Raw genomic sequence first — 70,691 nt, 5'->3', positions numbered from 1 at the left:
AGTGAAAAATTTGGCAGTGGGAGGAATTTGCATTAGAATGACAGCTGGATTAGGCACTACGGGGAACTGACTCTCGACTATTTTGTTAATCCCCCTTAGATCCTGCACTAGCCTGTAACCCCTCCCCCCACTCTTTTTAACAGGGAAGATGGGACTATTTGCTGTGCTGGACGTTCTTACTAGAATGCCCTGTTGTAGCAAGCGCTCTATTACGGGAAAAACTCCTAACTCCACCTCTGGCTTCAGAGGATACTGTGGGATTTTTGGAGCTATCCTACCATCTTTTACTTGTACTACTACTGGAGCTACATTTGCCATTAATCCAGTGTCCTGTCCATCTTTTGTCCAAAGCGACTCTGGTATCTGAGATGTCATCTCTTCTACCTGGGATGGGTTCCTATTTGTTATAACGGTGTGTGACATTAATTTTGATGGGGAGTCTAACATGTCTCGTACTTCTTGAGCGTGATTCTCAGGTATGTCCAAGAATACACCTTCAGGAGTACAATAAATGACGCAACCCATTTTACATAGTAAGTCTCTACCCAGGAGATTGGTCGGTGCCGATGCAGCCAGCAAAAAGGAATGCTTGGTGTGCAAAGGCCCTATTGTAATCTCGGCTGGCTTGCTAACAGGGTAGTGCTGGACTACTCCTGTTACTCCTATGGCTGGAACTGTCCTACCAGTGGTTCTCATGCCCACTGTCGAATTGATCACTGACTTGGCCGCCCCTGTGTCTACAAGAAAGTTTAAAGTTTTACCGGCTACATTGATTGCAATCTCTGGTTCGCTTCCAAGACTGGCAATCAATTTAACTGGTTGCAGATTACAGGTATGGCCACACCCCTATTGGGTATGCTGACCGCCCTGAATCCCATTGGCAGCAACTACTTGTGCGGGGGTTAGCTGGGAACTACCAGAGGCATGCCAATCTCTGTTTGGGGGATATCTTTTTGTTTCCCCTGTATGTGGCTCAAAGCTCCGCCTCTGTGGACCCTGCTCCCAATGTCGTGTGTGGTGTTGTTGTCTAGGGGGTTGAAAAGATCTTTGTACATTTCTTACTCTACAGTCTCGTGCAAAATGTCCTGGTTTGTTACAAGAAAAACATGTTATTCCACTTGCCTTACCCACAGGATTCGGTGGTACATACGCAGGCTGCCTTGTGGTCAGCGCCTGTATACTTACGGACATCAACTTATCACTTTGCGACTCCCTGTGTCTAGTGATGTTTTTGTCGTGATCAACAGCAGCCTCTCTCAAAGTGGACACTGACAGACCTCGCCAGCATGGCTGCGTGGTCTGTACCCTAGCCTTTAATGTTTCTTTCAAACCATCCATCAGTACAGATACTGCTACTTCTCGATGGTTTGGGTTGGTCTTTATGTCTTCTATACCAGTGTATTTTGCCATTTCTGATAATGCCCGGTGGAAATATTCTGCTGCCGTTTCAGACTCCTTTTGTTTAATGGAGAATAGTTTATTCCATTTAGCAACGGCTGGGAAATATTCTTTTAGCTGCAAATTTATCCTTTTTACATTATCCTGATCGTACACATCTGTAAGTGGTACATCTTTATCTAATAGACAATCAGCTAAGAATTTAACTGAGTCGACACTGGGAGGTAAGCAAGCTCTTAACACTATCTGCCAATCCTTATTATTGGGCTCTAAAGTGTTTCCTAAATCCCTGATGTATTTTTGGCTTGCCACTAAATCCTTTCTGGGGTCTGGGAATTCAGACACTATGGTCCTTAATTCCATTCTAGTTAACGGGCAATACATGGCAATGTTCCTGACGGGTGTGACTCCTGATGCATCTGTTTTCCCATTGGGAACTACTATCACCTTTACAGGAGCAATTCTAACAACTTCATTCTGTGTAGATTCTACAACTTGTGGTACAATTGTTTCAGTGTAATGCATGGTGCCGTACTTACCCGCTGACACGACCTCACCTATCCCTCCGCTAGGGGCCTTCACTAATCTCGTGGGTGGTGCTGTGCCTACTGTGGTCTCTGCTATGGTGGCCGCTAGAGAGAGTGCTGAAATCGTTGCCGAATCGTCTTCTTGTTCACACTCCTGAGGAAGGTTCAAAACAGGGTACAACTTGCACGGGTTAATACTTGCATGAGTTATTTGGTTAACATCATTAACATTTACATTGTTACTAAGAGTTTGTGTTTTACAACCCAGTGCGTTTCTCTCCGCAATCAACTTCTCTCCTGCAATATATGGTGGGGGAGGAGCTGTGGCAATCAACTTCCTGACTGCCCCAGATCCTGCCGCCAGAGCCAAACCTCTCTGTATCTCACCTTCCTGGTGCCATAACTGTAAGTAATCATGATGCTGAATTCGTCTCTTTGATGATTTTACGAGACATATCCTCCTCCTTACATTTTGTAACACTTCCGGACTGAAGCTACCTATTCTTGGGAACTTGTCCCTGTCTCGAACAGTCATTCTCTCCCATTCATCACATAAAACCTCTGTGTGACTACCGTATTTTTCACACATGATATATCTTGCCGACCCGACTGGTCGGTTCTCCGAATCAACCTGAACCTGGGTTGATCGCCCCCTACCTGAGCAACTGGCCCCCATCGTCTGTAGGTGTTGCTTAGTCCTCCTTGGATTTTCTGTATCAAGGTTTTCAGCAAGCCTTTACAGACAACCAAATTACTCCGCAGTAGGCCGGCGGTGGCGGTTTACCGAGTACCCCACTCACTCGCCCACCTCGACCAATACGACCTGATCACACCGATATGGTGCTGGCGTACTCGATACAGGGCCCCTATGGAACCTTCAGTTTACTGGAACATATGAGGGATACCCGCAGGACACTTACTCTTTCCAGTAAACGTTGGGGTTGTTAGATAGTTCCTGAGTGACCAGCGAACTTCCCTTCCAAAAATAAAAAATTACACAAATCACGTCAGAATGTACAAATAGCGTTTGTGACCACTTTACTCTAATGGTATTTAGGTCAGATTACTAACTACTGCACACAATTACGTGCGGTCCAATTGTTCAGTATACGAGCACTACTTGTCATGTACTGAAAGATCAATGGAATCGATGTTTCCGGCTGCGATTCCTTCAACCAGAGCTTGTATGGCCTATATGGGTTCTGCACCAACACCCCAGGCGTTGTGCCACTGGACTTTTATAGCGGACCTTTTTACCTTATGACCTCCTGGTCTTGTTACCTTATGACCTCCTGGTCTTGTTACCTTATGGTCCGCTATACTCTAATGCTCAAATTATTATTTTTAACCAGGGATGCCTCCCTAGCCACCGTATATGTCACTTACACGTATGTTCCTTAACGAGTACCCGACTTTCCTTTTGGTTCCACCTTAAAGTTATATAAACTTTTGTATACAAAACACACTCACTCAACACATGTACACTTTGTTTCTATATCTATTTCTGCGCAGAAATTGTCTTCAGGCCAAGAGTGTTACCAATTAGGAGCAGGATCTGTTAAACTAAATTTCAGATTTTCCAAAAAATAGATTTGCGTTATTTACCGCGTCGCGTTATCTACCGCTGTGCGTTACTTATCGCCTTTGCGCTACTTATCGCTTTTGCGCTACTTATCGCTTTTGCGCTAATTCAACTTTATCACAACTTGAGCTACGTGGGCGTAACCAGACGCTACGTTGCGTAATGTACGCTGCGTGCGTCCTGCCTTTCGGATTGCGTACGCTAGTCTTTGTTAGCGACACGTGTACGCAATGCAAAGGATCCACCGTAACACAATATATATTTTATCAATGTAGATGATCCCTGATCATCTACCGCAATCCACACTGCACACTGGCTGCCTCGTCTCTCGGACAAGCCGTGTGTTGTTCTATACTTTAACTATTACCTCTACTTATTAAATAACAGCAAATCTCCTTTTTAGCACTTTCTATCAACTATAAAATTTGGCAAACAGGAATAGTGATATACGAAAAATGAAATAGAAATGCAGATATATGCGTGCGTACGCAAGACAAAAGAAAAATAAACAGTTTTAAAAGACACAAGCGTTTTGTTCTTACTTCCGGTTACCGGATTCCTTCAGCACTCTTTACCTAAGCGAAGCAGACGCTTATCCCGTCAGCAACTGCGAGACAACCTCCCACCCTTTTGCTGGGGGATAATGTCTGCTGATCTACCTAGTGCAGATGTGAAAAGGATCGGACGAGTCCCCAATTGACAATGCTGAATTCCTATGTCGTATAAACAACCCTTATGAAGCTAAGAACACTGTACGCTGTTTACTTAAGAAATACCGTAATGGTACGCTATCTGCGTAGCGATCGCTCAGCCGTAGGCGAGACGCTCAAGCGTCACGTTCGCTCACGGCCCAGCGATCACAGGACACGTTATTGGTTATGTCTAGGGGAAAGATTCGCTATGGCGTAGCATACGCTCGAGACCACGAGGAGGTCACCAGCGATGCAGACGCTCACAACACTATACCTTGATATTAAAACCTTATACCAATGAAATACACTGAATACCTTAATGTGAGTACAGGGTGTAAATGCAACCTTGTGTAACCTGACTACCTACAAAGCTGTTTGAGCGTCACCGACGCTCAAATGAACACTTAACACTATAGTAAATACACAGATACTGGTTTAGGGTTCCAAAGCCTATTATCTGTATTATATCTAGTATACTTGTAAAAGAGTAACACAGTACAAATGATACACTACAATATAACAAAGACTTCCTAACCAAACACCTAACTAAGGGATAAACTACAATGCTATCCTGGTCTAACACAATACAATACAATACTATAATACTACGAAGTATTTAAGAGAAAAAGAGGAGAGAGAGAGATAGAGAGAGAAAGAGAAAGAGAGATATTGGCTCGCAGAAAGACAATGATTATGGAGAGAACTTACGCACAAAGGGTATGATCGCCTGCGCCTCGATATCCAGCTCCCGATTATCAGCAGATAACCGTTGATGAGAGAGTGAGAGCTGGATGTGGTCGGCCTGCCTATTTATGCCCCACACACAATGCAATCTCCTAGTCCCTACAATCCTTCAGTTTATTGGACACAGGAATTCGGCCCTGTACTGTAACCAAAGGTCATAGGGTGATTCATACAGGTGGGCTGTGACGATTTCCAACAGCTCAGGTGGGTGGGGAACTGGGTTTCCCGCCGCATACCTGAGTATGGGTAAATAATAGAAATGGACATAAACTTCTTATGTCCATAACTATTCGCACGAGCGATTAATACGCTCCAAACCAACACCGGAATATTGCTAATTAAATACTCTTCCGATGGGTACCAAACACTGCTGTATGACTCCTGTTAGACCCTTCGTGCAATACAAAGAGGGATTCCTCCGCTCAGGGACATTCTATCTAAACCAAACTTACAGAAACTATTGAGGGGAACATGATCTATAAACGACATTAATTGTGAACTTTTGTAACGAATGAGTCGCACGCTACGATCACATAAACTCTACCGTAAATGCGCATACTGCGCGTGCGAGTGCACGCTATTGCGGGTATGCGCTTCCACGGGAGAGCGTACGCATGCGCAGCACGGACCAGTGTGCGGTGCAAATATGGCAGTGTGCATTGAGACATTTTTCTGACTTCGACAAGGCCATTCAGTTTGGCAGGTTCCATGCCAGAGTGTTCCAGTGGGACCTGTTGGACAAGTGGTCCGGATCCCACTTACACATGCACCGGAGGATAATCCTGTCTTCCAAGACCAGAATCTCACTCCATTGGTGGCTGCACAGTTCTCACCTCCTAGAGGGGCGATGGTTCGGGATCCAGGACTGGATCCTAGGGACCACGGATGCAACCCTTTCGAGGTGGGGAGCAGTCACACAGGGGGAAAACGTCCAAGGAAGATGGTCAAGTCAGGAAAGTTGTCTCCACATAAATGTTCTGGAGTTAAGGGCCATTTAATAACAGCAGACACAGTACACACTGGGACGGGTGCCCAGCATCCTCTACGGACTAAGAGAAAAGGATTTACCGGTAGGTATTAAAATTCTAGTTTCTCTAATGTCCTAGAGTATGCTGGGGACTCCGTAAGGACTATGGGGATAGACGGGCTCCGCAGGAGACATGGGCACTTTAAGAAAGACTTTAGTTCTGGGTGTGCACTGGCTCCTCCCTCTATGCCCCTCCTCCATACCTCAGTTTGATACTGTGCCCAGTTGAGACTGGGTGCTTTTCAGGAGCTCTCCTGAGCTTTCTGACAGAAAGTATTTTGTTAGGTTTTTAATTTTCAGGGAGCACTGCTGGCAACAGACTCCCTGCATCGAGGGACTGAGGGGAGAGAAGCAGCCCTACTCTCTGAGTTGCAAGGTCCTGCTTCTTAGGCTACTGGACACCATTAGCTCCAGAGGGATTGGTACGCAGGATCTCACCCTCGCCGTCCGTCCCAGAGCCGCGCCGCCGTCCCCCTTGCAGATTCAGAAGATAGAAGCAGGGTGAGTATGAGAAGAAAAGAAGACTTCAGAGGCGGCAGAAGAGTTCATAATCTTCACTGAGGTAACGCACAGCACTGCAGCTGTGCACCATTGCTCCCATACACCTCACATACTCCGGTCACTGTAAGGGTGCAGGGCGCAGGGGGGGCGCCCTGGGCAGCAATATAAACCTCTTTTTGGCAAAAATATAACATATATACAGCTGGGCACTGTATATGTATGAGCCCCTGCCAATTTTACAGTTTAAGCGGGACAGAAGCCCGCCGCCGAGGGGGCGGGGCTTCTCCCTCAGCACTCACCAGCGCCATTTTTTCTCCACAGCACCGCTGAGAGGAAGCTGCCCGGACTCTCCCCTGCTTATACCATGGTAGACAAGAGGGTTGAAAAGAGAGGGGGGGCACATAATTCGGCGCAAATGACATACAGCAGCGCTACTGGACAAACATTAAGTTACTGTGTTATTCCTGGGTTATATAGCGCTGGGGTGTGTGCTGGCATACTCTCTCTCTCTGTCTCTCCAATGGGCCTTGTGGGGAAACTGTCTTCAGAAAAAGCATTCCCTGTGTGTGTGTGGTGTGTCGGTACACGTGTGTCGACATGTCTGAGGAAGAAGGCTATATTAGAGAGGAGCGGGAGCAAATGAATGTGGTGTCTCCGCCGACACCTGATTGGATGGATATGTGGAATGTTTTAAATGCTAGTGTAAACTCATTGCACAAAAGATTAGACAAGGCTGAAGCTTTGGGACAGTCAGGGTCTCAACTCATCCCTGATCCTATGTCGCAGGGACTGTCAGGGTCTCATAAGTGCCCACTATCCCAGATTGTTGACACAGATACCGACATGGATTCTGACTCCAGTGTCGATTACGTTGATGCAAAGTTACAGCCAAAATTGGCAAAATCCATTCGATATAGGATTATGGCAATAAAAGATGTTTTGCACATCACAGAGGAACCTCCTGTCCCTGACAAGAGGGTACATATGTACAAGGGAAAGAAGCCTGAGGTAACCTTTCCCCCCTCACACGAGCTGAACGAGTTATGTGAAAAAGCTTGGGAATCTCCAGATAAAAGACTGCAGATTTCCAAAAGGATTCTTATGGCGTATCCTTTCCCATCAACGGATAGGTTACGATGGGAATCCTCCCCTAGGATGGACAAAGCATTAACACGCACAGCTACAGCTGGAAAATCAAATTTTTTACCTTATGTTCCCTCACAGCATAAGAAAGCTCTGCATTATCAAATGCAGTCCTTTCGGTCACAAAGAAACAAGAAAGTGCGAGGTGCGTCCTTTCTTGCCAGAGGTAGGGGCAGAGGAAAAAAGATGCACAACACAGCTAGCTCCCAGGAACAGAAGTCCTCCCCGGCCTCTACAAAATCTACTGCATGACGCTGGGGCTCCACTGGCGGAGTCCGGCCCATGTGATGTCATGCAGCCGCTCTGACCACGCCTCCTGTTTCTCCGTTGCCGACCCAATATTGAAAACCCTGCCCCCGCACCGCTCCATCTCCGACTTGGAAATGGAGTGTTGTTGACCCCCCTCCCCCCCCCCCTGCACCGATTGACAGGCAGAGGCGATCGCATTATCTGCAGGCGGATGCGTATGCTCTTAGCAATTTTTGCAGTTGGATTGCTTATTGCGATTGCAATCCAACCTGAATCAGGCCCTATTACCTATCACAATGCACTGCGGGTAGTACAAAATGGGGTTAATATAGGAGAAAAACCCCCAGAGCTGTGCTCCTTAACTGTCCCTGGTGGCTAGTGGAGCAGCTGCCCAGTAATCAGTGTCCACGCCAGTGCGCACACGGCCCGCCCCCTACAGCCACGCTGGATCACGGTATAAAGTGGGCACAGAAGCCCCTTACCACCCTTTCATCAGCGGCCTCGTGATCCCGGAGGGCGGTGTGTGTGTGACTGACCTTAGGAAGAAACCGGAGCCTCCGCTGCAGTGACCCAGCAACCGGGGCACTGGAGTATACTGTGCCGCTGGGAGTGATGGAGCTGCAGTAAATATGTCTATTAGACCTAGCCTGCTGCAGCCCTTGTAGATTCTTATTAAAAAAGTTCTTCTTTTCTTGTCAAAATTAATAGCTAAGAATAGGCTGCCTGAGGCAGCCCCCTGTTAAGTGGCCTGCTACTGAAGGCACCAACTACAAACTGAGCTCCCTGTTCATGGAAGCGAGGTTATAGAGGAGGGGGCGCTGAGTATCTTGTGAACAGTCAAAAGCTTTGAGCTTGTTGGTGCCTCAGATCAAGATCCTACTCTACACCCCAATATGAATCCTTGTGGAGTCCAGTGTACCCCACAGAAGAAAAAAATGTGTCACAACCATTGGCAGCAACATAAGAATAGCTGCTGATGGGCACAATTGAGAAAGGAAGGGGGGAAAACATTTGAATCCAGCACATATATGTAATTCGAATATGTAATTTGTACCTTCCTACTTTAAAATGTAATGGATGAACCTCACCCTGTGAGAACTATCTTCATGATCAAGAGATCTCATATGCAAGATAAGTATGTGTTGGGATAGGGCTGTGGAGGGCGGCTGCTCGGGCACACCCCCGTCAAGTTAAGGAGATTCAACTGAGGAAGCACAAGGGAACTCTCATCTGGGGACAACAACTGCAGGGAGAACACATTTTCAGATGAATGTGGGAGGGCAGAAGGCTGCCTAATACTGAAGCACCCCCAAACAACAAACCAAATGCAACAACTAGTGCAAGCATTCCTGGGGGAAGGCCTGCAGCAGATGGATCCAATAACAGCTCCAGAGTTGCTCTACAAGACAAGTAAAAGGGTGTGAGCCCTGCAGCACCACCTGTACTTTGCATACACACATATAGGACAGCATCTCTTATATGCCCCAGGGTCAATAAAATAGTATCCTTATCTAGGGTATCCATCCCCTCAGATAAGGTATCCGTCCATGCTGCTACAGCACTACACACCCAGGCCGACGCAATTGCCGGTCTGAGTAAGGTACCCGAATGTGTATAAATGGACTTCAGGGTTATCTCCTGTTTGCGGTCAGCAGACTCTTTGAGGGTAGCCGTATCCTGGGACGGGAGGGCTACCTTCTTGGATAAGCGTGTTAATGCTTTGTCCACCCTAGGGGAGGATTCCCATCTTAACCTATCCATTGATGGGAAAGGATACGCCATAAGAATCCTTTTGGAAATCTGCAGTCTTTTATCTTGAGATTCCCAGGCTTTTTCACATAACTCGTTCAGCTCGTGTGAGGGGGGAAAGGTTACCTCAGGCTTCTTTCCCTTGTACTTATGTACCCTCTTGTCAGGGACAGGGGGTTCCTCTGTGATGTGCAAAACATCTTTTATTGCCATAATCCTATATCGAATGGATTTTGCCAATTTTGGCTGTAACTTTGCATCATCGTAATCGACACTGGAGTCAGAATCCGTGTCAGTATCTGTGTCAACAATCTGGGATAGTGGGCGCTTATGAGACCCTGACAGTCCCTGCGACATAGGATCAGGCATGGGTTGAGACCCTGACTGTCCCAAAGCTTCAGCCTTGTCTAATCTTTTGTGCACTGAGTTTACACTAGCATTTAAAACATTCCACATATCCATCCAATCAGCTGTCGCAGAGACACCACATTAATTTGCTCCCGCTCCTCTCTAAGATAGCCTTCTTCCTCAGACATGTCGACACACGTGTACCGACACACCACACACACAGGGAATGCTTTTTCTGAAAACAGTTTCCCCACAAGGCCCTTTGGAGAGACAGAGAGAGAGAGTATGCCAGCACACACCCCAGCGCTATATAACCCAGGAATAACACAGTAACTTAATGTTTGCCCAGTAGTGCTGCTGTATGTAATTTGCGCCGAATTATGTGCCCCCCCCCCTCTTTTCAACCCTCTTGTCTACCGTGGTTTCAGCAGGCGAGAGTCTGGGGAGCTGCCTCAGCGGTGCTGTGGAGAAAAAATGGCGCTGGTGAGTGCTGAGGGAGAAGCCCCGCCCCCTCGGCGGCGGGCTTCTGTCCCGCTTAAACTGTAAAATTGGCGGGGGCTCATACATATATACAGTGCTCAGCTGTATATATGTTATATTTTTGGCAAAAAGAGGTTTATATTGCTGCCCAGGGCGCCCTGCACCCTTACAGTGACCAGAGTATGTGAGGTGTATGGGAGCAATGGCGCACAGCTGCAGTGCTGTGCGTTACTTCAGTGAAGATCATGAAGTCTTCTGCCACCGCTGAAGTCTCTTTTCTTCTCATACTCACCCGGCTTCTATCTTCCGGCTCTGCGAGGGGGACGGCGGCGCGGCTCTGGGACGGACGGCGAGGGTGAGATCCTGCGTACCAATCCCGCTGGAGCTAATGGTGTCCAGTAGCCTAAGAAGCAGGACCTTGCAACTCAGAGAGTAGGGCTGCTTCTCTCCCCTCAGTCCCTCGATGCAGGGAGTCTGTTGCCAGCAGTGCTCCCTGAAAATTAAAAACCTAACAAAATACTTTCTGTCAGAAAGCTCAGGAGAGCTCCTGAAAAGCACACAGTTTCCACTGGGCACAGTATCAAACTGAGGTATGGAGGAGGGGCATAGAGGGAGGAGCCACTGCACACCCAGAACTAAAGTCTTTCTTAAAGTGCCCATGTCTCCTGCGGAGCCCGTCTATCCCCATGGTCCTTACAGAGTCCCCAGCATCCTCTAGGACGTTAGAGAAAATAGGATTTTAATACCTACCGGTAAATCCTTTTCTCTTAGTCCGTAGAGAATGCAGGGCACCCGTCCCAGTGCGTACTGTGTCTGCAGTTATTAAATGGCCCTTAACTCCAGAACATTTATGTGGAGACAACTTTCCCGACTTGACCATCTTCCTTGGATGTTTTCCCCCTGTGTGACTGCTCCCCAGCCTCGGAGGGTTGCATCCGTGGTCCCTAGGATCCAGTCCTGGATCCCGAACCATCGCCCCTCTAGGAGGTGAGAACTGTGCAGCCGCCAATGGAGTGATATTCTGGTCTTGGAAGATAGGATTATCCTCCGGTGCATGTGTAGGTGGGATCCGGACCACTTGTCCAACAGGTCCCACTGGAACACTCTAGCATGGAACCTGCCAAACTGAATGGCCTCGTAGACCGCAACCATCTTCCCCAGCAACCGAATGCATTGATGGATTAACACTCTTGCTGGTTTCAGAATTTGTTTGACCAGACTCTGGATCTCCATAGCCTTTCCACTGGAAGAAAACCTCTTCTGTGTCCAGTATCACTCCCAAAAACAACAACCGCGTCATTGGGACCAACTGCAATTTTGGCAAGTTTAGGAGCCAACCATGTTGTTGAAGAACTGTCAGGGAGAGTGCAATGTTTTGCAACAACTGGTCCCTGGATCTCGCCTTTATCAAGAGATCATCAAAGTACGGGATAATTGTGACTCCTTGCTTGCGAAGGAGAACCATCATTTCCGCCATCACCCTGGTGAAAATCCTCGGAGCCGTGGACAGACCAAACGGCAACGTCTGAAATTGGTAATGACAATACTGAATTGCAAACCTCAGGTAGCTTGATGCAGTGGCTAAACGGAACATGTAAGTAGGCATCCTTATGTCTACCAAAACCATGAAATCTCCTTCCTCCGGACTGGAGATCCCTACCCTGAGAGATTCCATCTTGAAATTGAATTTCTTTAGGTAGAAATTGAGGGATTTCAGATTTCAGATTGGTCTGACTGAGCCTTCCGGCTTCGGGACCACGAAGAGGCTTGAATAAAAGCCTTCTCCCTGCTGACTAAGGCCGATTTGAACAATCGGTGAGGGGGAACGTCTTGAAACCCCAGTTTGTACCCTTGGGACACTATTTGTAAAACCCACGAGTCCAGGTCCAAATTAATCCAGAACTGACTGAAGTGTTTTAGACGTGCCCCCACTGGTGTGGGCTCCTGCAAGAGAGCCCCAGCGTCATGCAGTGGATTTGGCAGAAGCAGAGGACGATCTCTGCTCCTGCGATCTTGAAGAGGCTACAGACCTCTTCCCTCTTCTCCTTCCTCTACCTGCAAAGAAAGGGGAATCTTAACTTCTTGCATATCTATTGGGCCAAAATGACTGCGTTAGATAATGATGCGTCTTCATCCGTTGAGAGGGAACATAGGGCAAGAAGGTTGACTTACCTGCGGGAGCTGCCGAGATCAAATTAACTAGGCCGTCGCCAAACAAGGCTTCACCTTCATAGGGAAGAGACTCCCTTTCTTCTTGGAGTCAGCATCAGCATTCCCTTGGTGAATCCACAATGCCCTCCTATCCGAGACTGCCATGAAATTGGCCCGTGAACTCAAGAGTCCTATATCCCTTGCAGTCGTAAGTATGCTGCAGTGTCCTTGATATGATCCAACGTAAGGAGCATCCCATGTCTCCAGGATATCTATATCGGATGACAAGGTATTCGACCAATTCTTGAATACTACTACTCACCCATGCGCATGTAATGGCAGGTCTAAGTAATGTACCCGTGGTTACATAACTAGAAATAATGTAGCTTCCTGCATACGATCCGCTGGATTTGTGACAGGGCCCCATGCAGAACAGGGGGTGATTCCCACTTTATTCTGTCCGCGGCAGGAAATGAATAAACAACCGGAAACCTTTTGGGGATTTGAAACCATCTTGTCGAACTGGCCCAGACTTTCTCAAACAGAGATGGAGGAACGTTACATCAGCTTTCATTATATATCTATATATACATACATATAGACCCCTTTGTCAGGAACAGCAGGGTCCTCAGTGATGTTAATATGTCCTTAATATCCACAATCATGTACTGAATGCTCCTTGCCAATATTGGATCTAATCAGGAAATATTATGGTCGACATAGGAATCAGTATCCGAGTCAGTATCAGTGTGTAGTAACTGGGCAAAATAAAATTTTTGCGGGGCCTGAGGGAAAAGAAGCATAGCCATGAACATCACATCTTTTCTCTACGTCTGTGTCTGGGACACAGATTTATCCAACCTCACTCTGATATTACTGAAACTTTCACCCAGTCAGTTATTGGTGGTGCCAACAGGGCCACCATCATATGTCTGCATTCCTAATATAGTTTCCTCTTGGGAAAAACATTCAGCCACCGACATGTTGACACACATGTACCAAGTACCCACAGACACATCGGCTTATGGGGGATAGACCTACAGTAAATCTGTCAGAGGGACAGATGGGATTTTTCAGCTCACAACCCAGCGTCAAAAGTACACAGTCTGGGAAATAATAAACTCTATAGTGATAGACTTGTAACGCTCTATAGATGTGCTGGTGAGGTGAGGAAGAAGCCCCGCCGCTGTAATGGCACGCTTCTGTCCCGCTCAGAAACAAATAATTAATTACGCTGGTGGGGTAAGGACAGTGCCCAGGCACTAATGTCCACTTTTGCCAGCCTTTTGTGAGGAATTTATGCTGCCCAGGGTGCCCCCCCCCCCCCCAACGCCCTGCACCCTGCAGTGCCTGTGTTTGTGTGGGAGCATGGCGCACAGCATTCCGCTCGCTGCGTGGTACCTCAGAATGCCATCTGTTCTTCTGCTACTCGCCTGTCTTCTGACTTCTGGCTCTGTAAGGGGGTGATGGCAGGCTACGGGAGTGGGCATCTAGGCGTACCCAGCGATCAGCACCCTCAGGAGCTAATGGTGTCCTGTCAGCCAGAAGTAGAGCCATTGAACTCACTAGAAGTTGGTCATACTTCTCTACCCTAAGTCCCACGAAGCAGGGAGACTGTTGCCAGCAGCCTCCCTGAAAATAAGAAAAACTAACATAAGTCTTTTCAGAGAAACTCAGTAGAGCTCCCCTGTAGTGCATCCAGTCTCACTGGGCACAATTCTAAAACTGGAGTCTGGAGGAGGGGCATAGAGGGAGGAGACAGTTCACACCCTTTGAAAGTCTTAAAGTGCCCATGTCTCCTGCGGATCCCGTCTATACCCCATGGTTCTTAATGTGATCCCAGCATCCTCTAGGACGTATGAGAAAACAAATAACGCACACACGAGGAGAGAACAAAGGAAGCTATAAGGAGGGGAGGGGAGGGGGGGGGTAAGGTAAGGTAGTAAAGGCATATTGGATAAACTTCAACCTTATACATATTCATTAATGTACCAGTAGTTAGAAGTAGAAGAGCTCTAACAGAAACCACAAAGCTTATCTAAAGCCACACCACACTGGATATGCCCAATCTCATTTGATCTTTGAAGCAAAGCAGTATTGGACTTTGTTACTACCAAGCAGTCTCCCATCCATGTATTATCAGATTCTTTAGGTGTTTTTAAACTACCAACACCCTTTTCTTGGTACATTTAATTTTTACATGTATTCTTTTATGTACCAGAAGTTAGAAGTAGAAAAGCTCTAACAGAAACCACCAGCTCATCTACAGCCACAGCACACTGGATTTGCCCAATCTCTCCTGATCATGGAAGCTGAGCAGTGTTGGTCCTGGTTTTAGTACTTGGATGGGAGACCACCAGGAAATACCAGGAGCTGTGTGTATTTTTACAATACCAACACCGTTCTCTTGATGCATTCCATTTTGAAACATTGGGGCAGATCTATTAAGCCTGGTGAACTGATAAAGTGCAAGGTGATAAAGTACCAGCCAGTCAGCTCCTAACTGTCATTTTTCAAACCCAGCCTGTGACATGGCAATTAGGAGCTGATTGGCTGGTACTTTATCACCATGCAAATTATCATTCCACCAGGTTTAATAAATCGGCCGCTTATTCATTTATGTACTAGTAGTTAGAAGTAGAAGAACTCTAACAGAAACCACTAAGCTCATCTACAGCCACACCACACTGTATATGCCCAATATCACCTGATCTTAGGCCTGGTTTGTTCTTGGATGTGAGACCACCTGGGAATACCAGGTGCTGTAGGTAGTTTTATACTACCAACACCGTTCTCTTGATGCATTCTATTTTGAAACTTATTCATTGATGTAGAAGTTAGAAACAGCAAAAATCATCTACAGCCGCATCGCACTGGATATGTCCAATCTCATCTGATGTTGGAAGCTAAGCAGTGTTGTGCCTGGTTAGTTTTTGGATTTCAGGTCCTGCCTTCTGGTTTGGCCACGGCACCTCGGAAATTCACCAAGGTCATGGCCGTGATGACGACCCTTCACCATCGGTGGACCAGGGAGGAATCTCTCCTCCCGATAAACATTCTGGAATTGCGGGCAGTGTTCAATTCATTGATACTGGCCCTGCCTCTAGTACAGAACAGGCCTGTTCAAGTACAATCGGACAACGCCACCACGGTAGTGTACACAAATCATCAAGTCGGCACTCGAAACTGCATGGCAAAGCTGGAAGTATAAAAAAATCCTCAGTTGGGTAGAACGTCATCTGCCAGCAATATCGGCAGTGTTCATTCCCGGAGTCCTCAACTGGGAAGCGGATTTCCTCAGTCGTCAGGACGTTCACGCTGGAGAGTGGAGAGGCTGCAGCAGAAATATCTGCACTGGTGTCAGTAGGTGACTGAGGCAGGGATGACTGGGAGATAGTGGGTGACTGAAGCATGTATGAGTGGGATATAGTGGGTGACTGAAGCCGGGGTGACTGGGAGATAGTGGGTGACTGATGCAGGGGTGACAGTGATAGTGGGTGACTTAGGCAGGGGTGACAGGGAGATAGTGGGTTACTGAGGGAGGGGTGATAGGAAGGGGTTGGGTAAGTATGGGAAGAAAGTGGGTGACAGGGATAATAAATGAATAAGGCAGGGATGATAGGGAGATAGTGGATGACTGTGGCAGGGGTGACAGGGACAGTAAGAGACTGAGGCAGGGGTCGCAGGTATAGTGGTTGACTGAGGCAGCGGTGACTGGGAGATAGTGGGTAACTGAGGCAGGGGTGACAGGGAAAGTGTGCGACTCAGGCAGGGGTGATAGGGAGATAGTGGGCAGCATATCTCTGCCTCACTGCAGCAGCACATTCCTGCTTCACTGACAGCAGCACATCCCTGCAACGTTGACCTAGATGGCATTTGGTACCGGGGACACAGTACCTCAATCAAGTCTCTAGTTGCCTCTGAATTAACGATGGATACCGGAACCACGTTTCTCACCACCCAGGCTGACAAGACCTGAGTTATCCGCTTTGCAGCAGGATGACTGCTGTGATATTTCATCTTCCTCGCAAAGGACTGTTGGACAGTCAATTGCCTACTGGAAGTAGTACACCTTTAAGAATGGGTTAGATAAATTCCTATTGGATAAGGATATCCAGGGGTATGGTGCATAGTCATGCATTATAATTACTATAAATAGGGATAAAATGCAATGGCTGACAGCAGCATCAGTCAGACATTTTAGTAAAATCATCATGCATAGGACACCACAAATAGGTTGAACTCGATGGACAATTGTCTTTTTTCAACCTCAGATACTATGTTACTATGTTACTATGTAATATTTGAAGAAACAAAATAAAATAAAGCTATGTATTGGGTTTCACTAACAAGCACATTGGAAGACTTGACTACTGTTAAAAGACATGCATTACATGGTATAGAGCCACAAACCACAATGTAGTAAAATAAAAACAAACTTACATGTGTATCAAACCTATGTGAGGCTTACATTGATAGTGCAAGATCAACACTCTATCAACTGTGCAAACTAGACTGCACATAAATGCCATAAAATTTATCTGAGATTTTAGTAAATAAGGCCTGTTGCTGTCCGGGTCACACAGCCGTCACGGCCCCGCCCCCATACGGTCCGGTCATGTCTGCGTTGTCCTGACTGTGCCCCCAAAATGGCGGCACAACGCCGCTGGCCCGACTCCTCCTGCCCAGTGACCGCCTCTACCTGTCAATCAGGCAGAGGCGCTCACTGGGCAGAGATGCTGATCGCATCTCTGGCATGTGCCGGTGCACTGTGGCACCAGCACACACGCACTTCAGACCTGATCTCCTGTTGTGTGAATATGCACAGCAGGGATCAGGTCTTAATTAGGCCCTATATACAGCTGTCAGTAAAGCAGGGATGTGCTGCTGCCAGTGAGGCAGGGATGTTCTGCTGTCAGTGAAGCAGTGATGTGCTGCTGTCAGTGAAGCAGTGATGCGCTGCTGTCAGCGAGGCAGTGATGTGCTGCTGTCAGCGAGGCAGGGATGTGCTGCTATAAGTGAGGCAGGGATGTGCTGCCGTCAATGAGGCAGGGATGTGCTGCCGTCAATGTTGCAGGGATGTGTTGCTGTCAACGTTGCAGGGATGTGCTGCTGTCAGTGAAGCAGGAATGTGCTGCTGCAGTGAGGCAGAGATATGCTGCCCACTATCTCCCTATCACCCCTGCCTGAGTCGCACACTTTCCCTGTCACCCCTGCCTCAGTTACCCACTATCTCCCAGTCACCGCTGCCTCAGTCAACCACTATACCTGCGACCCCTGCCTCAGTCTCTTACTGTCCCTGTCACCCCTGCCACAGTCATCCACTATCTCCCTATCATCCCTGCCTTATTCATTTATTATCCCTGTCACCCACTTTCTTCCCATACTTACCCAACCCCTTCCTATCACCCCTCCCTCAGTAACCAACTATCTCCCTGTCACCCCTGCCTAAGTCACCCACTATCACTGTCACCCCTGCATCAGTCACCCACTATCTCCCAGTCACCGCTGCCTCAGTCACCCACTATCCCTGTCAACCCTGCCTCAGTCTCTTACTGTCCCTGTCACCCCTGCCACAGTCATCCACTATCTCCCTATCATCCCTGCCTTATTCATTTATTATCCCTGTCACCCACTTTCTTCCCATACTTACCCAACCCCTTCCTATCACCCCTCCCTCAGTAACCCACTATCTCCCTGTCACCCCTGCCTAAGTCACCCACTATCACTGTCACCCCTGCATCAGTCACCCACTATCTCCCAGTCACCCCGGCTTCAGTCACCCACTATATCCCACTCATACATGCTTCAGTCACCCACTATCTCCCAGTCATCCCTGCCTCAGTCACCTACTGACACCAGTGCAGATATTTCTGCTGCAGCCTCTCCACTCTCCAGCGTGAACGTCCTGACGACTGAGGAAATCCGCTTCCCAGTTGAGGACTCCGGGAATGAACACTGCCGATATTGCTGGCAGATGACGTTCTACCCAACTGAGGATTTTTTTATACTTCCAGCTTTGCCATGCAGTTTCGAGTGCCGACTTGATGATTTGTGTACACTACCGTGGTGGCGTTGTCCGATTGTACTTGAACAGGCCTGTTCTGTACTAGAGGCAGGGCCAGTATCAATGAATTGAACACTGCCCGCAATTCCAGAATGTTTATCGGGAGGAGAGATTCCTCCCTGGTCCACGGATGGTGAAGGGTCGTCATCACGGCCATGACCTTGGTGAATTTCCGAGGTGCCGTGGCCAAACCAGAAGGCAGGACCTGAAATCCAAAAACTAACCAGGCACAACACTGCTTAGCTTCCAACATCAGATGAGATTGGACATATCCAGTGTGATGCGGCTGTAGATGATTTTTGCTGTTTCTAACTTCTACATCAATGAATAAGTTTCAAAATAGAATGCATCAAGAGAACGGTGTTGGTAGTATAAAACTACCTACAGCACCTGGTATTCCCAGGTGGTCTCACATCCAAGAACAAACCAGGCCTAAGATCAGGTGATATTGGGCATATACAGTGTGGTGTGGCTGTAGATGAGCTTAGTGGTTTCTGTTAGAGTTCTTCTACTTCTAACTACTAGTACATAAATGAATAAGCGGCCGATTTATTAAACCTGGTGGAATGATAATTTGCATGGTGATAAAGTACCAGCCAATCAGCTCCTAATTGCCATGTCACAGGCTGGGTTTGAAAAATGACAGTTAGGAGCTGACTGGCTGGTACTTTATCACCTTGCACTTTATCAGTTCACCAGGCTTAATAGATCTGCCCCAATGTTTCAAAATGGAATGCATCAAGAGAACGGTGTTGGTATTGTAAAAATACACACAGCTCCTGGTATTTCCTGGTGGTCTCCCATCCAAGTACTAAAACCAGGACCAACACTGCTCAGCTTCCATGATCAGGAGAGATTGGGCAAATCCAGTGTGCTGTGGCTGTAGATGAGCTGGTGGTTTCTGTTAGAGCTTTTCTACTTCTAACTTCTGGTACATAAAAGAATACATGTAAAAATTAAATGTACCAAGAAAAGGGTGTTGGTAGTTTAAAAACACCTAAAGAATCTGATAATACATGGATGGGAGACTGCTTGGTAGTAACAAAGTCCAATACTGCTTTGCTTCAAAGATCAAATGAGATTGGGCATATCCAGTGTGGTGTGGCTTTAGATAAGCTTTGTGGTTTCTGTTAGAGCTCTTCTACTTCTAACTACTGGTACATTAATGAATATGTATAAGGTTGTAGTTTATCCAATATGCCTTTACTACCTTACCTTACCCCCCCCTCCCCTCCCCTCCTTATAGCTTCCTTTGTTCTCTCCTCGTGTGTGCGTTATTTGTTTTCTCATACGTCCTAGAGGATGCTGGGATCACATTAAGAACCATGGGGTATAGACGGGATCCGCAGGAGACATGGGCACTTTAAGACTTTCAAAGGGTGTGAACTGTCTCCTCCCTCTATGCCCCTCCTCCAGACTCCAGTTTTAGAATTGTGCCCAGTGAGACTGGATGCACTACAGGGGAGCTCTACTGAGTTTCTCTGAAAAGACTTATGTTAGTTTTTCTTATTTTCAGGGAGGCTGCTGGCAACAGTCTCCCTGCTTCGTGGGACTTAGGGTAGAGAAGTATGACCAACTTCTAGTGAGTTCAATGGCTCTACTTCTGGCTGACAGGACACCATTAGCTCCTGAGGGTGCTGATCGCTGGGTACGCCTAGATGCCCACTCCTGTAGCCTGCCATCACCCCCTTACAGAGCCAGAAGTCAGAAGACAGGCGAGTAGCAGAAGAACAGATGGCATTCTGAGGTACCACGCAGCGAGCGGAATGCTGTGCGCCATGCTCCCACACAAACACAGGCACTGCAGGGTGCAGGGCGTTGGGTGGGGAGGGTGGCACCCCGGGCAGCATAAATTCCTCACAAAAGGCTGGCAAAAGTGGACATTAGTGCCTGGGCACTGTCCTTACCCCACCAGCGTAATTAATTATTTTTATTATTTCATGATAATGAAGGTGCTTCTCCCAGGGCAAGGCTCATCCATTGCACTCTGGGTGTGCTGCTCCTGCGATTTCCCCAAATGTGGGAAAGTTGACTGCATAATTTGTGTTTCCCCTGGTCGGCTCTCGTATAATTCAGATCTCTTTGTCTCAGGTCTCTCTCCAGCCTAGTTTGCTGTCTGTTTCCACTTCTCTTTTCTTGAGCCGCTCCCTTCTATGCCCTTGCGCACTATCTTGACTTCTCCCGTCTGCTTACTTTGTGCCTTCCAACGCACAATGCGAACTACAGGCAGTGCTGCAGGGCCCACACCCTTTTACTTGCCTTACAGAGCAGCTCTGGAGCTATTACAGTGCCCAGCTGCTGCAAGTAATCAGCTTGAATGCTTCAGGGGCTGGGGCATAGCCAACATGAGCCCCACACCGAAGTAGGGTGGAGGTGTTTAATGCGAACTAGGGGTCATCCAAGCGCCGCAAAAGGCCGCCATGCCCTGCACGCCCCTTTTCTCTTTTCATATGCAGACGAGGGTTGAAGCCAACTTTGACCCACTGCTTGGATGACATCACCATATGCAAATCCATCTGCTGCAGGCCTTCCCCCAGGAATGCTTGTACTAGTTGTTGCATTTGTTTTGTTGTTTGGGGGTGCTTCAGTATTAGGCAGCCTTCTGCCCTCCCATGTTCATCTGAAAATATGTGTTCTCCCTGCAGTTGTTGTCCCCAGATGAGAGTTCCCTTGTGCTGCCTCAGTTGAATCTCCTTTACTTGACAGAGATGTGCCTGAGCAGCGGCCCTTCCCAGCCCTATCCCAAATCATACTTATTTTGCATAGGAGATACCATGGTCATGAAGATTGTTCTCCCAGGGTGAGGTTCATACATTGCATTCTGGGTATGCTGACCCCTGTGATTTCCCCAAATGTGGGAAACTCGACTGCATTATTTGTGGTAGTGGGGGACTGTGTTTGTGCTTTCCTCTGGTCATCTCTGGTAAAAGCCAGATTTCTTTGTCTCAGATCTTCCTCTAGCCTTGTTCTTCTTTCGAGAGTTCTCTTGTGCTGCCTCAGTTGGATCTCCTTCACTTGACAGGGGGGTGCCCGAGCAGCGACCCTCCCCAGCTCTAGCCCAACTCCTACTTACCTGCCAGGTGAGATACTATGATCATGAAGGTGCTTCTCCCAGGGCAAGGCTCACCCATTGCACTCTGGGTGTGCTGCTCCTGTGATTTCCCCAAATGTGGGAAACTTGACTGCATAATTTGTGTTTCCCCTGGTCGGCTCTCGTATAATTCAGATCTCTTTGTCTCAGGTCTCTCTCCAGCCTAGTTTGCTGTCTGTTTCCACTTCTCTTTTCTTGAGCCGCTCCCTTCTATGCCCTTGCGCACTATCCTGACTTCTCCCGTCTGCTTACTTTGTGCCTTCCAATGCACAATGCAAACTACAGGTAGTGCTGCAGGGCCCACGCCCTTTTACTTGCCTTACAGAGTAGCTCTGGAGCTGTTACAGTGCCCAGCTGCTGCAAGAAATCAGCTTGAATGCTTCAGTGGCTGGGGCATAGCCAACATGAGCCCCACACACCGAAGGAGGGTGGAGGTGTTTAGTGCGAACTAGGGGTCATCCAAGTGCCGCAAAAGGCTGCCATGCCCTGCACGCCCCTTTTCTCTTTTCATATGCAGACGAGGGTTGAGGCCAACTTTGACCCACTGCTTGGATGACATCACCATATGCAAATCCATCTGCTGCAGGCCTTTCCCCAGGAATGCTTGCACAAGTTGTTGCATTTGGTTTGTTGTTTGGGGGTGCTTCAGTATTAGGCAGCCTTCTGCCCTCCCATGTTCATCTGAAAATATGTGTTCTCCCTGCAGTTGTTGTCCCCAGATGAGAGTTCCCTTGTGCTTCCTCAGTTGAATCTCCTTTACTTGACAGAGATGTGCCTGAGCAGCGGCCCTCCCCAGCCCTATCCCAAATCATACTTATTTTGCATAGGAGATACCATGGTCATGAAGATTGTTCTCCCAGGGTGAGGTTCATTCATTGCATTCTGGGTATGCTGACCCCTGTGATTTCCCCAAATGTGGGAAACTCGACTGCATTATTTGTGGTAGTGGGGGACTGTGTTTGTTCTTTCCTCTGGTCAGCTCTGGTAAAAGTCAGATTTATTTGTCTCAGATCTTCTAGCCTTGTTCTTCTTTCGAGAGTTTCCTTGTGCTGCCTCGGTTGGATCTCCTTCATTTGACAGGGGGGTGCCCGAGCAGCGACCCTCCCCAGCTCTAGCCCAACTCCTACTTACCTGCCAGGTGAGATACTATGATCATGAAGGTGCTTCTCCCAGGGCAAGGCTCACCCATTGCACTCTGGGTGTGCTGCTCCTGTGATTTCCCCAAATGTGGGAAACTTGACTGCATAATTTGTGTTTCCCCTGGTCGGCTCTCGTATAATTCAGATCTCTTTGTCTCAGGTCTCTCTCCAGCCTAGTTTGCTGTCTGTTTCCACTTCTCTTTTCTTGAGCCGTTCCCTTCTATGCCCTTGCGCATTATCCTGACTTCTCCCGTCTGCTTACTTTGTGCCTTCCAACGCACAATGCGAACTACAGGTAGTGCTGCAGGTCCCACAACCTTTTATTTACCTTACAGAGCAGCTCTGGAGCTGTTACAGTGCCCAGCTGCTGCAAGAAATCAGCTTGTATGCTTCAGGGGCTGGGGCATGGCCAACATGAGCCCTACACCGAAGGAGGGTGGGGGTGTTTAATGCGAACTAGGGGTCATCCAAGCTCCGCAAAAGGCCGCCATGCCCTGCATACCCCTTTTCTCTTTTCATATGCAGATGAGGGTTCCAGCCAACTTTGGCCCACTGCTTGGATGACATCACTGTATGCAAATCCGTCTTCTGCAGACCTTCCCCCAGGAATGCTTGTACTAGTTGTTGCATTTGGTTTGTTGTTTGGGGGTGCTTCAGTATTAGGCAGCCTTCTGCCCTCCCATGTTCATCTGAAAATATGTGTTCTCCCTGCAGTTGTTGTCCCCAGATGAGAGTTCCCTTGTGCTGCCTCAGTTGAATCTCCTTTACTTGACAGAGATGTGCCTGAGCAGCGGCCCTCCCCAGCCCTATCCCAAATCATACTTATTTTTCATAGGAGATACCATGGTCATGAAGATTGATCTCCCAGGGTGAGGATCATTCATTGCATTCTGGGTATGCTGACCCCTATGATTTCCCCAAATGTGGGAAACTCGACTGCATTATTGACCATGGTATCTCCTATGCAAAATAAGTATGATTTGGGATAGGGCTGGGGAGGGCCGCTGCTCAGGCATATCTCTGTCAAGTAAAGGAGATTCAACTGAGGCAGCACAAGGGAACTCTCATCTGGGGACAACAACTGCAGGGAGAACACATATTTTCAGATGAACATGGGAGGGCAGAAGGCTGCCTAATACTGAAGCACCTTCAAACAACAAACCAAATGCAACAACTAGTGCAAGCATTCCTGGGGGAAGGCCTGCAGCAGATGGATTTGCATATGGTGATGTCATTCAAGCAGTGGGTCAAAGTTGGCTTCAACCCTCGTCTGCATATGAAAAGAGAAAAGGGGTGTGCAGGGCATGGCGGCCTTTTGCGGTGCTTGGATGACCCCTAGTTCGCATTAAACACCTCCACCCTCCTTCGGTGTGGGGCTCATGTTGGCTATGCCCCAGCCCCTGAAGCATTCAAGCTGATTTCTTGCAGCAACTGGAAACTGTAACAGCTCCAGAGCTGCTCTGTAAGGCAAGTAAAAGGGTGTGGGCCCTGCAGCACTACCTGTAGTTCGCATTGTGTGTTGGAAGGCACAAAGTAAGCAGACGGGAGAAGTCAGGATAGTGCGCAAGGGCATAGAAGGGAGCGGCTCAAGAAAAGAGAAGTGGAAACAGACAGCAAACTAGGCTGGAGAGAGACCAGAGACAAAGAGATCTGAATTATACGAGAGCCGAATAGGGGAAACGCAAAATATGCAGTCAAGTGTCCCACATTTGGGGAAATCGCAGGAGCAGCACACCCAGAGTGCAATGGGTGAGCCTTGCCCTGGGAGAAGCACCTTCATGATCATAGTATCTCACCTGGCAGGTAAGTAGGAGTTGGGCTAGAGCTGGGGAGGGTCGCTGCTCGGGCACCCCCCTGTCAAGTGAAGGAGATCCAACTGAGGCAGCACAAGGAAACTCTCGAAAGAGGAACAAGGCTAGAGGAAGATCTGAGACAAAGAAATTTGACTTTTACCAGAGCTGACCAGAGGAAAGCACAAACACAGTCCCCCACTACCACAAATAATACAGTCAAGTTTCCCACATTTGGGGAAATCACAGGGGTCAGCATACCCAGAATGCAATGAATGAACCTCACCCTGGGAGAACAATCTTCATGACCATGGTATCTCCTATGCAAAATAAGTATGATTGGGATAGGGCTGGGGAGGGCCGCTGCTCAGGCACATCTCTGTCAAGTAAAGGAGATTCAACTGAGGCAGCACAAGGGAACTCTCATCTGGGGACAACAACTGCAGGGAGAACACATATTTTCAAATGAACATGGGAGGGCAGAAGGCTGCCTAATACTGAAGCACCCCCAAACAACAAACCAAATGCAACAACTAGTACAAGCTTTCCTGGGGGAAGGTCTGCAGAAGACGGATTTGCATACAGTGATGTCATCCAAGCAGTGGGCCAAAGTTGGCTGGAACCCTCATCTGCATATGAAAAGAGAAAAGGGGTATGCAGGGCATGGCGGCCTTTTGCGGCGCTTGGATGACCCTTAGTTCGCATTAAACACCCCCACCCTCCTTCGGTGTGGGCTCATGTTGGCAATGCCCCAGCCCCTGAAGCATTCAAGCTGATTTCTTGCAGCAGATTGGCACTGTAAAAGCTCCAGAGCTGCTCTGTAAGGCAAGTAAAAGGGTGTGGGCCCTGCAGCACTACCTGTAGTTCGCATTGTGCGTTGGAAGGCACAAAGTAAGCAGACAGGAGGAGAAGTCAGGATAGTGCACAAGGGTATAGAAGGGAGGGGCTCAAAAAAAAAGAAGTGGAAACAGACAGCAAACTAGGCTGGAGAGAGACCTGAGACAAAGAGATCTGAATTATATGAAAGCCGACCAGTGGAAACACAAATTATGCAGTTAAGTGTCCCACATTAGGGGAAATCGCAGGAGCAGCACACCCAGAGTGCAATGGGTGAGCCTTGCCCTGGGAGAAGTACCTTCCTGATCATAGTATCTCACCTGGCAGGTAAGTAGGAGTTGGGCTAGAGCTGGGGAGGGTCACTGCTCGGGCACCCCCCTGTCAAGTGAAGGAGATCCAACTGAGGCAGCACAAGGGAACTCTCGAAAGAAGAACAAGGCTAGAGGAAGATCTGAGACAAAGAAATCTGACTTTTACCAGAGCTGACCAGAGGAAAGCACAAACACAGTCCCCCACTACCACAAATAATGCAGTCAAGTTTCCCACATTTGGGGAAATCACAGGGGTCAGCATACCCAGAATGCAATGAATGAACCTCACCCTGGGAGAACAATCTTCATGACCATGGTATATCCTATGCAAAATAAGTATGATTTGGGATAGGGCTGGGGAGGGCCGCTGCTCAGGCATATCTCTGTCAAGTAAAGGAGATTCAACTGAGGCAGCACAAGGGAACTCTCATCTGGGGACAACAACTGCAGGGAGAACACTTATTTTCAAATGAACATGGGAGGGCAGAAGGCTGCCTAATACTGAAGCACCCCCAAACAACAAACCAAATGCAACAACTAGTACAAGCATTCCTGGGGGAAGGTCTGCAGAAGATGGATTTGCATACAGTGATGTCATCCAAGCAGTGGGCCAAAGTTGGCTGGAACCCTCATCTGCATATGAAAAGAGAATAGGGGTATGCAGGGCATGGCGGCCTTTTGCGGCGCTTGGATGACCCTTAGTTCGCATTAAACACCCCCACCCTCCTTCGGTGTGGGGCTCATGTTGGCAATGCCCCAGCCCCTGAAGCATTCAAGCTGATTTCTTGCAGCAGCTTGGCACTGTAACAGCTCCAGAGCTGCTCTGTAAGGCAAGTAAAAGGGTGTGGGCCCTGCAGCACTGCCTGTAATTTGCATTGTGCATTGGAAGGCCCAAAGTAAGCAGACAGGAGGAGAAGTCAGGATAGTGCACAAGGGTATAGAAGGGAGGGGCTCAAAAAAAAAAGAAGTGGAAACAGACAGCAAACTAGGCTGGAGAGAGACCTGAGACAAAGAGATCTGAATTATATGAAAGCCGACCAGTGGAAATACAAATTATGCAGTCAAGTTTCCCACATTTGGGGAAATTACAGGGGCAGCACACCCAGAGTGCAATGGGTGAGCCTTGCCCTGGGAGAAGCACCTTCATGATCATAGTATCTCACCTGGCAGGTAAGTAGGAGTTGGGCTAGAGCTGGGGAGGGTCGCTGCTCAAGCACCCCCCTGTCAAGTGAAGGAGATCCAACTGAGGCAGCACAAGGGAACTCTCGAAAGAAGAACAAGGCTAGAGGAAGATCTGAGACAAAGAAATCTGACTTTTACCAGAGCTGACCAGAGGAAAACACAAACACAGTCCCCCACTACCACAAATAATGCAGTCGAGTTTCCCACATTTGGGGAAATCACAGGGGTCAGCATACCCAGAATGCAATGAATGAACCTCACCCTGGGAGAACAATCTTCATGACCATGGTATCTCCTATGCAAAATAAGTATGATTGGGATAGGGCTGGGGAGGGCCGCTGCTCAGGCACATCTCTGTCAAGTAAAGGAGATTCAACAGAGGCAGCACAAGGGAACTCTCATCTGGGGACAACAACTGCAGGGAGAACACATATTTTCAAATGAACATGGGAGGGCAGAAGGCTGCCTAATACTGAAGCACCCCCAAACAACAAACCAAATGCAACAACTAGTACAAGCATTCCTGGGGGAAGGTCTGCAGAAGACGGATTTGCATACAGTGATGTCATCCAAGCAGTGGGCCAAAGTTGGCTGGAACCCTCATCTGCATATGAAAAGAGAAAAGGGGTATGCAGGGCATGGCGGCCTTTTGCGGTGCTTGGATGACCCTTAGTTCGCATTAAACACCCCCACCCTCCTTCGGTGTGGGGCTCATGTTGGCAATGCCCCAGCCCCTGAAGCATTCAAGCTGATTTCTTGCAGCAGGTTGGCACTGTAACAGCTCCAGAGCTGCTCTGTAAGGCAAGTAAAAGGGTGTGGGCCCTGCAGCACTACCTGTAGTTCGCATTGTGCGTTGGAAGGCACAAAGTAAGCAGACAGGAGGAGAAGTCAGGATAGTGCACAAGGGTATAGAAGGGAGGGGCTCAAAAAAAAAGAAGTGGAAACAGACAGCAAACAAGGCTGGAGAGAGACCTGAGACAAAGAGATCTGAATTATATGAAAGCCGACCAGTGGAAACACAAATTATGCAGTTAAGTGTCCCACATTTGGGGAAATCGCAGGAGCAGCACACCCAGAGTGCAATGGGTGAGCCTTGCCCTGGGAGAAGTACCTTCCTGATCATAGTATCTCACCTGGCAGGTAAGTAGAAGTTGGGCTAGAGCTGGGGAGGGTCGCTGCTCGGGCACCCCCCTGTCAAGTGAAGGAGATCCAACTGAGGCAGCACAAGGGAACTCTCGAAAGAAGAACAAGGCTAGAGGAAGATCTGAGACAAAGAAATCTGACTTTTACCAGAGCTGACCAGAGGAAAGCACAAACACAGTCCCCCACTACCACAAATAATGCAGTCGAGTTTCCCACATTTGGGGAAATCACAGGGGTCAGCATACCCAGAATGCAATGAATGAACCTCACCCTGGGAGAACAATCTTCATGACCATGGTATCTCCTATGCAAAATAAGTATGATTGGGATAGGGCTGGGGAGGGCCGCTGCTCAGGCACATCTCTGTCAAGTAAAGGAGATTCAACAGAGGCAGCACAAGGGAACTCTCATCTGGGGACAACAACTGCAGGGAGAACACATATTTTCAAATGAACATGGGAGGGCAGAAGGCTGCCTAATACTGAAGCACCCCCAAACAACAAACCAAATGCAACAACTAGTACAAGCATTCCTGGGGGAAGGTCTGCAGAAGACGGATTTGCATACAGTGATGTCATCCAAGCAGTGGGCCAAAGTTGGCTGGAACCCTCATCTGCATATGAAAAGAGAAAAGGGGTATGCAGGGCATGGCGGCCTTTTGCGGTGCTTGGATGACCCTTAGTTCGCATTAAACACCCCCACCCTCCTTCGGTGTGGGGCTCATGTTGGCAATGCCCCAGCCCCTGAAGCATTCAAGCTGATTTCTTGCAGCAGGTTGGCACTGTAACAGCTCCAGAGCTGCTCTGTAAGGCAAGTAAAAGGGTGTGGGCCCTGCAGCACTACCTGTAGTTCGCATTGTGCGTTGGAAGGCACAAAGTAAGCAGACAGGAGGAGAAGTCAGGATAGTGCACAGAGGTATAGAAGGGAGGGGCTCAAAAAAAAAGAAGTGGAAACAGACAGCAAACAAGGCTGGAGAGAGACCTGAGACAAAGAGATCTGAATTATATGAAAGCCGACCAGTGGAAACACAAATTATGCAGTTAAGTGTCCCACATTTGGGGAAATCGCAGGAGCAGCACACCCAGAGTGCAATGGGTGAGCCTTGCCCTGGGAGAAGTACCTTCCTGATCATAGTATCTCACCTGGCAGGTAAGTAGGAGTTGGGCTAGAGCTGGGGAGAGTCGCTGCTCGGGCACCCCCCTGTCAAGTGAAGGAGATCCAACTGAGGCAGCACAAGGGAACTCTCGAAAGAAGAACAAGGCTAGAGGAAGATCTGAGACAAAGAAATCTGACTTTTACCAGAGCTGACCAGAGGAAAGCACAAACACAGTCCCCCACTACCACAAATAATGCAGTCGAGTTTCCCACATTTGGGGAAATCACAGGGGTCAGCATACCCAGAATGCAATGAATGAACCTCACCCTGGGAGAACAATCTTCATGACCATGGTATCTCCTATGCAAAATAAGTATGATTTGGGATAGGGCTGGGGGCCCTCGCTGCTCAGGCATATCTCTGTCAAGTAAAGGAGATTCAACTGAGGCAGCACAAGGGAACTCTCATCTGGGGACAACAACTGCAGGGAGAACACTTATTTTCAAATGAACATGGGAGGACAGAAGGCTGCCTAATACTGAAGCACCCCCAAACAACAAACCAAATGCAACAACTAGTACAAGCATTCCTGGGGGAAGGTCTGCAGAAGACGGATTTGCATACAGTGATGTCATCCAAGCAGTGGGCCAAAGTTGGCTGGAACCCTCATCTGCATATGAAAAGAGAATAGGGGTATGCAGGGCATGGCGGCCTTTTGCGGCGCTTGGATGACCCTTAGTTTGCATTAAACACCCCCACCCTCCTTCGGTGTGGGGCTCATATTGGCAATGCCCCAGCCCCAGAAGCATTCAAGCTGATTTCTTGCAGCAGCTTGGCACTGTAACAGCTCCAGAGCTGCTCTGTAAGGCAAGTAAAAGGGTGTGGGCCCTGCAGCACTGCCTGTAATTTGCATTGTGCATTGGAAGGCCCAAAGTAAGCAGACAGGAGGAGAAGTCAGGATAGTGCACAAGGGTATAGAAGGGAGGGGCTCAAAAAAAGAAGTGGAAACAGACAGCAAACTAGGCTGGAGAGAGACCTGAGACAAAGAGATCTGAATTATATGAAAGCCGACCAGTGGAAATACAAATTATGCAGTCAAGTTTCCCACATTTGGGGAAATCACAGGGGCAGCACACCCAGAGTGCAATGGGTGAGCCTTGCCCTGGAAGAAGCACCTTCCTTATCATAGTATCTCACCTGGCAGGTAAGTAGGAGTTGGGCTAGAGCTGGGGAGGGTCGCTGCTCGGGCACTTCCCTGTCAAGTGAAGGAGATCCAACTGAGGCAGCACAAGGGAACTCTCGAAAGAGGAACAAGGCTAGAGGAAGATCTGAGACAAAGAAATCTGACTTTTACCAGAGCTGACCAGAGGAAAGCACAAACACAGTCCCCCACTACCACAAATAATGCAGTCGAGTTTCCCACATTTGGGGAAAACACAGGGGTCAGCATACCCAGAATGCAATGAATGAACCTCACCCTGGGAGAATAATACTGTCAATATACTATTAAACAAATTAAAATGGTAAAAGTTATTGTACTGTAAGTAAAAATAAAAGAGCCAACATATCAATCCCAGTTTTGGATTACTTTAATTAACAAAAAAAAATGCATATAGCAGAGGATAGTTTCAATCTGCCTACCTCTGGGTTATGTGCCCAGCATGCTTCCATTGCTGTACTCTGCTGCACATGTAAGTGCAATAGATCCTGAAGCACTCACTCGTCATGGGAAAGTACCAATGTGTTTCTTCGTTGGTTGATGGAAGAAACATCTTACAAAAACTCTCCAGATTATTGACTTTTTAAAGTTTTTCTAGGAAACGTTTTAGATGAATGCTTATTAGCCTTTGTCAGTATGGACTTTTGCAAAGTGGCTCTGTGGCGCAATCAGTTAGTGTGTATGGCTATTAACCAAAAGGTTGGTGGTTCAATCCCACCCAGGGACGTAATTGACCTTGTTATCAGATTTTGGTGATTTTTAAGTAGACAAGTCAAAATTTCAAACCCCCTTTTATGGTGTAGGGTACCTGGCCTTCTCTGATGTAATCAGAGTTAGATTTGATTCAGTGATTTTATAAAAACAGCTAGGAAGCACAATTTAGCAGTGGGTTGCAGAGAAAAAGAAATATGCTGGCAAAAAAAATCCAATTGAGTGATTAAACAGCTCTTCATTTTCTGGCTTTATTTTTATGCTAACAAATTTGTTCTCTGAAAAGTGTCCACAAAGCCAAGTCTCTGATTAACACCTTTGTAAGGATGGTTTTTCACCTATTACTAAATTAAACTTGCTTCATTGGAAAGGCAGCAAGATGCATCCTCATTTCAATGTCTACTGAAATAATACAGGTTGACACCAGGAAACATTAACGCCACTGCATCCTTGCTGCTTTCTCATGTGGAAGTCTGTTTAATGTGAAAACAAGGTGATATCTAATTAGCACACAGGTAAGGAATTAAGAAAATCTTTATTTAAGGGTGAAAATGTTTCTCACAAAATCGTTGCCCCAATGCATCATTGAAATTCAAGCTGGAAAGATGATTTTAATATATCACTTGTACATTTTGTATTGCTCTTCTGGTGACAATGTAGTTTGTTTTTGTCAATTACCATTTTAATAATAGGGTAAAGAAAATTAAGTGGATTTTTAAAAGAAAACAATACTTTCAATATACTATTAAAACAAATTAAAATGGTAAAAGTTATTGTACTTTAATGAAAAATAAAAGAGCAAAAATATCAATCCCAGTTTTGGATTACTTTAATTAACAAAAAAAATGCATATAGCAGAGGATAGTTTTAATCTGCCTACCTCTGGGTTATGGGCCCAGCATGCTTCCATTGCAGTACTCTGCTGCACATGTAAGTGCAAGAGATCCTGAAGCACTCACTCATCATGGGAAAGTACCAATGTGTTTCTTCGTTGGTGGATGGAAGAAACATCTTACAAAAACTCTCCAGATTATTGACTTTTTAAAGTTTTTCTAGGAAACGTTTTAGATGAATGCTTATTAGCCTTTGTCAGTATGTAGTTTTTGCAAAGTGTCTCTGTGGCGCAATCGGTTAGTGTGTCCGGCTACTAACCAAAAGGTTGGTGGTTCAATCCCACCCAGGGACGTAATTGACCTTGTTATCAGATTTTGGTGATCTTTAAGTAGACAAGTCAACATTTCAAACCCCCTGTTATGGTGTAGGGTACCTGGCCTTCTCTGATGTAATCAGAGTTAGATTTGATTCATTGATTTTATAAAAACAGCTAGGAAGCACAATTTAGCAGTGGGTTGCAGAGAAAAAGAAATATGCTGGCAAAAAAAATCCAATTGAGTGATTAAACAGCTCTTCATTTTCTGGCTTTATTTTTATGCTAACAAATTTGTTCTCTGAAAAGTGTCCACAAAGCCAAGTCTCTGATTAACACCTTTGTAGGGATGGTTTTTCACCTATTACTAAATTAAACTTGCTTCATTGGAAAGGCAGCAAGATGCATCCTCATTTCAATGTCTACTGAAATAATACAGGTTGACACCAGGAAACATTAACGCCACTGCATCCTTGCTGCTTTCTCATGTGGAAGTCTGTTTAATGTGAAAACAAGGTGATATCTAATTAGCACACAGGTAAGGAATTAAAAAAATCTTTATTTAAGGGTGAAAATGTTTCTCACAAAATCGTTGCCCCAATGCATCATTGAAATTCAAGCTTGAAAGATGATTTTAATATATCACTTGTACATTTTGTATTGCTCTTCTGGTGACAATGTAGTTTGTTTTTGTCAATTACCATTTTAATAATAGGGTAAAGAAAATTAAGTGGATTTTTGAAAGAAAACAATACTGTCAATATACTATTAAAACAAATTAAAATGGTAAAAGTTATTGTACTTTAAGTAAAAATAAAAGAGCCAAAATATCAATCCCAGTTTTGGATTACTTTAATTAACAAAAAAAAAATGCATATAGCAGAGGATAGTTTCAATCTGCCTACCGCTGGGTTATGGGCCCAGCATGCTTCCATTGCTGTACTCTGCTGCACATGTAAGTGCAAGAGATCATGAAGCACTCACTCATCATGGGAAAGTACCAATGTGTTTCTTCGTTGGTTGATGGAAGAAACATCTTACAAAAACTCTCCAGATTATTGACTTTTTAAAGTTTTTCTAGGAAACGTTTTAGATGAATGCTTATTAGCCTTTGTCAGTATGGACTTTTGCAAAGTGTCTCTGTGGCGCAATCAGTTAGTGTGCATGGCTATTAACCAAAAGGTTGGTGGTTCAATCCCACCCAGGGACGTAATTGACCTTGTTATCAGATTTTGGTGATCTTTAAGTAGACAAGTCAAAATTTCAAATCCCCTGTTCTGGTGTAGGGTACCTGGCCTTCTCTGATGTAATCAGAGTTAGATTTGATTCAGTGATTTTATAAAAACAGCTAGGAAGCACAATTTAGCAGTGGGTTGCAGAGAAAAAGAAATATGCTGGCAAAAAAAATCCAATTGAGTGATTAAACAGCTCTTAATTTTCTGGCTTTATTTTTATGCTAACAAATTTGTTCTCTGAAAAGTGTCCACAAAGCCAAGTCTCTGATTAACACCTTTGTAAGGATGGTTTTTAACCTATTACTAAATTAAACTTGCTTCATTGGAAAGGCAGCAAGATGCATCCTCATTTCAATGTCTACTGAAATAATACAGGTTGACACCAGGAAACATTAATGCCACTGCATCCTTGCTGCTTTCTCATGTGGAAGTCTGTTTAATGTGAAAACAAGGTGATATCTAATTAGCACACAGGTAAGGAATTAAGAAAATCTTTATTTAAGGGTGAAAATGTTTCTCACAAAATCGTTGCCCCAATGCATCATTGAAATTCAAGCTGGAAAGATGATTTTAATATATCACTTGTACATTTTGTATTGCTCTTCTGGTGACAATGTAGTTTGTTTTTGTCAATTACCATTTTAATAATAGGGTAAAGAAAATTAAGTGGATTTTTGAAAGAAAACAATACTGTCAATATACTATTAAAACAAATTAAAATGGTAAAAGTTATTGTACTGTAAGTAAAAATAAAAGAGCCAACATATCAATCCCAGTTTTGGATTACTTTAATTAACAAAAAAAATGCATATAGCAGAGGATAGTTTCAATCTGCCTACCTCTGGGTTATGTGCCCAGCATGCTTCCATTGCTGTACTCTGCTGCACATGTAAGTGCAAGAGATCCTGAAGCACTCACTCATCATGGGAAAGTACCAATGTGTTTCTTCATTGGTTGATGGAAGAAACATCTTACAAAAACTCTCCAGATTATTGACTTTTTAAAGTTTTTCTAGGAAACGTTCTAGATGTATGCTTATTAGACTTTGTCAGTATGTACTTTTTGCAAAGTGTCTCTGTGGCGCAATCGGTTAGTGTGTCTGGCTACTAACCAAAAGGTTGGTGGTTCAATCCCAACCAGGGACGTAATTGACCTTGTTATCAGATTTTGGTGATCTTTAAGTAGACAAGTCAAAATTTCAAACCCCCTGTTATGGTGTAGGGTACCTGGCCTCCTCTGATGTAATCAGAGTTAGATTTGATTCAGTGATTTTATAAAAACAGATAGGAAGCACAATTTAGCAGTGGGTTGCAGAGAAAAAGAAATATGCTGGCAAAAAAAATCCAATTGAGTGATTAAACAGCTCTTCATTTTCTGGCTTTATTTTTATGCTAACAAATTTGTTCTCTGAAAAGTGTCCACAAAGCCAAGTCTCTGATTAACACCTTTGTAGGGATGGTTTTTCACCTATTACTAAATTAAACTTGCTTCATTGGAAAGGCAGCAAGATGCATCCTCATTTCAATTTCTACTGAAATAATACAGGTTGACACCAGGAAACATTAACGCCACTGCATCCTTGCTGCTTTCTCATGTGGAAGTCTGTTTAATGTGAAAACAAGGTGATATCTAATTAGCACACAGGTAAGGAATTAAGAAAATCTTTATTTAAGGGTGAAGATGTTTCTCACAAAATCGTTGCCCCAATGCATCATTGAAATTCAAGCTGGAAAGATGATTTTAATATATCACTTGTACATTTTGTATTGCTCTTCTGGTGACAATGTAGTTTGTTTTTGTCAATTACCCTTTTAATAATAGGGTAAAGAAAATTAAGTGGATTTTTTAAAGAAAACTATACTGTCAATATACTATTAAAACAAATTAAAATGGTAAAAGTTATTGTACTTTAAGTAAAAATAAAAGAGCAAAAATATCAATCCCAGTTTTGATTACTTAAATTAACAAAAAAAAATGCATATAGCAAAGGATAGTTTCAATCTGCCTACCTCTGGGTTATGTGCTCAGCATGCTTCCATTGCAGTACTCTGCTGCACATGTAAGTGCAAGAGATCCTGAAGCACTCACTCATCATGGGAAAGTACCAATGTGTTTCTTCATTGGTTGATGGAAGAAACATCTTACAAAAACTCTCCAGATTATTGACTTTTTAAAGTTTTTCTAGGAAACGTTCTAGATGTATGCTTATTAGACTTTGTCAGTATGTACTTTTTGCAAAGTGTCTCTGTGGCGCAATCGGTTAGTGTGTCTGGCTACTAACCAAAAGGTTGGTGGTTCAATCCCAACCAGGGACGTAATTGACCTTGTTATCAGATTTTGGTGATCTTTAAGTAGACAAGTCAAAATTTCAAACCCCCTGTTATGGTGTAGGGTACCTTGCCTTCTCTGATGTAATCAGAGTTAGATTTGATTCAGTGATTTTATAAAAACAGCTAGGAAGCACAATTTAGCAGTGGGTTGCAGAGAAAAAGAAATATGCTGGCAAAAAAAATCCAATTGAGTGATTTAAACAGCTCTTCATTTTCTGGCTTTATTTTTATGCTAACAAATTTGTTCTTTGAAAAGTGTCCACAAAGCCAAGTCTCTGATTAACACCTTTGTAGGGATGGTTTTTCACCTATTACTAAATTAAACTTGCTTCATTGGAAAGGCAGCAAGATGCATCCTCATTTCAATGTCTACTGAAATAATACAGGTTGACACCAGGAAACATTAACGCCACTGTATCCTTGCTGCTTTCTCATGTGGAAGTCTGTTTAATGTGAAAAAAAGGTGATATCTAATTAGCACACAGGTAAGGAATTAAGAAAATCTTTATTTAAGGGTGAAGATGTTTCTCACAAAATCGTTGCCCCAATGCATCATTGAAATTCAAGCTGGAAAGATGATTTTAATATATCACTTGTACATTTTGTATTGCTCTTCTGGTGACAATGTAGTTTGTTTTTGTCAATTACCATTTTAATAATAGGGTAAAGAAAATTAAGTGGATTTTTGAAAGAAAACAATACTGTCAATATACTATTAAAACAAATTAAAATGGTAAAAGTTATTGTACTTTAAGTAAAAATAAAAGAGCCAAAATATCAATCCCAGTTTTGGATTACTTTAATTAACAAAAAAAAATGCATATAGCAGAGGATAGTTTCAATCTGCCTACCGCTGGGTTATGGGCCCAGCATTCTTCCATTGCTGTACTATGCTGCACATGTAAGTGCAAGAGATCCTGAAGCACTCACTCATCATGGGAAAGTACCAATGTGTTTCTTCGTTGGTTGATGGAAGAAACATCTTACAAAAACTCTCCAGATTATTGACTTTTTAAAGTTTTTCTAGGAAACGTTTTAGATGAATGCTTATTAGCCTTTGTCAGTATGGTCTTTTGCAAAGTGTCTCTGTGGCGCAATCAGTTAGTGTGCACGGCTATTAACCAAAAGGTTGGTGGTTCAATCCCACCCAGGGACGTAATTGACCTTGTTATCAGATTTTGGTGATCTTTAAGTAGACAAGTCAAAATTTCAAACCCCCTGTTCTGGTGTAGGGTACCTGGCCTTCTCTGATGTAATCAGAGTTAGATTTGATTCAGTGTTTTTATAAAAACAGCTAGGAAGCACAATTTAGCTGTGGGTTGCAGAGAAAAAGAAATATGCTGGCAAAAAAAATCCAATTGAGTGATTAAACAGCTCTTAATTTTCTGGCTTTATTTTTATGCTAACAAATTTGTTCTCTGAAAAGTGTCCACAAAGCCAAGTCTCTGATTAACACCTTTGTAAGGATGGTTTTTAACCTATTACTAAATTAAACTTGCTTCATTGGAAAGGCAGCAAGATGCATCCTCATTTCAATGTCTACTGAAATAATACAGGTTGACACCAGGAAACATTAACGCCACTGCATCCTTGCTGCTTTCTCATGTGGAAGTCTGTTTAATGTGAAAACAAGGTGATATCTAATTAGCACACAGGTAAGGAATTAAGAAAATCTTTATTTAAGGGTGAAAATGTTTCTCACAAAATCGTTGCCCCAATGCATCATTGAAATTCAAGCTGGAAAGATGATTTTAATATATCACTTGTACATTTTGTATTGCTCTTCTGGTGACAATGTAGTTTGTTTTTGTCAATTACCATTTTAATAATAGGGTAAAGAAAATTAAGTGGATTTTTGAAAGAAAACAATACTGTCAATATACTATTAAAACAAATTAAAATGGTAAAAGTTATTGTACTGTAAGTAAAAATAAAAGAGCCAACATATAAATCCCAGTTTTGGATTACTTTAATTAACAAAAAAAATGCATATAGCAGAGGATAGTTTCAATCTGCCTACCTCTGGGTTATGTGCCCAGCATGCTTCCATTGCTGTACTCTGCTGCACATGTAAGTGCAATAGATCCTGAAGCACTCACTCATCATGGGAAAGTACCAATGTGTTTCTTCGTTGGTTGATGGAAGAAACATCTTACAAAAACTCTCCAGATTATTGACTTTTTAAAGTTTTTCTAGGAAACGTTTTAGATGAATGCTTATTAGCCTTTGTCAGTATGGACTTTAGCAAAGTGTCTCTGTGGCGCAATCGGTTAGTGTGTACGGCTATAAATCAAAAGGTTGGTGGTTCAATCCCACCCAGGGACGTAATTGACCTTGTTATCAGATTTTGGTGATCTTTAAGTAGACAAGTCAAAATTTCAAACCCCCTGTTATGGTGTAGGGTACCTGGCCTTCTCTGATGTAATCAGAGTTAGATTTGATTCAGTGATTTTATAAAAACAGCTAGGAAGCACAATTTAGCAGTGGGTTGCAGAGAAAAAGAAATATGCTGGCAAAAAAATCCAATTGAGTGATTAAACAGCTCTTCATTTTCTGGCTTTACTTTTATGCTAACAAAGTTGTTCTCTGAAAAGTGTCCACAAAGCCAAGTCTCTGATTAACACCTTTGTAGGGATGGTTTTTCACCTATTACTAAATTAAACTTGCTTTATTGGAAAGGCAGCAAGAAACACTAGACTAATTGGAGGTGCGCCCTAAAGCAAATTACAATGTTAGGATTAGGGGGTTCGGAAAGACCTCTAGTGTATACTGTCACGATCCGGGTATCTGGACGCCATAACTTACCTTTCAGATGCCTCCTAAGGCTGGCTCAGCGCTCCAGGACCGGATCCCATCTGTTATTCTGATGTCCCCATTCCTGCCTCCTCTCCTGTCACTCTGAGACGCTGTCACAGCGGCGCCATGTTACATCTTGAATGGCATCTCCCGCGGCCTCCGCCGCCGTCCCTGAGTTTCTGCATGCAGGATGTCAGAGTGGCGCTTATGTCAGCCGCGGCCTCCGCTGTTGCCCGCGTGGTTCAAATGTGCACTCATCAGTCTGGCGTCTCCTGTTTACTGTGGCCGGCGCCGCCATTGCTGTTAAAGTTCCCACATGGATTATCAAACCAATCTTCCCTCCAAGTGTCTGCATGGGCGCAGCCATGTTGGATTCTGTCACCTGTTCATTTCCACCAATCCGCTGTTTCCATTGTAATCTGCATAATTGCCTAGCCAATCCCTTCCTTGCTGCAGGTATAAGTATTCTGTGCCTGAGCAAGGAAGGCGTCAGTGATTTGGTTGTCAAACCTAGTTCCAGTTTGTCTCTCTCCCGTGGTTGTTTTCAAGGTTCCAGTTACCATCTCCAAACCTCCACTAAAGAGACCCGCTCTAGTCTACCACCTGCGGTGCAGCCTGACTCTCCAGTCCTCTGGGACTCATCTGTTTCCAGTTACAGATTTACCTGCTTCCAGCCTAGCTTCCAGCAGAGATCAGCTCTTCTTAAAGTGCCGGTATCATTTCCGCAGATTACCACTCACCACCGGCACTATTATTTCACCGCTCTCAAACTCCATATATCAATCATATTTCATCGCTCTCAAGCTTCATTTATTATTTGGCTGGTTCCATCCAGCAATCAACTCCGTGCTTACATCAGTCTGATTTCAGCCAGTACCCACAGCAGCCATTTTATCCACAGCAGCCCAGCTTTTCCTGGAACACCAGCTAGTATGATCCTGGGCTATCTCCATTGCTACAGTCGGGCCTGGTAAGGACTTTCCAACTAGAAGATAATAAGAACTGTCTCATACTACCAGAGCCCTGTGGTCCTTGTCCTCCTGTAGTACCCAGGAACTGTATTATTTCTCTGCTGATTTTATGTTTCTCTTTTATTACTGCTGTGATGCATGGAGTTTGTCAAAATAAACATCATTGACTTTTATCCTGGTTGTCGTGGGCACGCCTTCGGGCAATTCTTCTACATTTAACTTACATGTCCAGGGGTCTGATACAACCTCCCAGGTTCCACTACACCTCAGCCCCTACAACTGAGGCTGCCTCCAGTCAGCTCAGGCCCTCAGTTGTGACATATACACTGTATATACATTTTAAGATAGGAAGGTACAAATTACATATTCACATTGCATCTATGGGCTGGATTCAAATGTCCCTTTCCTCCCTCAATCGTGCCCGTCAGCAGCTATTCTATTCTATATAAGGAGCCACGAGTCGCCGCCATTTTCACTTGTGCATTGGAGATGATAGGGAGAGGACGTGCAGTGTTTTCTCAGTTTCTGTGTTCAGTGTGCTGCAAATATCTGTGCTCAGTGTGCTGAAAATATCTACGTTCTCTGCCTGAAAAATGCTCCATATCTGTGCTGCATTGTATTATATAGTATGAGGACAGGGCAGAATTTTGCTGACCACCAGTATATAATATATAGCAGTACGGTACAGTAGGCCACTGCTCTACCTACCTCTGTGTCGTCAAGTATACTATCCATCCATACCTGTGGTGTATTTTAGTAGTTGTGCACAGTATATATAGTAGGAGAACAGGGCAGAATTTTGCTGACCACCAGTATATAATATATAGCAATACGGTACAGTAGGCCACTGCTCTACCTACCTCTGTGTCGTCAAGTATACTATCCATCCATACCTGTGGTGTATTTTAGTAGTTGTGCGCACTATATATAGTAGGAGGACAGTGCAAAATTTTGCTGACCACCAGACTTCTACTTAAGTCCAATGGTGTAGGATGTGCAAAGCTGTTTGGCTGTGCATTTATTGATCTAAGCATGCATTTTTATCAAAGCGTGATAAAATTGACACATAACGCAGCGTTCAATCAGCGTTAATTTATCTTCAGCTGATATCGATTGTGAATTGACGTTTCTTCTCTTCTTGTCACCTACAGGTAATTACAATTGACTACAACCACCAATCTATTCTGCTGCACTATATCTATATATGCAAAGCTAATTCTGCTGGGTAATTACAATTGACTACAACCACCAATCTATTCTGCTGCACTATATCTATATATGCAAAGCTAATTCTGCTGGGTAATGCAAATTGAAACATTATTGCATAGTATGTGATTTTGAAGTACTTTTTTAAAGTTTTGAATGATATAGACCCAGTTTAATCTTTGTGGAATGCCTGGTTGTTGTTTTTAAGGTAATTTATTGCCTGGCATTTGAGGGGGTGGGGTGTGGTTACAGATTTCAATTATTGGTTTCACTTGTAATAGTCTTCTACTAAAGTCCAATGGTGTAGGCTGTGCAAAGCCATTTGGCTGTGCATTTATTGATCTAAGCGTGCATTTTTATAAAAGCGTGATAAAATTGACACATAACAGCAGTGTTCAATTAGCGTTCAATCGAAGTGAAAAAGAAGGAAAACAGAAGCACACCAATCTAACAAAACAAAGAAAACTGAAGAACTAATAACAAATGTGAGTCACTTACTCCTCAGATCACTCACCTCCTGATTGTTGCATCTGATTACATAGCACAGAACTACCTTACTTGGACATTTCATAAACCATCCATTTCACCTACAAATGCCTGTATCTGTATTATTGTAATTTTGTTTTTTAAGCACAGCTGCACCAATGCAATTTTACCTGCAAACACTTAAAACATCTAACATAATTACCATTGCTTCTTAAACCTCTCACAATCCTTTCATTTCTTACACTCCAAATACATTTCTGCACCCACTTTATCTACGCTTTTGACTCATTTCATACTAAATTGAGCCTACACTGCTTTTCTCACCTGCATTTCTACAATTCTTCTGCTCGGATTCCCTTACAGTCTCCTCTCCTACTTCCACTTTCCCTCAACCTATTTACCTTCTTAACACTATGTGAATGCCTTCTTATACTCCCCACATCACTCAGTGTCTACCTAATAATGTATCTTTATCCTTCCCCCCCTAGTCTCCTCCACCTCCTCCTCTGTCTCCCCTCCATCCCTCTGTTTCCTTCCCCCACCTTTCCTGTTACCCCACTTTCATTCACCTCTGCCCCATGGTCCTGCTACCCCACAACTCAGCCCTGCTCCCTCTCTCCCTTCCCTGTCACCTCCCCACACCCCCATCCACATCACACTGACCTCCCTCCCTGCCCACCTCCTGCAGTTTCCCCTCCTATCTCAGGCACCCGTACCATCACTACTCTCTCATCCCTGCCCTCAAAGTTAATCCCACCTCATCGCTACAGCAACCCTGAAAATCTAATTCACATCTCTCCCACAAACTCATACCCCCTATCCTGTGCCCTCTGGAATGCCAGATCCGTTTGTAACAAACTGGTCCCCACTCATGACCTTTTCATTTCCAACTCCCTACACCTACTAGCCATTACTGAAACTTGGATTACGCCCTCTGACACTACTTCTGCTGCTGCTCTCTCTGCTGGGGGCCTTACATTCACACGCACCCCCCGACCTGGGGGTCGCCATGGGGGTGGTGTTGGGGTCATTTTACCTTCTAGTTACTCCTACCAACTCATACCACCAGAACCATCCCTTATATTATCTACATTTGAGGTCCACTCCATATGTCTCTTCCAACCAGTCCATCTTAGAGTAGCTGTCATTTACCGCCCCCCTGGCACTGCTTCCAAATTCATCGACAACTTTGCTTCCTGGCTTCCTCACTTCCTCTCTTCTGACATTCCCACCATTATCCTAGGCGATTTCAACATCCCTATTGACATCCCCACACAATCCCCTGCCTCTAAACTCCTTAACCTCACCTCTTCACTTGGTCTCTCCCAGTGGACCTCCTCACCCTCCCATGTGAATGGGAGCTCACTGGATCTGGTCTTCACTCACCGCTGTGATATTTCTGATTTTTCCAACTCCCCATTTCCCCTCTCTGACCACCACCTGCTCTCCTTCAACCTATCTCTCTCGACTTCCCCATCTCAACCTCCTAAGGCTACCATCACTAAGCGTAACATTGAAGCTATTGACACCACATTCCTTTCCTCCCTGTTTGACTCACTTCTCTCTCCTATTCTCTCTCTCTCTCTCATGCCCTGAACAAGCCACTTCCACGTACAATGCTTCCCTTACTTCTGCTCTTGACTCTGTTGCTCCACCAACCACTGTTCACCCTCGCAAATTAACACCTCAACCCTGGCACACCAAATGCACCAGATATCTGCAAAAATGCTCACGTACTGCTGAGCGACACTGGAGGAAATCACGCTCTAAGGCAGACTTCCTCCATTTCAAACTTATGCTCTCATCCTTCAGTGCTGCCCTTTCTCTTGCTAAACAGTCATACTTCAAGAACCTCATCTCCTCCCAGTCTTCCAACCCCCGGCGCCTCTTTGCCACTCTCAACTCACTCCTCTGCCCACCTCCACCTCGTCTCCCTTCCTCACTCTCTGCTCTTGACTTTGCCACTTACTTCACATCCAAAATTGACTCCATACGTCAGGACATCACATCACACCAGACTATCAGTAACCAGCCTTCTCCCATCCCTTACCAACCCTCCCCATCCCTCGCACCAACTCTGTCATCTTTCTCCCATGCATCTGGAGAGGAAGTCATGGCCCTCATTCGTTCCTGTCCCCTCACCACCTCCCCACTTGACCCTATCCCCTCCTGCCTCCTCTGCCACATCTCTTCTTCTGCTTGTTCCCATCTTTCCCACCTTCTCAATCTCTCCCTCTCATCAGGCACTGTCCCCTCTGCCTTCAAGCACGCTCTCATCTCTCCTATTCTTAAAAAAACCTACCCTTGATTCAAACACTCTCTCCAACTACCGACCCATCTCTCTTCTCCCTTTTGCCTCCAAACTCCTTGAGCGTATTGTCTACAACCGCCTTACTTCCTTTCTTTCCTCACACTCACTGCTTGACCCATTCCAGTCTGGCTTCCGTACTGTCCTTGGTCCTCTTCTCTCTCTATACGTCCTCACTAGGTAAGCTCATTAGTTCTTTTGGTTTCCAATATCATCTCTATGCTGATGACACTCAAATCTATCTTTCCTCTCCAGACCTCTCCCCTACTCTCCTCACTCGTATCTCCAACTGTCTCTCTGCTATCTCTTCCTGGATGTCCCAGCGCTTTCTTAAACTTAACATGTCTAAGACCGAGCTGATCATCTTCCCTCCCTCCCGCATAACCTCACCTCCTACAATCTCATTATCTATTGATGGCACTACTATCTCCTCTACCCCCCAAGTGCGCTGTCTTGGAGTAATCCTTGACTCCTCCCTCTCCTTCAAACCACACATTCAGCACCTCTCACAAACCTGCCGTTTTCATCTAAAAAATATTTCCAGGATCAGACCCTTTCTGACCCAGGATGCTACTAAGACTCTTATCCACTCACTGGTCATCCTACTGTAATCTCCTCCTGACTGGCATTCCTGACAAATACCTCTCTCCACTCCAATCTATCCTCAATGCTGCTGCCCGGCTCATTTTCCTCACCAAATGCACTACGTCCACCTCTCCTTTCTTACTAGTCCTTCACTGGCTCCCCTTCCCTTTCAGAATCCATTTCAAGCTTCTCACACTTGCTTACAAAACCCTCACCCACTCCTCTCCCATCTACATCTCTGATCTTATCTCGCTTTACACTCCCACCCGTCCTCTTCGCTCTGCTAATGCACGCCGACTCTCCTGCCTACGGATTACTTCCTCCCACTCCTACCTCCAAGATTTTTCACGTGCTGCACCACTTCTCTGGAATTCCCTACCTCTCCCCCTCAGACTCTCCACCTCTCTACAAAACTTCAAATGGGCTCTCAAGACCCACTTCTTCACCAAACCCAGCCAAATCTCATCCTAAACCTCTGTTGCACGCTCTCTATGTACCCCATCTGTCTCACCCCTGTCTGTCTACCCCTCCCCTTTAGAATGTAAGCTCTCATGAGCAGGGCCCTCTTCCCTCATGTGCTTACTCTTTTCTTACATTAATAATCTTCAGCTGCACCAAATCCAGCAGTCTTCTGCCACCTGATACTTATTCCAGTGTCATCTGCTGATGTAGCTATGTTTATTTACCCTGTACTTGTCCTATATTGTCATCAACTGTAAGTTGCTGTTTTCCTGTTTGATTATTTGTTTATGTACTCTGTAATTTGGTGCTGCGGAACCCTTGTGGCGCCATATAAATAAAGGATAATAATAATAAATAATATAATATATAGCAGTACGGTACAGTAGGCCACTGCTCTACCTACCTCTGTGTCGTCAAGTATACTATCCATCCATACCTGTGGTGCATTTTAGAAAAAAAACATATCTCGGCAGAGCAATCTATATATCCATCATTTTTCAGACAGCAACAGTGGGTATTGTAATAGTCACCCAATCCATCACTTTTATAGGGTTACATGCATCCACATGCTACAGCCTGTCTCAATAATTTTACTGTCACGGTGTGTGTGTTTGTGTTTTTATTTGGGTATTTTTTGTTGTTGTAGAACTACAGGTACCAGCGAGCCCGTTATTTCCCCGCCTGCTGGTACTTGAGGTTCTCCAAGTACCAGCAAGTGGGGGAGGCTTGCTGGGCCTTGTAGTTCCACAACAAAAAAACAATATTCTTTTTTTACACATATGGCTATCAGCCCGGCACCCACCACCCAGGGGTGCTGGGGACAGCCTCTGGCTTCACCCCTGGCCCTTGGGTGCCTCGAGGGGAGGAACCTCTTGATTTAAGGGATCCCCACTCCTCCAGGGAACCCCGGCCAGGGGTGACTAGTTGGAGGGGTAATGCCAGGGCCGCAGGGACCTACATAAAAGTGTCCCCCGGCTGTGGCATTATCTCTCTGGCTAGTGGAGCCCGGTGCTGGTTTTAAAAATATGGGGGACCACTACATATTTTGTCCCACGTATTTTTGGAACCAGGACCCGTCTAAGAGCCCGGTGCTGGTTGTCTAAATACGGGGAACCTCTGTCCAATTTTTCCCCCAGTATTTAAATAACCAGGACCGGCTCAAAGAGGCTGGTTATACTAAGGAGGGGGGTCCTCACACATTTTTTTAACCCATTCAGACCCTTCTCCTTTAAGTTAATGGAAGCCCTGGACAACAAAATTGCATTCATGTCCTCCTCCCTCACCCTTCCCAGTCCCAAACACTCATTTTTTTTCTTTAAAAATGTATAATATATCACAAGAACAATGAGCAGGCAGGCAGCGGGCATTGGCGGCATCGGACTGAGATAGAAATTAGTGGTGGAGGGCTGGGTCAGTTGATTGTGGGAGAGTTTGTAAGCCATTGGCGGTGGCAGTGGGTATCGGCTCAGAGGCAGTAGCGGGCATTGGCTAAGGGTCATCGGCAGGATTCGGCGGACATTATGGCTGTAGTGCCTCACTAGCCACTGACCTCACCGCACGCCACTGTGGGACAGATGTAACATGCAAAGAGAGGTAGATTTTGGGAGAAGGAATGTCCTAGCATAACTGTTAATTGCAGTGTAATACTGTAATTCAACTGTGCAGCATTTGTGGCTAAATGTCAAAGAAGCCAGTATTTACCCTGCATGCAAAACAATAAATGTATTTGCACATACCTCCCAACTAACCCAATTTTTGCAGGACAGTCACTTTTTTTGGGAATGTCCAGCTAACCCAAACAACCCCCCCCCCCGGTGTCCCATAGTCATGGGGAAGGGGGGGGGGGGTGGAAGGCTCCCTGTAGCTTGTTGCTCTGCAAATATGCACATTGTGGGTAATTCAGATCTGATCGCTAGGGTGTGTTTTTTGCATCCCTGTGATCAGGTGGTTGCCGCCTACAGCGGAAGGGAAAATTTGCTGTGCAGGTGTTTGATCACATGTGCACAAGAGCTGCACAGCTCAGCACTTACTCAGCCATTGAGGTGACATCACAAATCCTCCCACAAAACGCCGGGTCCCTCCAGTGTTTTTCCGGACACTCCCTAGAAACATTCAGTTGCCACCCACACAAACACCCTCTTCTTGTCAATCTTCTTGTGCACCTACGCATTGTGGCGCATACGCATGTGCAGTGCAGACCTGATTGCCCGCTGGGTGAAAATAAATTGAAGCGATCTGGTCTGAATAAGCCCGAATGTCTATTCACGGGAGACAGAGGGGCTGGGGCATGGTCAGCAGCTCACAGAGCACCTATAATGACAAAAATGGGAGACATGGCTCATGATTGCGATATACCTGCGAAGGTACGCCCTCTACTGATTGACAGGCAGAGGCATTCGCATTTTCTGCGGGGCACCCGGAGAAAATGTAGGCACATGCACAGGATGGACCCTGCGTATATGCCCCCATCCTCTTCATAGTTTTTGGGGTTGGAACAAGCAGTGTGAAAACATCAATCGATGGGGGTAATTCCAAGTTGATCGCAGCAGGAATTTTGTTAGCAGTTGGGCAAAACCATGTGCACTGCATTTACGAACAGATGATTTTTTTATATAAATTTTAAAATGTTAGTAAATGTGTGTTTTTTTCAACCTGGAAGCCCAACATCGATTAAGATCGATCTTAAATAGACCCCTGGGTTTTAAGGATAACCATGGTTGAGTCCAATAATTAATTCACATTGACCGAAGTTCTAATTAAGTAGTGATGTGCACCGGAAATTTTTCGGGTTTTGGTTTTGGGTTCGGTTCCGCGGCCGTGTTTTGGGTTCGGACGCATTTTGGCAAAACCTCACCGAAATTTTTTTGTCGGATTCGGGTGTGTTTTGGATTCGGGTGTTTTTTTCAAAAAACCCTAAAAAACAGCTTAAATCATAGAATTTGGGGGTCATTTTGATCCCATAGTATTATTAACCTCAATAACCATAATTTCCACTCATTTTCAGTCTTATTTGAACACCTCACACCTCACAATATTATTTCTTTTGGTATTTGGTACCGGGGACACAGTACCTCAATCAAGTCTATAGTTGGCTCTGAAATCAGCATTAAACTGGATCCACACTTAGATTATCTGTCCAATTTTTTTTTCTAGTTGAAACAAAATTATGCTAATATGTGGCAGCAAATGACAATTGACCATTTGCTCCCAAACACTGGAAAACATCCAAAAATGGTCATTTAGATAAATTGGTTAAATCCATTTCATTTAGCTAATTTATCCAAACTACCTTTATTGTATCTTTGTGGGTGAATGATGTGTGGGTCAGTGTTGAGGGTGGTGGAGGAGATGGGTAATAGGCACAGCAGGGTGTGGACAGTCAAATAGTGTGCTTAGAGGTGCAGATAAATAGGGATATCTAATAATTCACCCACTATTCTATAGAATTATTAGATATCCCTATTTATCTGCATTACTCACCTAACACTCAGCATTTATCTACATGCTGATGCTATTCATAGCACTTAGCTTGCAAGTATTTTACCCATAAGGAGACACATTAGATGTTCCCTCTCTTTTCATTAAAGACGTCCCCAGCAACCATACTGTACTATACTACAACAGGAATAATTACTGTGGGGGATTATACCATTTGATCTGGAATAAAGGGAAAATATTGTGGAAAGAGTGCTGTAAGTGTATGATATGTAGAACTATTGCCAGGTTCTGACATTTGTCAAGTGAATTACTAATATACATTCAACTAATATTACATAGTGTCCAGTAATTCAGTATCAGACTAATTGATATAGTCAATTTGGATCAATAATAAAGACACAACACAGGTAGCGAACCTTGATATTAATAAATGTATTTCCATTTATTATATATGGTAATTACATTATACAAACTTATTGTACTTTATTTCGTGTTTAGACAATTTTAACAAATTTATTAAAAGTTAATTTTTAAATCATCATTTGTGCGCCAGCAAAAGAGACATTCTTTTCTCTTCTCCTTTCCTGCATAACATTACTTGTCTCTGGTAGCACCCCCGAACGTCCTACAATTAATATTTAATATAACTGATGGACATTTATTGGGGCCTCTTCATACAAATATTTAGAATTTAATAGCTGGTGCAGAACACATCCCCTTCCCCCCATTCCCTGTATATCTGGATTCACCAAGGAAATGCTGATACTGACTCCAAGAAGAAAGGGAGTCTCTTCCCTATGAAGGTGAAGCCTTGTTTGGCGACGGCCTAGTTAATTTGATCTCGGCAGCTCCCGCAGGTAAGTCAACCTTCTTGCACTATGTTCCCTCTCAACGGATAAAGACGCATCATTATCTGATGCAGTCATTTCGGCCCAATAGATATGCAAGAAGTTAAGATTCCCCTTTCTTTGCAGGTAGAGGAAGGAGAAGAGGGAAGAGGTCTGTAGCCTCTTCAAGATTGCAGGAGCAGAGATTGTCCTCTGCTTCTGCCAAATCCACTGCATGACGCTAGGGCTTTCTTGCAGGAGCCCGCACCAGTGGGGGCACGTCTAAAACTCTTCAGTCAGTTCTGGATTCATTCGGACCTGGACTCGTGGGTTTTATAAATAGTGTCCCAAGGGTACAAACTGGGGTTTCAAGACGTTCCCCCTCACCGATTGTTCAAATCAGCCTTAGTCAGCAGGGAGAAGGTTTTTATTCAAGCCGCTTCGTGGTCCCGAAGCCGGACGGCTCAGTCAGACCAATATGAAATCTGAAATCCCTCAATTTCTACCTAAAGAAATTCAATTTCAAGATGGAATCTCTCACGGTAGTGATCTCCAGTCCGGAGGAAGGAGATTTCATGGTTTTGGTAAACTTAAAGGATGCCTACTTACATGTTCCCATTTAGCCACTGCATCAAGCTACCTGAGGTTTGCAATTCAGGATTGTCATTACTAATTTCAGACGTTGCCATTTGGTCTGTCCACGGCTCCGAGGATTTTCACCAGGGTGATGGCGGAAATGATGGTTCTCCTTCGCAAGCAAGGAGTCACAATTATCCCGTACTTGGATGTTCTCCTGATAAAGGCGAGATCCAGGGACCAGTTGGTGCAAAACATTGCACTCTCCCTGACAGTTCTTCAACAACATGGTTGGCTCCTAAACTTGCCAAAATCGCAGTTGGTCCCAATGACGCGGTTGTTGTTTTTGGGAGTGATACTGGACACAGAAGAGGTTTTCCTCCAGTGGAAAGGCTATGGAGATCCAGAGTCTGGTCAAACAAATTCTGAAACCAGCAAGAGTGTTGTCACAACTGAGGGCCTGAGCTGACGGGAGGCAGCCTCAGTTGTAGGGGCTGAGATGTACCGGAACCTGGGAGGTTGTATCAGACCCCTGGACATGTAAGTAACATGAATAATAACTGCCCGAAGGCGTGACCATGACAACTTGGATAAAAGTCAATGATGTTTATTATGACAACTCCGCAACACAGCAGCAGTAAAAGAAAACGTAAAAGTCAGCAAAGAATAAATACAGTTCCTGGGTACTACAGGATGGCAGGAGCCACAGGGCACTGGTAGTGTGAGATAGTTCTTATGATCTTCTAGATGGAAAGTCCTTACCAGGCCCGACTGTAGCAATGGAGATAACCCAGGATTGTGCCAGCTGGTGTTCCAGGAAAAGCTGGGTTGCTGAAGATAAAACAGCTGCTGTGGATACTGGCTGGAACCAGACTGTTGTTAGCACGGAGTGGATACTGGCTGGAACCAGTTAAATAATAAATGAACTTGGGAGCGATGAAATATGAACTGAAATGTAGAACTTGAGAGCGGATAAATAATAATACCGGTGGAGAGTGGTAAAGTGTAGAAAGGACACCGGCCCTTTAAGGGAAGCTGTACTCTGCTGGAAGCTGAGCTGGAAGCAGGTAATGTTGTAGCTGGAAACAGATGAATCCACAATGGATTGGAGAGTCAGGCTACACCGCAGGTGGAATGCTGGTGCGGGTCTCTATGGTGGAAGTCTTGAGACAGGAGCTGGAACCTGGAAGACAATCACAGGAGAGAGACAAACAGGAACTAGGTTTGACAACCAAAGCACTGACGCCTTCCTTGCTCAGGCACAGTGTATTTATACCTGCAGCAAGGAAGGGATTGGCTAGGCAATTATGCAGATTATCAATACTGAGAACAGATTGGTGGAAATGATCAGCTGACAGAATCCAAGATGGCTGCGCCCATGCAGACACTTGGAGGGAAGTTTGGTTTGTAATCCATGTGGTAATGAAAACAGTAATGGCGGCGCCGGCCACCGGAGACAGGAGGCGCCAGGCTGACAGATGCACATCCAACCACGCGGACACAGCGGAGGCCGCGGCTGACGTAATCGCCACTCAGACACTCTGCATGCAGAAGTTCAGGGACGGCGGCGGAGGCCGCGGGAGACGCCATGCCAGGTGTAATATGGCGTTTACTGTGACAGCGTCCCAGAGTGACAGGAGAGGATACAGGAATGTACACATCAGGATAACAGATGGGATCCGGTCCTGGAGCGCTGAGCCAGCCTTAGGAAGCATCTGATGGGTAAGAAATGGCGTCCAGATACCCGGATCGTGACAGCACCCCCCCCTTTAGGAGTGGCCCCAGGACACTTCTTTGGCTTTTGAGGAAACTTGGAATGGAATCTCCGGACCAAGGCAGGAGCATGGACATCAGAAGCATTGGTCCATGAACGTTCCTCAGGACCATAACCTTTCCAGTCAATAAGATATTGTAGTTGACCGTAACGGTGACGTGAGTCCAGGATCTTGGCCACTTCATACTCAACGCCTCGTTGAGTTTGGACTTTCGGAGTTGGAGGAAGTGAGGAATGAAACCGATTCAAGATCAGCGGTTTCAACAGGGAAACATGGAATGTCCTGGGTATTTTTAAGAAGGGAGGCAACTGGAGTCTGTAAGCAACAGGATTGATGACTTGTTCAATCTTGAAAGGACCGATATAGCGAGGTGCAAACTTCATACTGGGAACTCTTAACCTCAAATTCTTCGTGGATAACCATACCCGATCACCCACCTTGAGAGCAGGAACTGCTCGACGCTTCCTATCCGCAAACTTCTTGTACCTGAACGATGCCTTGAGCAGAGCTGATCGTACGCTCTTCCAGATATTGGCAAACTGATGCAAGGTGATATCCACTGCGGGAACAGAAGTTGCTGGAAGCGGTTGGAACTCAGGGACTTTAGGGTGGAATCCAAAGTTAGTGAAGAATGGTGTTGAAGCAGAAGAAGAATGATACTGGTTGTTATGACAGAACTCGGCCCAGGGAAGTAATTGAACCCAGTCATCTTGAGAGGAGGACACATAGATGCGGAGGAAGGCCTCCAAGTCCTGATTCACCCTCTCGGTTTGACCATTGGTCTGAGGATGGTAAGCCGTGGAAAACTTTAGCTTGACTTGGAGGACTTGACATAAACTTCGCCAGAATTTGGCTGTGAATTGAACTCCTCGATCTGAGATAATTTCTTCAGGAAGACCGTGGAGTCGGAAGATCTCTTGTATGAATACTTGAGCCAACTTGGAAGCTGACGGAAGACCGGTGAGAGGAATGAAGTGTGCCATCTTGGTGAACCGGTCAACTACCACCCAGATGGTATTGAACTTGTTGCACATGGGTAAGTCTGTAATGAAATCCATCGACAAGTGGGTCCATGGTCGACGGGGAACGGATAGTGGAACCAGTTGCCCCGCAGGCGACTGGCGGGATACTTTATGTTGGGCACACTTTGGGCAAGATGCAATAAATCCTTGACTCCTCCCTCTCCTTCAAACCACACATTCAGCACCTCTCACAAACCTGCCGTTTTCATCTAAAAAATATTTCCAGGATCAGACCCTTTCTGACCCAGGATGCTACTAAGACTCTTATCCACTCACTGGTCATCTCCAGACTGGACTACTGTAATCTCCTCCTGACTGGCATTCCTGACAAATACCTCTCTCCACTCCAATCTATCCTCAATGCTGCTGCCCGGCTCATTTTCCTCACCAAATGCACTACGTCCACCTCTCCTTTCTTACTAGTCCTTCACTGGCTCCCCTTCCCTTTCAGAATCCATTTCAAGCTTCTCACACTTGCTTACAAAACCCTCACCCACTCCTCTCCCATCTACATCTCTGATCTTATCTCGCTTTACACTCCCACCCGTCCTCTTCGCTCTGCTAATGCACGCCGACTCTCCTGCCTACGGATTACTTCCTCCCACTCCTACCTCCAAGATTTTTCACGTGCTGCACCACTTCTCTGGAATTCCCTACCTCTCCCCCTCAGACTCTCCACCTCTCTACAAAACTTCAAATGGGCTCTCAAGACCCACTTCTTCACCAAACCCAGCCAAATCTCATCCTAAACCTCTGTTGCACGCTCTCTATGTACCCCATCTGTCTCACCCCTGTCTGTCTACCCCTCCCCTTTAGAATGTAAGCTCTCATGAGCAGGGCCCTCTTCCCTCATGTGCTTACTCTTTTCTTACATTAATAATCTTCAGCTGCACCAAATCCAGCAGTCTTCTGCCACCTGATACTTATTCCAGTGTCATCTGCTGATGTAGCTATGTTTATTTACCCTGTACTTGTCCTATATTGTCATCAACTGTAAGTTGCTGTTTTCCTGTTTGATTATTTGTTTATGTACTCTGTAATTTGGTGCTGCGGAACCCTTGTGGCGCCATATAAATAAAGGATAATAATAATAAATAATATAATATATAGCAGTACGGTACAGTAGGCCACTGCTCTACCTACCTCTGTGTCGTCAAGTATACTATCCATCCATACCTGTGGTGCATTTTAGAAAAAAAACATATCTCGGCAGAGCAATCTATATATCCATCATTTTTCAGACAGCAACAGTGGGTATTGTAATAGTCACCCAATCCATCACTTTTATAGGGTTACATGCATCCACATGCTACAGCCTGTCTCAATAATTTTACTGTCACGGTGTGTGTGTTTGTGTTTTTATTTGGGTATTTTTTGTTGTTGTAGAACTACAGGTACCAGCGAGCCCGTTATTTCCCCGCCTGCTGGTACTTGAGGTTCTCCAAGTACCAGCAAGTGGGGGAGGCTTGCTGGGCCTTGTAGTTCCACAACAAAAAAACAATATTCTTTTTTTACACATATGGCTATCAGCCCGGCACCCACCACCCAGGGGTGCTGGGGACAGCCTCTGGCTTCACCCCTGGCCCTTGGGTGCCTCGAGGGGAGGAACCTCTTGATTTAAGGGATCCCCACTCCTCCAGGGAACCCCGGCCAGGGGTGACTAGTTGGAGGGGTAATGCCAGGGCCGCAGGGACCTACATAAAAGTGTCCCCCGGCTGTGGCATTATCTCTCTGGCTAGTGGAGCCCGGTGCTGGTTTTAAAAATATGGGGGACCACTACATATTTTGTCCCACGTATTTTTGGAACCAGGACCCGTCTAAGAGCCCGGTGCTGGTTGTCTAAATACGGGGAACCTCTGTCCAATTTTTCCCCCAGTATTTAAATAACCAGGACCGGCTCAAAGAGGCTGGTTATACTAAGGAGGGGGGTCCTCACACATTTTTTTAACCCATTCAGACCCTTCTCCTTTAAGTTAATGGAAGCCCTGGACAACAAAATTGCATTCATGTCCTCCTCCCTCACCCTTCCCAGTCCCAAACACTCATTTTTTTTCTTTAAAAATGTATAATATATCACAAGAACAATGAGCAGGCAGGCAGCGGGCATTGGCGGCATCGGACTGAGATAGAAATTAGTGGTGGAGGGCTGGGTCAGTTGATTGTGGGAGAGTTTGTAAGCCATTGGCGGTGGCAGTGGGTATCGGCTCAGAGGCAGTAGCGGGCATTGGCTAAGGGTCATCGGCAGGATTCGGCGGACATTATGGCTGTAGTGCCTCACTAGCCACTGACCTCACCGCACGCCACTGTGGGACAGATGTAACATGCAAAGAGAGGTAGATTTTGGGAGAAGGAATGTCCTAGCATAACTGTTAATTGCAGTGTAATACTGTAATTCAACTGTGCAGCATTTGTGGCTAAATGTCAAAGAAGCCAGTATTTACCCTGCATGCAAAACAATAAATGTATTTGCACATACCTCCCAACTAACCCAATTTTTGCAGGACAGTCACTTTTTTGGGGAATGTCCAGCTAACCCAAACAACCCCCCCCCCCGGTGTCCCATAGTCATGGGGAAGGGGGGGGGGTGGAAGGCTCCCTGTAGCTTGTTGCTCTGCAAATATGCACATTGTGGGTAATTCAGATCTGATCGCTAGGGTGTGTTTTTTGCATCCCTGTGATCAGGTGGTTGCCGCCTACAGCGGAAGGGAAAATTTGCTGTGCAGGTGTGTGATCACATGTGCACAAGAGCTGCACAGCTCAGCACTTACTCAGCCATTGAGGTGACATCACAAATCCTCCCACAAAACGCCGGGTCCCTCCAGTGTTTTTCCGGACACTCCCTAGAAACATTCAGTTGCCACCCACACAAACACCCTCTTCTTGTCAATCTTCTTGTGCACCTACGCATTGTGGCGCATACGCATGTGCAGTGCAGACCTGATTGCCCGCTGGGTGAAAATAAATTGAAGCGATCTGGTCTGAATAAGCCCGAATGTCTATTCACGGGAGACAGAGGGGCTGGGGCATGGTCAGCAGCTCACAGAGCACCTATAATGACAAAAATGGGAGACATGGCTCATGATTGCGATATACCTGCGAAGGTACGCCCTATATTGATTGACAGGCAGAGGCATTCGCATTTTCTGCGGGGCACCCGGAGAAAATGTAGGCACATGCACAGGATGGACCCTGCGTATATGCCCCCATCCTCTTCATAGTTTTTGGGGTTGGAACGAGCAGTGTGAAAACATCAATCGATGGGGGTAATTCCAAGTTGATCGCAGCAGGAATTTTGTTAGCAGTTGGGCAAAACCATGTGCACTGCATTTACGAACAGATGATTTTTTTATATAAATTTTAAAATGTTAGTAAATGTGTGTTTTTTTCAACCTGGAAGCCCAACATCGATTAAGATCGATCTTAAATAGACCCCTGGGTTTTAAGGATAACCATGGTTGAGTCCAATAATTAATTCACATTGACCGAAGTTCTAATTAAGTAGTGATGTGCACCGGAAATTTTTCGGGTTTTGGTTTTGGGTTCGGTTCCGCGGCCGTGTTTTGGGTTCGGACGCGTTTTGGCAAAACCTCACCGAAATTTTTTTGTCGGATTCGGGTGTGTTTTGGATTCGGGTGTTTTTTTCAAAAAACCCTAAAAAACAGCTTAAATCATAGAATTTGGGGGTCATTTTGATCCAATAGTATTATTAACCTCAATAACCATAATTTCCACTCATTTTCAGTCTTATTTGAACACCTCACACCTCACAATATTATTTCTTTTGGTATTTGGTACCGGGGACACAGTACCTCAATCAAGTCTATAGTTGGCTCTGAAATCAGAACTTGAGAGCGGCATTGGAAAATTCAGGGCTATAACGTGTAGATGAAGCACTAACAGGAGGCTTTAAAATTTTCATTCTTGTGTCTTTCGTTTGGGAGAAAAATGCAAAGGTACAATACAGCTTTTCCTTGCCAATATCTCTCTTTTGCAAAGAGATAGGCATTGGAAAATTCAGGGCTATAACGTGTAGATGAAGCACTAACAGGAGGCTTTAACATTTTCATTCTAGTGTCCTTCGTTTGGGAGAAAAATGCAAAGGTACAATGCAGCTTTTCCTTGCCGATATCTCTCTTTAGCAAAGAGATAGGCATTGGAAAATTCAGGGCTATAACGTGTAGATGAAGCACTAACAGGAGGCTTTAAAATTTTCATTCTTGTGTCTTTCGTTTGGGAGAAAAATGCAAAGGTACAATACAGCTTTTCCTTGCCGATATCTCTCTTTTGCAAAGAGATAGGCATTGGAAAATTCAGGGCTATAACGTGTAGATGAAGCACTAACAGGAGGCTTTAACATTTTCATTCTAGTGTCCTTCGTTTGGGAGAAAAATGCAAAGGTACAATGCAGCTTTTCCTTGCCGATATCTCTCTTTAGCAAAGAGATAGGCATTGGAAAATTCAGGGCTATAACGTGTAGATGAAGCACTAACAGGAGGCTTTAAAATTTTCATTCTAGTGTCCTTCGTTTGGGAGAAAAATGCTAAGGTACAATGCAGCTTTTCCTTGCCGATATCTCTCTTTTGCAAAGAGATAGGCATTGGAAAATTCAGGGCTATAACGTGTAGATGAAGCACTAACAGGAGGCTTTAAAATTTTCATTCTAGTGTCTTTCGTTTGGGAGAAAAATGCAAAGGTACAATACAGCTTTTCCTTGCCGATATCTCTCTTTTGCAAAGAGATAGGCATTGGAAAATTCAGGGCTATAACGTGTAGATGAAGCACTAACAGGAGGCTTTAAAATTTTAATTCTAGTGTCCTTCGTTTGGGATAAAAATGCAAAGGTTCAATACAGCTGTTCCTTGCCAATATCTCTCTTTTGCAAAGAGATAGGCATTGGAAAATTCAGGGCTATGCCGTGTAGATGATGGCCTAACAGGAGGCTTTAAAATTTTCTTTCTAGTGTCCTTCGTTTGGGAGAAAAATGCAAAGGTACATTGCAGCTTTTCCTTGCCGATATCTCTCTTTTGCAAAGAGATAGGCATTGGAAAATTCAGGGCTATAACGTGTAGACGAAGCACTAACAGGAGGCTTTAAAATTTTCATTCTATTGTCCTTCGTTTGGGAGAAAAATGCAAAGGTACATTGCAGCTTTTCCTTGCCGATATCTCTCTTTTGCAAAGAGATAGGCATTGGAAAATTCAGGGCTATGCCGTGTAGATGATGGCCTAACAGGAGGCTTTAAAATTTTCTTTCTAGTGTCCTTCGTTTGGGAGAAAAATGCAAAGGTACAATACAGCTTTTCCTTGCCGATATCTCTCTTTTGCAAAGAGATAGGCATTGGAAAATTCAGTGCTATAACAAGTAGATGAAGCACTAACAGGAGGCTTTAAAATTTTCATTCTAGTGTCTTTCGTTTGGGAGAAAAATGCAAAGGTACAATACAGCTTTTCCTTGCCGATATCTCTTTTTTGCAAAGAGATAGGCATTGGAAAATTCAGGGCTATAACGTGTAGATGAAGCACTAACAGGAGGCTTTAAAATTTTCATTCTTGTGTCTTTCGTTTGGGAGAAAAATGCAAAGGTACAATACAGCTTTTCCTTGCCGATATCTCTCTTTTGCAAAGAGATAGGCATTGGAAAATTCAGGGCTATAACGTGTAGATGAAGCACTAACAGGAGGCTTTAAAATTTTCATTCTAGTGTCCTTCGTTTGGGAGAAAAATGCAAAGGTACAATGCAGCTTTTCCTTGCCGATATCTCTCTTTTGCAAAGAGATAGGCATTGGAAAATTCAGGGCTATAACGTGTAGATGAAGCACTAACAGGAGGCTTTAAAAATTTCATTCTAGTGTCCTTCGTTTGGGAGAAAAATGCAAAGGTACAATGCAGCTTTTCCTTGCCGATATCTCTCTTTTGCAAATAGATAGGCATTGGAAAATTCAGGGCTATAACGTGTAGATGAAGCACTAACAGGAGGCTTTAAAATTGTCATTCTAGTGTCCTTCGTTTGGGAGAAAAATGCAAAGGTACAATGCAGCTTTTCCTTGCCGATATCTCTCTTTTGCAAAGAGATAGGCATTGGAAAATTCAGGGCTATAACGTGTAGATGAAGCACTAACAGGAGGCTTTAAAATTTTCATTCTAGTGTCCTTCGTTTGGGAGAAAAATGCAAAGGTACAATGCAGCTTTTCCTTGCCGATATCTCTCTTTTGCAAAGAGATAGGCATTGGAAAATTCAGGGCTATAACGTGTAGATGAAGCACTAACAGGAGGCTTTAACATTTTCATTCTTGTGTCTTTCGTTTGGGAGAAAAATGCAAAGGTACAATACAGCTTTTCCTTGCCGATATCTCTCTTTTGCAAAGAGATAGGCATTGGAAAATTCAGGGCTATAACGTGTAGATGAAGCACTAACAGGAGGCTTTAAAATTTTCATTCTAGTGTCTTTCGTTTGGGAGAAAAATGCAAAGGTACAATACAGCTTTTCCTTGCCAATATCTCTCTTTTGCAAAGAGATAGGCATTGGAAAATTCAGGGCTATGCCGTGTAGATGATGGCCTAACAGGAGGCTTTAAAATTTTCTTTCTAGTGTCCTTCGTTTGGGAGAAAAATGCAAAGGTACATTGCAGCTTTTCCTTGCCGATATCTCTCTTTTGCAAAGAGATAGGCATTGGAAAATTCAGGGCTATGCCGTGTAGATGATGGCCTAACAGGAGGCTTTAAAATTTTCTTTCTAGTGTCCTTCGTTTGGGAGAAAAATGCAAAGGTACAATACAGCTTTTCCTTGCCAATATCTCTCTTTTGCAAAGAGATAGGCATTGGAAAATTCAGGGCTATGCCGTGTAGATGATGGCCTAACAGGAGGCTTTAAAATTTTCTTTCTAGTGTCCTTCGTTTGGGAGAAAAATGCAAAGGTACATTGCAGCTTTTCCTTGCCGATATCTCTCTTTTGCAAAGAGATAGGCATTGGAAAATTCAGGGCTATAACGTGTAGATGAAGCACTAACAGGAGGCTTTAAAATTTTAATTCTAGTGTCCTTCGTTTGGGAGAAAAATGCAAAGGTTCAATACAGCTTTTCCTTGCCAATATCTCTCTTTTGCAAAGAGATAGGCATTGGAAAATTCAGGGCTATGCCATGTAGATGATGGCCTAACAGGAGGCTTTAAAATTTTCTTTCTAGTGTCCTTCGTTTGGGAGAAAAATGCAAAGGTACATTGCAGCTTTTCCTTGCCGATATCTCTCTTTTGCAAAGAGATAGGCATTGGAAAAATCAGGGCTATGCCGTGTAGATGATTGCCTAACAGGAGGCTTTAAAATTTTCTTTCTAGTGTCCTTCGTTTGGGAGAAAAATGCAAAGGTACATTGCAGCTTTTCCTTGCCGATATCTCTCTTTTGCAAAGAGATAGGCATTGGAAAATTCAGGGCTATAACGTGTAGATGAAGCACTAACAGGAGGCTTTAAAATTTTCATTCTTGTGTCTTTCGTTTGGGAGAAAAATGCAAAGGTACAATACAGCTTTTCCTTGCCGATATCTCTCTTTTGCAAAGAGATAGGCATTGGAAAATTCAGGGCTATAACGTGTAGATGAAGCACTAACAGGAGGCTTTAAAATTTTCTTTCTAGTGTCCTTCGTTTGGGAGAAAAATGCAAAGGTACAATGCAGCTTTTCCTTGCCGATATCTCTCTTTTGCAAAGAGATAGGCATTGGAAAATTCAGAACTATAACGTGTAGATGAAGCACTAACAGGAGGCTTTAAAATTTTCATTCTAGTGTCCTTCGTTTGGGAGAAAAATGCAAAGGTACAATGCAGCTTTTCCTTGCCGATATCTCTCTTTTGCAAAGAGATAGGCATTGGAAAATTCAGGGCTATAACGTGTAGATGAAGCACTAACAGGAGGCTTTAAAATTTTCATTCTAGTGTCTTTCGTTTGGGAGAAAAATGCAAAGGTACAATACAGCTTTTCCTTGCCGATATCTCTCTTTTGCAAAGAGATAGGCATTGGAAAATTCAGGGCTATAACGTGTAGATGAAGCACTAACAGGAGGCTTTAAAATTTTAATTCTAGTGTCCTTCGTTTGGGAGAAAAATGCAAAGGTTCAATACAGCTTTTCCTTGCCAATATCTCTCTTTTGCAAAGAGATAGGCATTGGAAAATTCAGGGCTATGCCGTGTAGATGATGGCCTAACAGGAGGCTTTAAAATTTTCTTTCTAGTGTCCTTCGTTTGGGAGAAAAATGCAAAGGTACATTGCAGCTTTTCCTTGCCGATATCTCTCTTTTGCAAAGAGATAGGCATTGGAAAATTCAGGGCTATGCCGTGTAGATGATGGCCTAACAGGAGGCTTTAAAATTTTCTTTCTAGTGTCCTTCGTTTGGGAGAAAAATGCAAAGGTACATTGCAGCTTTTCCTTGCCGATATCTCTCTTTTGCAAAGAGATAGGCATTGGAAAATTCAGGGCTATGCCGTGTAGATGATGGCCTAACAGGAGGCTTTAAAATTTTCTTTCTAGTGTCCTTCGTTTGGGAGAAAAATGCAAAGGTACAATACAGCTTTTCCTTGCCAATATCTCTCTTTTGCAAAGAGATAGGCATTGGAAAATTCAGGGCTATGCCGTGTAGATGATGGCCTAACAGGAGGCTTTAACATTTTCTTTCTAGTGTCCTTCGTTTGGGAGAAAAATGCAAAGGTACAATGCAGCTTTTCCTTGCCGATATCTCTCTTTTGCAAAGAGATAGGCATTGGAAAATTCAGGGCTATAACGTGTAGATGAAGCACTAACAGGAGGCTTTAAAATTTTCATTCTAGTGTCTTTCGTTTGGGAGAAAAATGCAAAGGTACAATACAGCTTTTCCTTGCCGATATCTCTCTTTTGCAAAGAGATAGGCATTGGAAAATTCAGGGCTATAACGTGTAGATGAAGCACTAACAGGAGACTTTAAAATTTTAATTCTAGTGTCCTTCGTTTGGGAGAAAAATGCAAAGGTTCAATACAGCTTTTCCTTGCCAATATCTCTCTTTTGCAAAGAGATAGGCATTGCCGTGTAGATGATGGCCTAACAGGAGGCTTTAAAATTTTCTTTCTAGTGTCCTTCGTTTGGGAGAAAAATGCAAAGGAACATTGCAGCTTTTCCTTGCCGATATCTCTCTTTTGCAAAGAGATAGGCATTGGAAAATTCAGGGCTATGCCGTGTAGATGATGGCCTAACAGGAGGCTTTAAAATTTTCTTTCTAGTGTCCTTCGTTTGGGAGAAAAATGCAAAGGTACAATACAGCTTTTCCTTGCCAATATCTCTCTTTTGCAAAGAGATAGGCATTGGAAAATTCAGGGCTATAACGTGTAGACGAAGCACTAACAGGAGGCTTTAAAATTTTCATTCTATTGTCCTTCGTTTGGGAGAAAAATGCAAAGGTACATTGCAGCTTTTCCTTGCCGATATCTCTCTTTTGCAAAGAGATAGGCATTGGAAAATTCAGGGCTATGCCGTGTAGATGATGGCCTAACAGGAGGCTTTAAAATTTTCTTTCTAGTGTCCTTCGTTTGGGAGAAAAATGCAAAGGTACAATACAGCTTTTCCTTGCCGATATCTCTCTTTTGCAAAGAGATAGGCATTGGAAAATTCAGGGCTATAACGTGTAGATGAAGCACTAACAGGAGGCTTTAAAATTTTCATTCTTGTGTCTTTCGTTTGGGAGAAAAATGCAAAGGTACAATACAGCTTTTCCTTGCCGATATCTCTCTTTTGCAAAGAGATAGGCATTGGAAAATTCAGGGCTATAACGTGTAGATGAAGCACTAACAGGAGGCTTTAAAATTTTCATTCTAGTGTCCTTCGTTTGGGAGAAAAATGCAAAGGTTCAATACAGCTTTTCCTTGCCAATATCTCTCTTTTGCAAAGAGATAGGCATTGGAAAATTCAGGTCTATGCCGTGTAGATGATGGCCTAACAGGAGGCTTTAAAATTTTCTTTCTAGTGTCCTTCGTTTGGGAGAAAAATGCAAAGGTACATTGCAGCTTTTCCTTGCCGATATCTCTCTTTTGCAAAGAGATAGGCATTGGAAAATTCAGGGCTATGCCGTGTAGATGATGGCCTAACAGGAGGCTTTAAAATTTTCTTTCTAGTGTCCTTCGTTTGGGAAAAAAATGCAAAGGTACAATACAGCTTTTCCTTGCCAATATCTCTCTTTTGCAAAGAGATAGGCATTGGAAAATTCAGGGCTATGCCGTGTAGATGATGGCCTAACAGGAGGCTTTAACAATTTCTTTCTAGTGTCCTTCGTTTGGGAGAAAAATGCAAAGGTACATTGCAGCTTTTCCTTGCCGATATCTCTCTTTTGCAAAGAGATAGGCATTGGAAAATTCAGGGCTATAACGTGTAGATGAAGCACTAACAGGAGGCTTTAAAATTTTAATTCTAGTGTCCTTCGTTTGGGAGAAAAATGCAAAGGTTCAATACAGCTTTTCCTTGCCAATATCTCTCTTTTGCAAAGAGATAGGCATTGGAAAATTCAGGGCTATGCCGTGTAGATGATGGCCTAACAGGAGGCTTTAAAATTTTCTTTCTAGTGTCCTTCGTTTGGGAGAAAAATGCAAAGGTACATTGCAGCTTTTCCTTGCCGATATCTCTCTTTTGCAAAGAGATAGGCATTGGAAAATTCAGGGCTATGCCGTGTAGATGATGGCCTAACAGGAGGCTTTAAAATTTTCTTTCTAGTGTCCTTCGTTTGGGAGAAAAATGCAAAGGTACATTGCAGCTTTTCCTTGCCGATATCTCTCTTTTGCAAAGAGATAGGCATTGGAAAATTCAGGGCTATGCCGTGTAGATGATGGCCTAACAAGAGGCTTTAAAATTTTCTTTCTAGTGTCCTTCGTTTGGGAGAAAAATGCAAAGGTACAATACAGCTTTTCCTTGCCAATATCTCTCTTTTGCAAAGAGATAGGCATTGGAAAATTCAGGGCTATGCCGTGTAGATGATGGCCTAACAGGAGGCTTTAACATTTTCTTTCTAGTGTCCTTCGTTTGGGAGAAAAATGCAAAGGTACAATGCAGCTTTTCCTTGCCGATATCTCTCTTTTGCAAAGAGATAGGCATTGGAAAATTCAGGGCTATAACGTGTAGATGAAGCACTAACAGGAGGCTTTAACATTTTCATTCTTGTGTCTTTCGTTTGGGAGAAAAATGCAAAGGTACAATACAGCTTTTCCTTGCCGATATCTCTCTTTTGCAAAGAGATAGGCATTGGAAAATTCAGGGCTATGCCGTGTAGATGATGGCCTAACAGGAGGCTTTAAAATTTTCTTTCTAGTGTCCTTCGTTTGGGAGAAAAATGCAAAGGTACAATACAGCTTTTCCTTGCCAATATCTCTCTTTTGCAAAGAGATAGGCATTGGAAAATTCAGGGCTATAACGTGTAGACGAAGCACTAACAGGAGGCTTTAAAATTTTCATTCTATTGTCCTTCGTTTGGGAGAAAAATGCAAAGGTACATTGCAGCTTTTCCTTGCCGATATCTCTCTTTTGCAAAGAGATAGGCATTGGAAAATTCAGGGCTATGCCGTGTAGATGATGGCCTAACAGGAGGCTTTAAAATTTTCTTTCTAGTGTCCTTCGTTTGGGAGAAAAATGCAAAGGTACAATACAGCTTTTCCTTGCCGATATCTCTCTTTTGCAAAGAGATAGGCATTGGAAAATTCAGGGCTATAACGTGTAGATGAAGCACTAACAGGAGGCTTTAAAATTTTCATTCTTGTGTCTTTCGTTTGGGAGAAAAATGCAAAGGTACAATACAGCTTTTCCTTGCCGATATCTCTCTTTTGCAAAGAGATAGGCATTGGAAAATTCAGGGCTATAACGTGTAGATGAAGCACTAACAGGAGGCTTTAAAATTTTCATTCTAGTGTCCTTCGTTTGGGAGAAAAATGCAAAGGTACATTGCAGCTTTTCCTTGCCGATATCTCTCTTTTGCAAAGAGATAGGCATTGGAAAATTCAGGGCTATAACGTGTAGATGAAGCACTAACAGGAGGCTTTAAAATTTGAATTCTAGTGTCCTTCGTTTGGGAGAAAAATGCAAAGGTTCAATACAGCTTTTCCTTGCCAATATCTCTATTTTGCAAAGAGATAGGCATTGGAAAATTCAGGGCTATGCCGTGTAGATGATGGCCTAACAGGAGGCTTTAAAATTTTCTTTCTAGTGTCCTTCGTTTGGGAGAAAAATGCAAAGGTACATTGCAGCTTTTCCTTGCCGATATCTCTCTTTTGCAAAGAGATAGGCATTGGAATATTCAGGGCTATGCCGTGTAGATGATTGCCTAACAGGAGGCTTTAAAATTTTCTTTCTAGTGTCCTTCGTTTGGGAGAAAAATGCAAAGGTACATTGCAGCTTTTCCTTGCCGATATCTCTCTTTTGCAAAGAGATAGGCATTGGAAAATTCAGGGCTATGCCGTGTAGATGATGGCCTAACAGGAGGCTTTAAAATTTTCTTTCTAGTGTCCTTCGTTTGGGAGAAAAATGCAAAGGTACATTGCAGCTTTTCCTTGCCGATATCTCTCTTTTGCAAAGAGATAGGCATTGGAAAATTCAGGGCTATAACGTGTAGACGAAGCACTAACAGGAGGCTTTAAAATTTTCATTCTATTGTCCTTCGTTTGGGAGAAAAATGCAAAGGTACATTGCAGCTTTTCCTTGCCGATATCTCTCTTTTGCAAAGAGATAGGCATTGGAAAATTCAGGGCTATGCCGTGTAGATGATGGACTAACAGGAGGCTTTAAAATTTTCTTTCTAGTGTCCTTCGTTTGGGAGAAAAATGCAAAGGTACATTGCAGCTTTTCCTTGCCGATATCTCTCTTTTGCAAAGAGATAGGCATTGGAAAATTCAGGGCTATAACGTGTAGATGAAGCACTAACAGGAGGCTTTAAAATTTTAATTCTAGTGTCCTTCGTTTGGGAGAAAAATGCAAAGGTTCAATACAGCTTTTCCTTGCCAATATCTCTCTTTTGCAAAGAGATAGGCATTGCCGTGTAGATGATGGCCTAACAGGAGGCTTTAAAATTTTCTTTCTAGTGTCCTTCGTTTGGGAGAAAAATGCAAAGGTACATTGCAGCTTTTCCTTGCCGATATCTCTCTTTTGCAAAGAGATAGGCATTGGAAAATTCAGGGCTATGCCGTGTAGATGATGGCCTAACAGGAGGCTTTAACAATTTCTTTCTAGTGTCCTTCGTTTGGGAGAAAAATGCAAAGGTACATTGCAGCTTTTCCTTGCCGATATCTCTCTTTTGCAAAGAGATAGGCATTGGAAAATTCAGGGCTATGCCGTGTAGATGATGGCCTAACAGGAGGCTTTAAAATTTTCTTTCTAGTGTCCTTCGTTTGGGAGAAAAATGCAAAGGTACAATACAGCTTTTCCTTGCCAATATCTCTCTTTTGCAAAGAGATAGGCATTGGAAAATTCAGGGCTATGCCGTGTAGATGATGGCCTAACAGGAGGCTTTAACATTTTCTTTCTAGTGTCCTTCGTTTGGGAGAAAAATGCAAAGGTACAATGCAGCTTTTCCTTGCCGATATCTCTCTTTTGCAAAGAGATAGGCATTGGAAAATTCAGGGCTATAACGTGTAGATGAAGCACTAACAGGAGGCTTTAACATTTTCATTCTAGTGTCTTTCGTTTGGGAGAAAAATGCAAAGGTACAATACAGCTTTTCCTTGCCGATATCTCTCTTTTGCAAAGAGATAGGCATTGGAAAATTCAGGGCTATGCCGTGTAGATGATGGCCTAACAGGAGGCTTTAAAATTTTCTTTCTAGTGTCCTTCGTTTGGGAGAAAAATGCAAAGGTACATTGCAGCTTTTCCTTGCCGATATCTCTCTTTTGCAAAGAGATAGGCATTGGAAAATTCAGGGCTATGCCGTGTAGATGATGGCCTAACAGGAGGCTTTAAAATTTTCTTTCTAGTGTCCTTCGTTTGGGAGAAAAATGCAAAGGTACAATACAGCTTTTCCTTGCCAATATCTCTCTTTTGCAAAGAGATAGGCATTGGAAAATTCAGGGCTATGCCGTGTAGATGATGGCCTAACAGGAGGCTTTAACATTTTCTTTCTAGTGTCCTTCGTTTGGGAGAAAAATGCAAAGGTACAATGCAGCTTTTCCTTGCCGATATCTCTCTTTTGCAAAGAGATAGGCATTGGAAAATTCAGGGCTATAACGTGTAGATGAAGCACTAACAGGAGGCTTTAACATTTTCATTCTAGTGTCTTTCGTTTGGGAGAAAAATGCAAAGGTACAATACAGCTTTTCCTTGCCGATATCTCTCTTTTGCAAAGAGATAGGCATTGGAAAATTCAGGGCTATGCCGTGTAGATGATGGCCTAACAGGAGGCTTTAAAATTTTCTTTCTAGTGTCCTTCGTTTGGGAGAAAAATGCAAAGGTACAATACAGCTTTTCCTTGCCAATATCTCTCTTTTGCAAAGAGATAGGCATTGGAAAATTCAGGGCTATAACGTGTAGACGAAGCACTAACAGGAGGCTTTAAAATTTTCATTCTATTGTCCTTCGTTTGGGAGAAAAATGCAAAGGTACATTGCAGCTTTTCCTTGCCGATATCTCTCTTTTGCAAAGAGATAGGCATTGGAAAATTCAGGGCTATGCCGTGTAGATGATGGCCTAACAGGAGGCTTTAAAATTTTCTTTCTAGTGTCCTTCGTTTGGGAGAAAAATGCAAAGGTACAATACAGCTTTTCCTTGCCGATATCTCTCTTTTGCAAAGAGATAGGCATTGGAAAATTCAGGGCTATAACGTGTAGATGAAGCACTAACAGGAGGCTTTAAAATTTTCATTCTTGTGTCTTTCGTTTGGGAGAAAAATGCAAAGGTACAATACAGCTTTTCCTTGCCGATATCTCTCTTTTGCAAAGAGATAGGCATTGGAAAATTCAGGGCTATAACGTGTAGATGAAGCACTAACAGGAGGCTTTAAAATTTTCATTCTAGTGTCCTTCGTTTGGGAGAAAAATGCAAAGGTACATTGCAGCTTTTCCTTGCCGATATCTCTCTTTTGCAAAGAGATAGGCATTGGAAAATTCAGGGCTATAACGTGTAGATGAAGCACTAACAGGAGGCTTTAAAATTTGAATTCTAGTGTCCTTCGTTTGGGAGAAAAATGCAAAGGTTCAATACAGCTTTTCCTTGCCAATATCTCTATTTTGCAAAGAGATAGGCATTGGAAAATTCAGGGCTTTGCCGTGTAGATGATGGCCTAACAGGAGGCTTTAAAATTTTCTTTCTAGTGTCCTTCGTTTGGGAGAAAAATGCAAAGGTACATTGCAGCTTTTCCTTGCCGATATCTCTCTTTTGCAAAGAGATAGGCATTGGAATATTCAGGGCTATGCCGTGTAGATGATTGCCTAACAGGAGGCTTTAAAATTTTCTTTCTAGTGTCCTTCGTTTGGGAGAAAAATGCAAAGGTACATTGCAGCTTTTCCTTGCCGATATCTCTCTTTTGCAAAGAGATAGGCATTGGAAAATTCAGGGCTATGCCGTGTAGATGATGGCCTAACAGGAGGCTTTAAAATTTTCTTTCTAGTGTCCTTCGTTTGGGAGAAAAATGCAAAGGTACATTGCAGCTTTTCCTTGCCGATATCTCTCTTTTGCAAAGAGATAGGCATTGGAAAATTCAGGGCTATAACGTGTAGACGAAGCACTAACAGGAGGCTTTAAAATTTTCATTCTATTGTCCTTCGTTTGGGAGAAAAATGCAAAGGTACATTGCAGCTTTTCCTTGCCGATATCTCTCTTTTGCAAAGAGATAGGCATTGGAAAATTCAGGGCTATGCCGTGTAGATGATGGCCTAACAGGAGGCTTTAAAATTTTCTTTCTAGTGTCCTTCGTTTGGGAGAAAAATGCAAAGGTACATTGCAGCTTTTCCTAGCCGATATCTCTCTTTTGCAAAGAGATAGGCATTGGAAAATTCAGGGCTATAACGTGTAGATGAAGCACTAACAGGAGGCTTTAAAATTTTAATTCTAGTGTCCTTCGTTTGGGAGAAAAATGCAAAGGTTCAATACAGCTTTTCCTTGCCAATATCTCTCTTTTGCAAAGAGATAGGCATTGCCGTGTAGATGATGGCCTAACAGGAGGCTTTAAAATTTTCTTTCTAGTGTCCTTCGTTTGGGAGAAAAATGCAAAGGTACATTGCAGCTTTTCCTTGCCGATATCTCTCTTTTGCAAAGAGATAGGCATTGGAAAATTCAGGGCTATGCCGTGTAGATGATGGCCTAACAGGAGGCTTTAACAATTTCTTTCTAGTGTCCTTCGTTTGGGAGAAAAATGCAAAGGTACATTGCAGCTTTTCCTTGCCGATATCTCTCTTTTGCAAAGAGATAGGCATTGGAAAATTCAGGGCTATAAAGTGTAGATGAAGCACTAACAGGAGGCTTTAAAATGTTAATTCTAGTGTCCTTCGTTTGGGAGAAAAATGCAAAGGTTCAATACAGCTTTTCCTTGCCAATATCTCTATTTTGCAAAGAGATAGGCATTGGAAAATTCAGGGCTATGCCGTGTAGATGATGGCCTAACAGGAGGCTTTAAAATTTTCTTTCTAGTGTCCTTCGTTTGGGAGAAAAATGCAAAGGTACATTGCAGCTTTTCCTTGCCGATATCTCTCTTTTGCAAAGAGATAGGCATTGGAAAATTCAGGGCTATGCCGTGTAGATGATTGCCTAACAGGAGGCTTTAAAATTTTCTTTCTAGTGTCCTTCGTTTGGGAGAAAAATGCAAAGGTACATTGCAGCTTTTCCTTGCCGATATCTCTCTTTTGCAAAGAGATAGGCATTGGAAAATTCAGGGCTATGCCGTGTAGATGATGGCCTAACAGGAGGCTTTAAAATTTTCTTTCTAGTGTCCTTCGTTTGGGAGAAAAATGCAAAGGTACATTGCAGCTTTTCCTTGCCGATATCTCTCTTTTGCAAAGAGATAGGCATTGGAAAATTCAGGGCTATAACGTGTAGACGAAGCACTAACAGGAGGCTTTAAAATTTTCATTCTATTGTCCTTCGTTTGGGAGAAAAATGCAAAGGTACATTGCAGCTTTTCCTTGCCGATATCTCTCTTTTGCAAAGAGATAGGCATTGGAAAATTCAGGGCTATGCCGTGTAGATGATGGCCTAACAGGAGGCTTTAAAATTTTCTTTCTAGTGTCCTTCGTTTGGGAGAAAAATGCAAAGGTACATTGCAGCTTTTCCTTGCCGATATCTCTCTTTTGCAAAGAGATAGGCATTGGAAAATTCAGGGCTATAACGTATAGATGAAGCACTAACAGGAGGCTTTAAAATTTTAATTCTAGTGTCCTTCGTTTGGGAGAAAAATGCAAAGGTTCAATACAGCTTTTCCTTGCCAATATCTCTCTTTTGCAAAGAGATAGGCATTGCCGTGTAGATGATGGCCTAACAGGAGGCTTTAAAATTTTCTTTCTAGTGTCCTTCGTTTGGGAGAAAAATGCAAAGGTACATTGCAGCTTTTCCTTGCCGATATCTCTCTTTTGCAAAGAGATAGGCATTGGAAAATTCAGGGCTATGCCGTGTAGATGATGGCCTAACAGGAGGCTTTAAAATTTTCTTTCTAGTGTCCTTCGTTTGGGAGAAAAATGCAAAGGTACATTGCAGCTTTTCCTTGCCGATATCTCTCTTTTGCAAAGAGATAGGCATTGGAAAATTCAGGGCTATGCCGTGTAGATGATGGCCTAACAGGAGGCTTTAAAATTTTCTTTCTAGTGTCCTTCGTTTGGGAGAAAAATGCAAAGGTACAATACAGCTTTTCCTTGCCAATATCTCTCTTTTGCAAAGAGATAGGCATTGGAAAATTCAGGGCTATAACGTGTAGACGAAGCACTAACAGGAGGCTTTAAAATTTTCATTCTATTGTCCTTCGTTTGGGAGAAAAATGCAAAGGTACATTGCAGCTTTTACTTGCCGATATCTCTCTTTTGCAAAGAGATAGGCATTGGAAAATTCAGGGCTATGCCGTGTAGATGATGGCCTAACAGGAGGCTTTAAAATTTTCTTTCTAGTGTCCTTCGTTTGGGAGAAAAATGCAAAGGTACAATACAGCTTTTCCTTGCCGATATCTCTCTTTTGCAAAGAGATAGGCATTGGAAAATTCAGGGCTATAACGTGTAGATGAAGCACTAACAGGAGGCTTTAAAATTTTCATTCTTGTGTCTTTCGTTTGGGAGAAAAATGCAAAGGTACAATACAGCTTTTCCTTGCCGATATCTCTCTTTTGCAAAGAGATAGGCATTGGAAAATTCAGGGCTATAACGTGTAGATGAAGCACTAACAGGAGGCTTTAAAATT

At 44.4% G+C, this 70,691-nt stretch overlaps 15 non-coding genes and 3 pseudogenes across 15 annotated transcripts; 6 read left to right on the top strand and 12 right to left on the bottom strand.

Annotated features, from left to right (window-relative positions):
* The first annotated feature begins 21,407 nt into the window (after positions 1-21,407).
* On the top strand, positions 21,408-21,571 carry LOC134950385 (U1 spliceosomal RNA). Its single transcript, XR_010183313.1, has one exon. It is a non-coding gene; the product is annotated as a U1 spliceosomal RNA (small nuclear RNA).
* Positions 21,572-21,723: 152 nt separating this feature from the next.
* Positions 21,724-21,886, top strand: LOC134952171 (U1 spliceosomal RNA). Its single transcript, XR_010184752.1, has one exon. It is a non-coding gene; the product is annotated as a U1 spliceosomal RNA (small nuclear RNA).
* Positions 21,887-22,559: 673 nt separating this feature from the next.
* Positions 22,560-22,723, top strand: LOC134950428 (U1 spliceosomal RNA). The gene has a single exon (XR_010183348.1). It is a non-coding gene; the product is annotated as a U1 spliceosomal RNA (small nuclear RNA).
* A 149-nt stretch (positions 22,724-22,872) lies between these two features.
* Positions 22,873-23,035, top strand: LOC134952170 (U1 spliceosomal RNA). The gene has a single exon (XR_010184751.1). It is a non-coding gene; the product is annotated as a U1 spliceosomal RNA (small nuclear RNA).
* A 671-nt stretch (positions 23,036-23,706) lies between these two features.
* Positions 23,707-23,837, top strand: LOC134953663 (U1 spliceosomal RNA; annotated as a pseudogene).
* A 727-nt stretch (positions 23,838-24,564) lies between these two features.
* LOC134952942 (U1 spliceosomal RNA) lies at positions 24,565-24,699 on the bottom strand (annotated as a pseudogene).
* A 152-nt stretch (positions 24,700-24,851) lies between these two features.
* On the bottom strand, positions 24,852-25,015 carry LOC134950823 (U1 spliceosomal RNA). The gene has a single exon (XR_010183674.1). It is a non-coding gene; the product is annotated as a U1 spliceosomal RNA (small nuclear RNA).
* Positions 25,016-25,687: 672 nt separating this feature from the next.
* Positions 25,688-25,850, bottom strand: LOC134952742 (U1 spliceosomal RNA). The gene has a single exon (XR_010185177.1). It is a non-coding gene; the product is annotated as a U1 spliceosomal RNA (small nuclear RNA).
* A 152-nt stretch (positions 25,851-26,002) lies between these two features.
* LOC134950942 (U1 spliceosomal RNA) lies at positions 26,003-26,166 on the bottom strand. Its single transcript, XR_010183773.1, has one exon. It is a non-coding gene; the product is annotated as a U1 spliceosomal RNA (small nuclear RNA).
* A 675-nt stretch (positions 26,167-26,841) lies between these two features.
* LOC134952410 (U1 spliceosomal RNA) lies at positions 26,842-27,004 on the bottom strand. The gene has a single exon (XR_010184937.1). It is a non-coding gene; the product is annotated as a U1 spliceosomal RNA (small nuclear RNA).
* Positions 27,005-27,156: 152 nt separating this feature from the next.
* Positions 27,157-27,320, bottom strand: LOC134950436 (U1 spliceosomal RNA). Its single transcript, XR_010183355.1, has one exon. It is a non-coding gene; the product is annotated as a U1 spliceosomal RNA (small nuclear RNA).
* Positions 27,321-27,993: 673 nt separating this feature from the next.
* On the bottom strand, positions 27,994-28,156 carry LOC134952697 (U1 spliceosomal RNA). Its single transcript, XR_010185164.1, has one exon. It is a non-coding gene; the product is annotated as a U1 spliceosomal RNA (small nuclear RNA).
* Positions 28,157-28,308: 152 nt separating this feature from the next.
* Positions 28,309-28,472, bottom strand: LOC134950335 (U1 spliceosomal RNA). Its single transcript, XR_010183272.1, has one exon. It is a non-coding gene; the product is annotated as a U1 spliceosomal RNA (small nuclear RNA).
* Positions 28,473-29,145: 673 nt separating this feature from the next.
* LOC134952696 (U1 spliceosomal RNA) lies at positions 29,146-29,308 on the bottom strand. The gene has a single exon (XR_010185163.1). It is a non-coding gene; the product is annotated as a U1 spliceosomal RNA (small nuclear RNA).
* A 152-nt stretch (positions 29,309-29,460) lies between these two features.
* On the bottom strand, positions 29,461-29,624 carry LOC134950334 (U1 spliceosomal RNA). Its single transcript, XR_010183271.1, has one exon. It is a non-coding gene; the product is annotated as a U1 spliceosomal RNA (small nuclear RNA).
* A 672-nt stretch (positions 29,625-30,296) lies between these two features.
* LOC134953142 (U1 spliceosomal RNA) lies at positions 30,297-30,459 on the bottom strand. Its single transcript, XR_010185453.1, has one exon. It is a non-coding gene; the product is annotated as a U1 spliceosomal RNA (small nuclear RNA).
* A 152-nt stretch (positions 30,460-30,611) lies between these two features.
* Positions 30,612-30,754, bottom strand: LOC134953635 (U1 spliceosomal RNA; annotated as a pseudogene).
* Positions 30,755-32,289: 1,535 nt separating this feature from the next.
* Positions 32,290-32,363, top strand: TRNAS-ACU (transfer RNA serine (anticodon ACU)). The gene has a single exon. It is a non-coding gene; the product is annotated as a tRNA-Ser (tRNA).
* Positions 32,364-70,691: the final 38,328 nt, after the last annotated feature.

The sequence above is a fragment of the Pseudophryne corroboree genome, chromosome 8, assembly GCF_028390025.1.
Source record: "Pseudophryne corroboree isolate aPseCor3 chromosome 8, aPseCor3.hap2, whole genome shotgun sequence".
NCBI lineage: Eukaryota > Metazoa > Chordata > Amphibia > Anura > Myobatrachidae > Pseudophryne > Pseudophryne corroboree.
Note: the sequence above shows the minus strand (reverse complement) of the source record. Positions and strands in the feature narration are given on the sequence as shown.